The sequence below is a fragment of the Spermophilus citellus genome (assembly GCF_964194105.1).
Source record: "Spermophilus citellus genome assembly, chromosome: 7".
Lineage (NCBI taxonomy): Eukaryota > Metazoa > Chordata > Mammalia > Rodentia > Sciuridae > Spermophilus > Spermophilus citellus.
The window spans coordinates 65,300,774-65,372,862 of NC_138188.1; the positions used below are offsets into that span (position 1 = coordinate 65,300,774).

Consider the following 72,089-nt stretch of genomic DNA (forward strand, 5'->3'; position numbering starts at 1 on the left):
ATAGAATTGTGGTTATTTGTAATAATAAATGATTCCTACTTTTGCTGAATTATTTATGGACAAAAGAATATACCTGGGAATGGCTTCAAAATAATATGGGGGAGGAGGAAGAGAATAGAGATTGGCCATAAACCAACAACTGTAAAGCAAGTGGTTGGTACTAGGAGTTTATTTTAATATTATGTCTGCTTAAAATTTTATTTTGAAAAAATTATAGATTCACAGGAAGTTCCAAAGAATGGTACAGGTAGGTCCAAGCACCCTTCACCCTCCCTCAATGCTAACATCTTACATAATTGAAATACAATAATAAAACTATAATGACATTGGTACAATCAACAGAACTATTTCAGATTTCTTCAATTTTCACATGTCCTGGTGTGTGTGTGTGTGTGTGTGTGTGTTTCAATGCACTTTTGAAACATGAGCTTTCTATAAACCATCACAATCAAGATACAGAATTGTTCTTTACAATTCTCCCTTGTGCTATTCTATTGTAGTCATACCTACCACTATGCACCTCAATCCCTAAACTGTTCTCCATCTCTAAAATCCCATTATTTCAAGAATGTCATATAAATGGAATCACACAATTTGTAATTAAGATTGACTTTTTTCTACTTAGCATAATCACTAGTAGTTCATCCAAAATATTGCATGTATCAAGTTTATTCCTCTTTGTTTCTGAATATATTACACAGTCCCACAGTTTGTTTAAGCATTCATTCACTGAAAGATATTGTACTTTGGGGCTGTTACAGATCAAGCTGCTATGAACATTCATATACAGATCTTTGCATAAGCATAGATGTTTTTGAAATTCATGGCACTGCACAGGGAAGAGAATATCACATTAACCAAAATATGCCCTTCTACAGCCCTCAAAACCACTCATCCTGATGACTCTTTTGAAGTAGTACTGATTTAAAATTTACATGTTTTCTAGCAATGATTGCAATCCTAATTATATTGTAGCTAGAGAAAAGCAAGACACAATGCAATTTGATGGTATCAGAACAGAAATGTGTATGCAAACATCTCTGCTCTGCAATGGCTTTGATGCAGTAGTATAAGAAAAACAAAAACAAAAATATTGGGGGTAAAATATAGGGAATTGAACCCAGGGGTACTTAACTACTAAGATACTTCCCCATCCCTTTTCATTTTTATTTTGAGACAGGGTATTGCTAAGTTGCTTAGGACCTCAATAAGTTACTAAGGCTGGACTCAAACATAGAATCCTCCTGTCTCAGCCTCTTAAGTTGTTGGGTTACAGGTGTGTGTGCCACCACACCTGGTTTCAAGAAAAAAAAAATTTCAAAAATTGCTTAGAGCAACACAAAAGTTTTTATTAATGAATTAGTAATAAGAAATACCCAGAGGTAATAAGTTAACAATTTATTCTAACTATAAAATATTTTACTTTATTTTAACGAGATGTGATTTTTATGAATTTTTGGTTACCTTTTAACTAAGATTTATATATCAATGGCCATTATTAGTGTTCATTGTTTATATCTGAGAGAAAAATACAACACAACCAGTTTTCTGTTATAATAGCAAAGATAACATAGCACTTCTACACAGCTAGTTTCTTTTACATTAGAATCACATTCATGTGCACATAGGTACATGCACACACACACACCTTTATGTTTAGAACATGAATAGAAAAACAAGAAAGAAAAAATTTCAGAGTAAGAAGAAAGCAAACACTCTATCAGAATCTCAACATGTGGATAGGCTTTCTAAATAGTAAGTGAACTAATTATATATCCAAATCAAAATCTGTTGAAAAATGTCATCCTTTTTTTTTTTTCATAAGACAGAGAATAAAGACATGCTGGAATTGAATTATTAGCTACATATATTTACAAAGCTCTTGTAACATAAGTCCCAGTAAACAACCACAAGTTGATACTCAGTTGATGACACTGGAATTTGCTCCTACTCTTTTTCTGCTCTAGAGAATTGTTCCTAGCTAAGTAAGACCTAAGAAGTCAGTTTACCGAAACCCACCATGGTCAAAGTGAATGCCTCTTCTTTTGGGATCTTGGTCAAAAGATCCTAGTTCTTCCTCCTGTGAGGCTGGGAGGGTCCATCTTTTCATTCCTATCTCAGTGATTTCAGGGAGTTTGGTCACAGCACATAACAGGTATCTAAACCAATGTCCACAGTCCCGAAAGTGTGATGGCCGAAGGCTAATATCCAGCTCTGTTAACTCTTTGAGGAACCACAAATTTTGGCAGAAGATGGCCCATCCTGCATCACAGATGCCATCATTATAGCTCAGGTCAAGTTTCTGCAGTTTGGTCAGATGTCCCATCCGTATAACTGATGCTGCAAAACAAAATGAGTATTGCTCCCAACACTAAGAAACAATACTTTCTACCCTTGTTGTTTCCTATTTCACATAACACGGCATCTCTGGGATTAATAATGACAATATTAGTAATTAGTAATAATTTGTTTCTAACTAACAGCTTTTACTCAGGCATCTGAACAAAATTTCCCCTGTACATGCCATTTGCAGTTTGAAAATGGATTTTTTTTCATTTTTCCAAATCTCAACCCAAAGAATTTCATTTTTGTCCAGTTCCTGCTCTCTGCCTCCCTGGAGACCCAGCTCTCCTTCAGACTTAAATGTCTGGAGGGACGATTCATTGGCATGAACTCAGGACCACTTGTAAATAGTCCTCTTGTTGTTTAATACTGTTTAGTTATTTCCTGCTCATTCATTCCATCATTCTTCATTCAGTAATTATTTAACCAAGCACTTTCAATGTGCAAAACATACTTGAATAATTTCACTTTAGAGATCACTAGTACACAGGGCAATTTCTCCCTTTGAATAGTGTATACCATAATAGATTCTATAAAGGCACTTAATAAATAATAGTTATGATAAAACTAAGAGAAGATAACAACTTCTGCAAGAACAGGTGGGAGAGATGCCCAAGGCAAATAGCACATTCTTTCCTCTTCAGCCCAGGTACGGGTCCCAGAATCTTGGAGTGTCAAGGGATCATGAAAGTCTCCCCATTCAACCTCCAGAGCAATGACCAGAGAGGAATCCCTTGGACAGCCCTCTATGGGTGACCACCATGACTCCACCTGAACCATCCTTTCAAGTTCATTGGGAAGCCACTTTAGCAGGAAGAATCCCTTCTTGGGCCCGCTGTCTGCTCCCAGTGACTTTCACCCATCAGTTCTGCTGGCCAGCTGGAAAACTCAGCTCCTCCATCTCATGCCAGTCCTGCAGTGTTGGACAACAGTCAGGTCTGCCTCAAATTCCACATGCCCTGGTCTTTCAATCGCTTCTCATCCATCATGGATCCCAGATCTAATAGGACACTCCAACTCCATCTCTTTCATTCCCCAACAGGGGGCGCTGGAGAGCTCAGTCGTCTGAACACTCAAGAGCTGCTGTCCGTCCCTAGGTGTCGGTTTCAGTGTGTGTGTGTCACCTTAATGTCTTATCTCACAACATTACTCACAGTATTCTCAAGATCTGACCTATGTTAAAGACAGCGTGCATGTTTTCCCCCACTCTTTAGAAAAGTTTGTAGCAGAGTGTAGTGGTGTGTGCTTATAGCCTAGGAGTTCAAGGCCAGCCTAAGCAACAGCCCAAGCAACTCATCTGGTGGCGGGAGTGGGGGTGGGGGGTTGAATTATGGAAATTTTCAAACATACAACAATTGGACAGAGGATTGTGGCTGCCATGGCCCAGCGTTCAGCCTCAACAATTGTCTTCATTACACTGATTTTGCCTCATATAATCCTCTTTCCTTAACCTCCTTTTTATAAAAAGTATTTTAAAGCAAATCTCACTCATTTTTCTATCCTTTTTGGATTTTCCATATGTGAGCACCCTATTTACAGTATTATTTTTAAATATTTTATATTTATTAATTCTTTAAAGATATGGGTAGTGGAATTGTGGGTCATGTAAATATTTGCTTTGTAGTCTACTCTATGGGGAAAAAAGTGTTTATAAAGGAAATGAACACAAGCTACCAGTGATTAACAAATCCTTAATGTTTCTGTTAGAAAGAAAGCAACATTTAGAAAAATGCAACACAACCAGTTTTCTGTTATAATTGCTACTAAAAATTGAAAGAAGAAAAAAATATCCCTGACAAATATAAAAGTATAAATTTTATGTAAGGGAAAAAAACTAGCAGCAAAAATTAAGAAAAACATACAATGACTGAAGGTATAATTGATAAAATTTGATGTCAATCTAAATAAAATGAATTAAAGAAACAAATTTTAATTGTAAACTTTAAATAAAATAACTAACTTATGTATATTTAATGGTTTCAAGCTTGGCATGGTGGCACACGTCTGATATCTCAACTCAGGAGGCTGAGACAGGAGTATCACAAGTTCAAGGCCAGCCTCACCAACTCTGTGAGACCCTGTCCAAAATAAAAAAATAAACAAAAGACGGGGCTGGGGTTGTGGCTCAGTGGTGAAGCGCTTGCCTAGCATGTGTGAGGCACTGGGTTTGATCCTCAGCACCACATAAAAATAAATAAATAAAAGGTATTGTGTCCATCTACAAGTAAAAAAATTTTTTAAAAAACAAACAAAGGGCTGAACTACATTAGGTAGAGCACTCCTGGGTTTAATCCCCAGTACCAAAAAATATTTTTAAAAAATTTAAAAAAAGAAATAAAAGGGCTAAGAATATAGCTCAGTGGTACATCATCTCTGGGTTTGATCCTCAGTACCAAAAATAAATAAATATAAATAAATATATAGGTAACAATAATTATATATATACACATAGCAAATACACATAGTTATCTCTCTTGATATACATCTTCTGAATTGGATACCATTAAAAACATATATTTAAAATAATATAAAATATATAATTTAAATATATATTTTTTAATGGTATCCAATTCAGAAAATAGACTTTTAAAAAGCTGATTCTTTCAGAAGATTGGTAACATTGACGAACATCTGTGTTACTCAGAATTCTATGATGGGACCCCCCAAATTTCCACCCTACTCCCCAGGACTGTGAATATGATAGATTTTGCTTCTATAAATAAGTTACATGAAATGGCACAGGTAATATTAAGAAAGGGAGATTATCCAAGTGGAGCTAACCTAATCATACTAGCACTATAAAAAGAGAGCATTTTCTCCTGCTGGAGGCAGAGGAGGAAGGAGGTCATTTAGGAATGGTGAGAGGTTTGAAGGATGAGAAGCTCAGAAACTGTTTTGCTGGCTTGAATATGAGGGATGCAAGTACCCAGCAATGTGGGCATCCTCTAGGAGCTGACAGCAGTCCCCATTTGAGAGCTAGTAAGAAAATGAGGACCTCATTCCTACCGCTGGAAGATACTAGACTCTGCCCCACAAGAACAAGCTTGAACGTGGATTCATCCCCAGGACCAGACTGACACTTTGGTTTTAGCCTCGTGGTTTTCTGAACACAGAACACACAAGCCATGCCAGACTTCTGACCTATGGAACTGGGAGTAAATACATGGATATTGTTTGAAAGTACAAATTAATCTGTTACACAGCAATGGAAAACTATATGTTTAGTCAGACTAGTCAAGGGAAAATAAGGATAGAAATACACATTTCAATATCAGCAATGAGGAAAAGTATATAGCAACTGTCATTAAAAGGATAATAAGGGAACTACTTAATTTCTATAAATTCAACCACCTAGGTGAAATGAAAGACACAAACTATCAAAACTTACTACAGAAGATAATATGAGTAATTTTATCAATTTTTGAAATTGAATTTATAATTTAAAACGTTCCACAAGGAAAATTTCACCTTTAGCTGAGTTCAGTGGTGATTTCTGTGAAACGACTGAGGAAGGAAATAATTCCAATTCTATATAATATTCTCAGGAAATAAAAGAGGAAGGAATATGCTCCAACTCATCATATGAGACCATTAGTACCTTGACACTAAAGCCAGACAAAGACATTACAAGAAAACAATGGGATCGCTATGCTTCATAAAGATAACACACAAATATCCCCAACAACATATTAGCAAATCAAACTTAACAATATGTAAAAAAAAAAATACATAACATCAGAATGGGGCTTACCCTGGGAATGTAAGGCTGATTTAATATTTGAAAATCAATTAATATTATTCACAATATTAACAGACCAAAGATTTAAAAACATAACACTTGCTCATCTCAACAGACATATAAAAAGCATTTGCCAAAATCTATCTTTAATCCACTATAAGAACACTTAATGAATTAGGATTCCTTACCTGACAAAAGGCAGCTACAAAAAACTGACTGCTAACATTGTATTTAATGAGGGAAAAGACTGAATTCTTTCCACCTAAGATTGGGAACAGAGCAAGGATATCTGCTTTCGACTCATTCAACATCTACTGGAAATCTTAGTGAAATAACCAAGAAAAAGAAGGAAAAGATACATAGAGTGGAAAGAAAGATAAAACTTTCTTTCATCATAGATGACATGATTGTGGAAAATTTTACAGAATCTGCCAAAAATCTTCTAGAAATAATAGATGATCAGAAACATTACAGTATAAAAAATTACAACATTACAGTATAAAATATCAGTATTCAAAAATCAATTGTAGGGTTTGAGGTTGTAGCTCAGCAGTACAGCATTTGCCTGGCATATGTGGGTTCAATCCTCAGCCCCACATAAAAAAATAAGTAAATAAAATAAAGGTATTGTGTCCAACCAGAACTAAAAAAAAAATTTAAATTTTAAAAAATCTACTGTATTTCTACACATTAGCAATGATTAATTTGGATTCAAAAATTAAATAGTACCTCTTATAATAGTACCATAAAAATTAAATACTCAGATATAAATTTAATAAAATATGTGCAGGATCTATACAGCAAGTTATGAAACAACAATGAAAGAACCAAAGAGTACCTTAATAGGGAGATATAATATGTTCATGGATTGGAATATTCAGTATTGTCAAAATGTCATTTCTCCCTGAATTGGTCTATATATTCAATGGAGTTCAAATCAAATTTCCATGAGGATTAAAAATGATATTGACAATAGGATTCCAACTTTATATGAAGATGCCAAGGAATTAGAAAAAACAAAATACTTTTGAAAAAAAAAACAAAGTCAGAACACTCATACTGCCTGACTTCAAGACGTAAAATAAATCAAGACAGTGTGATATTGGTAAAATAATATTGACATAGATCAATGGAGCAGAAAAGAAAGGTCAGAAATAGACCCTCACAAATAGGGCTAGTTGAATTTTTACAAAAATACAAAGGACATAACCCACTTCAGTCTAATGTATGAAGTATGATATGTCAAGAGCTTTGTAATGTTGTGAACAACCAATAAAATAAATAAATAAATAAATAAAATAAAATCTAAAAAAAAAAAAAAGGAACTAGATTTGCAGCATGCTAAGTATTTTGACGCATGCTAAGTAAATATATCGATTGTAAATCGATCGAGTAGTAAAAATAAATTAAATGGAGAATGTGTTCCTTTTTCCAAAAAAAAAAAAAAAAAAATACAAAGGAAATGCAATGGAGAAAAGAGAGGTTTTTTTTTTTTTCAATTAACAGTGTTCAAATAATTAGAAAGTCATATGAAATAAACACTAATTTCTATTCATACCTCACATCTCATATAAAATTAACTCAAATGGATAACAGGTAAAATGTAAATATAAAACTTTTAGAAATACCGGAAAAAAATCCTTGAGAGTTTTGTATTTTCAAAAAGTTCTAAGTTGAAACACAGAAAAGCTCTATCCAACAAATTAACAAAAATATAAATAGACCTACTCCAAAACTGAAGGTTTTGCTCTGCAAAAAAACAGTTAAAGAGAATGAAAAGCAGATCAGAGAAAATACTTGCCAATGACGTATTTGGTAAAGGACTTAATGTCCAGGAAATCAAGACAGATCTCAACAGTCATTAATAAGAAAACAAATGATCCAACTTTTTAAATTAGGCAATATATTTAGAGCAGACACTTCACCAAAGATGTACAGTTGACAAATAAGCACACAAAAAGATTTTCACATCATCGATCACTAGGGAAATACACATAAAAATCACAATGTTTTGTCCCGATCTTGTAATCACAATAATTTTTGTTATAACATTTGTTTTGAGAATGCAACTTTCTTCCAACTAGATTGAAATCTCAGGGAACAGTTTGAGCATAATGCAAATTCCTTCTTTGTTTTGCACAATGACCAACAGGAAACACCAGGTGAACGTATAAAACCATCCCAGCTGCTCATGGGAATAAATCTGTACACACGAACACACCTCAGGGGAACAACAATGCTCACTCAACCACATCTGGTGTTGGAACTTACTACTCTACCTCAGGTAATTCTCCTTCCACAGACAAACTTTAGATCTTTTCAAAGTGCCATATTCACTGTTATTTCTGTATTTCTTAGCCAATTTAACACAGAAAACAACTCTACTGGTATTTCTACTAGTTCCTATGTGTCACTGATGAAGTTTCAAGTGCTGTGCCTCTAACCATAAACCCTGTGGTTATTACTGAGTGATTTTTGCATAGCACGTGATTTTTAGGCACAGGTGTCCTCTCATAGCAGAACAGGTGGTAAACACTGAGAACATAGATACAGCTACCCCATTTCCATGGGTGCTCACGGCTTCAGAGATCTGAAAGTTGGTGGCTGAATAAAATGGGGGTGTGGGGACAAGGAAATATAGGAGACAGAGACTCTCCAATTCATCATTTCCCAAGGGGAAGTGGACCTGCCTAGTGATTTCAGGTATTACATTGCCTAGAATCTCACAGTACAAAAGTTATTCAATTCTCCTTATAGCTTTCTAAATTGAAGTGGAGAAAGATTTATTTATTTTTCTATTGATTTGCAAAGAGAGAATTAACCTCTTCTCACAGTCTTCAACGGGCATCATTTTAATCTGTATGAGAATTAACACATATTTCAGTGTGAAAATTGTGTTCAACTTCCTATATATTTTTAGTTTATTTTATTCATTTATTTATTTTGTACTGGAGTGAAACCTGGGTGGGAAAGGGGAGCTCTATCCCTGAGCTCCATCCCCAGCCTTTTTTATTTTTATTTTTTTTATTTTGAGGGTCTAAGTTGCCCAGAACAGCCTCTACTGTTCCTCCTGCCTCAGCCTCCTGAGTAGCTGAGAATACAAGCATGTGCCACCATGCCTGGCCAGTTTTCTATTTAAATAAAAGCAAGAGTCAATTCAGAGGCAAAATTAAGTAGTAGTGCAAATACCGTGTGGTTAGGGCAAACCTTGTGGAAGTAAAATGATGGACGTGAACACTGAAGACTCAACATATGGGAGGGTGTGGAGCAAAAGCTATTTCCTGACAGGCACCTCCTCACCTATCTATATCCATCTCCTCTTATGAAACACTTTTAATGTCATTTCCTTTTATTTATTTTTTAAATATTTTTTTTAGTTGTAGATGGACACAATACCTTTATTTTATTTATGTATTTTTATGTGGTGCTGAGGATCGAACCCCAGTGATCGAAACTCACATGTGCTAGGCAAGTGCTCCACTACTGAGCCACAACCTCAACCCCTGCCATTTGCTTTTAGAATTGTCCCTGGTTTTAACCAGACCTCTCCTAGACAGATTCTGGGGAAAGGGGAAGCTTACCCGGACCTTAGCCCCAGGCCTCCTGCCTTCTCCCCCTCCCCCCTCCCTGTGCTCTGCATGCCAAGACTGCCTTGGAATGATTTGATACAAACCCAGGAGTTTCATGTCCTCTGTCACCAGGGAACAGCTGCTCAGCCTCAGCACTTGAAGAGATGTTGATAGCTTTAGTGTTTCCAGAAGCATTTTCAGGTTGCCACCAACACATTTATTCCAAGAAAGGTTGACTATTTCCAGAGCGGGGAGGTGAATAGAGGCTTCGACTAAAAGTGATAATGATAAGAATAACTTAGATATCGTAAGCTTTGAACTTGAGGAGCATAGACCAGGACAACATATTAATATACTCAGGGTGGAGAAAGTTGTAGAGATTGTTTTCTCCGGCCTGAAATTCATGGCGTCAATTTATATTGATGATTTTTAGTTGGGAATACATTGGAAACTTCAGAACAGTAAAACGTGATTAAATGGAATTCACTATTGACTGGGGGTTTTTCTCTCTTTTTCTTCATATTTGGGAAGGAGAAAAAGGGAAAGTGCTTGAAGAGCTAATCAAGATTTTCAGAGCATGCCCTGGCTGGTTACATGCTCCACTGTACAGTCACTGCTGAAAGTCATAGATGGGGATAAGCCTCCCGAAGGCTCTGGAACAACAAGATATATTTGAGTTTACTTCACTGCAATTACTGAGGCAAGGAAAAGAACCCATGTATTCTGGAAAGTTTTTAAAGAAAATGAAAACATTTTCTGCTTGATTCTCAGTTGACCTTAGAGTTAGAATTAACCAGAACAACTTATTCCCAAGCATAGTAATTAAAAACACTTTTTGTGCTCTGTTTTCTTTCTAAAGAACAATATGGCTAGGTGCTATGGTGCATGCCTGTAATCCCAGTGACTAGTGAGTTTTGAGCATGAGGATCACAAGTTGGAGGCCAGTCTTAGCAATTCAGTGAGGCCCTGAGCAACTTTCTGAGACCCTGTCTCAAAATGAAAAAATAAAAGGACTGGAGCGGTAACTCAGTGGTAAAGTACCCCTGGGTTTAATCCCCAATATCAAAATAAAAAGAATAAACAATAATATGTGTTCAAAGGAAAATATCTATTCTGTATAGTATCTTGTAGTATGTTGTAAGAAAATCTCTCTCACTTATGATACAAAGATGTACAACATAAAGAAAAATCAAACTTTTCTTAAAGAAGAAATGTAGAGTACTACTTGGGAGACTGAGGCAGGAGGATTGCAAATTTGAGGCCAGCCCAGGGCAACTTAGAAGACCCTGTCTCAAAGCAAAAACTAAAAAAGGCAAATTTGAGGCCAGCCCAGGGCAACTTAGAAGACCCTGTGTCAAAGCAAAAACTAAAAAAGGCTTCGGGTGCTGCTCAGCGGTAGAGTGCTGGCTGAGCCTATGCAAGGCCCTGGAATCAATCCCCACTACCACAAAATAAATAAAAGAATAAATAAAAAGTGATTTATGGTATATCTACTTATCAGGTTAATTTAAATTGAGTGGGTAGAGTTATGTCGGATGATATAATTTAGTGTAATATCTACTTGATCATGATTCATTGTGCAGCTAGAATTAAAAAGTCATGTATCTTTGGACAGCTTGATTTCTTCAAGATTTTTTTCTTTTTCTTAAGAAAAATTATTTTCCCTACTGGAATTATATTTATGAAATATTATGTTGACCCCAAATTTACTCTTTTTTGGAACTTATCTAAATTAGTCTAAGCAGTAGAGTGTGTCATGCCTACCTAACCATTTGATGAATTACAGACCCTTTTAAGAAGTTTGTTTATTTATTTAGTAACTTAACTAATGTTAACTAACTTAACTAAGTGTAGATAGTACCTAAAATGTGCTTCAGGTATGCAATAAAGAATCAACACAATCTCTCCCCTCAAGGAGATTACAATCTAGAAGAAATATAGACATTAAACAACCACACAATAAAATACATAATTATAAATTTTGATGAAGGTTATAAACAGGTTCCTAATTTAGATAACAAGAGACATTTTTATGTGTTCTGTTTTCTTGGGACCTGAAAATTGAGTCAAAACTCCCCAGGAAAGAGTAGGGATTGGAGGTAGGGCGTGACAGAGAACAGGGTGGTCTTGTGTGACATGAAGGAACAGAAAGAATCCAACTGAGGTTGGGTTCAGAGAGCAAAGAAAAGAATAGTCAAGGTACTGAGGCTAAATCACTAGGGCCATTTAAACCAAATTGAGGAATGGGGATATCACCTGAGGTGCGACAGGAAGGACACTGAATTTTTTAAACGGGGCAGTGATCCAACACTATTTTCTTTAAAAATGAAATTTATAGACTTTCTCCCCATAATAACATCAACAACTGACATTTATTGAACATTTACTATGTTGCCAGGAGCTTTCTAAGAACTTTACATGCATGAACCCACTTAATTCTGACAACCTCGTGAGGCTGTACTATTATTTCATCTTATATTTTACAGATGAGGAAAGTGAAACATGGAGCAATAATATTAAGTACCTGAGGTCCTACAGGTCTCAAGAGCCACAGTCAGGATTTGATTTCAGGCAGACTGAATTCCAGGCGTTTTGGGGGGCAGGAAATGTACCAAACACTCCCCCAACACAGAATAATTATGATCAATTTTAGGGAGCTCATAGGTAGGGCCCCTCGAGCATACCTATGGACTCTCTGTGACCCCAGATAAAGAATGCCAGGTCTGATAGGAACATGACCTGGGATTTCTCCCTATCCAGACACATGGCACAGAGATGAAAGATTACTGCTTGGGAGCAGTAATGACAAGGACCAGGGTCTACATGGGTGAATGCATCGGAAGTCAGCAGTGCCCTTAGAATTTGGAGTGAGTGATATGTATTTATTTTTATTAATAGAATGCATTTCATTAGTAATAGCCCTTGTCTGGTCCACAGTACAATACACTTTTCATGAAGTGTCAACCGGCATAGCACTTGAGAAAGGGTCAGAGGGAAGGACTCTGTTTTCATCACTACTCAGGAAGTACCCGGATCCAATGGCTTTAGTCACGTGCACATGTGCAAAAAAGAGGTAAAACAGCAAGCCTGAGACTCTTACCTAAGAAAGGCCTGCTACTGACCATGCCCTTTGCTGGCATGTGGGAGCTTGGAATTGGGGAATGTTCTTACCGTTCCCTGATAAGGCTAGATCACTATGCCCAATCAGTTTGTACTTATGATTTATGCTGAACACCAGCTTTCCTTCTGTGAGTCTGGAATTTTGGAATGTGCCAGGCAGAGGAGGCCTGTATGATTGAGCCTCAATAAAAACCCTGAACTTTTAGTAAGTTCAGGCAAGCTCCACTGGGAGATGATATGACACACATGTCACCATAACTCACTGCTGGAGGAATTAAGTGTGCCTTATATGGCTCCTCTGAGAAAGGACTCTTGGAATCTTGTGCTTGGTTTCCTCTGGACTTTGTCCCGTCTACCTTTCCCTTTGTCGGTTTTGCTTTGTGTCCTTTCACTGTAATAAGTCTTAGCCATGAGTGCAATGGCATACTGAGACCAGAGTCCTCCTAGTGAATCACTGAACCTGGAGCTGCAGTTGGGGGCCTCCAGCACCATAGTACAAAGTGCTGGTTGCCCAGGTGGTATATTTTGAAAAACTCTACAAAGTCCTTTTGCCTCAAAATATCTCCTTCTACTTGCTGACCATACTCTTGCTCCTAAATAGGCAGAAATTTCAGATCCAGTAGGCCCTTGATCTAGGTTGGTATATCCATGAACTTGAGGCATACCCAGGTTCCTGAGAAAGAACAGCAAGAGCTGTGGGGATCTGGGTGCTGTGGTGCACACCCACAATCTCAGCAATTTGGGAGGCTGAGGCAAGAGGATCACAAGTTCAAGGGCAGCCTGGGTAACTTAGAAAAACCTTGTCTCCTCTTTTCTAGCTCTCCAGCCATCTTGATGGCTGCTCTAGGTTGGGGGCCGTCCCGCATCTCAGGCAGGAAGATGGTGGCCACAAAAAAGACGAAAAAGTCCCTGGAGTCGATCAACTCTCGGCTTCAGCTTGTTGTGGAAAGTATGTACTGGGGTACAAGCAAACTCTGAAGATGATCAGACAGGGCAAAGCGAAATTGGTCATCCTTGCCAACAACTGTCCAGCTTTGAGGAAATCTGAAATAGAGTACTATGCCATGTTGGCCAAAACTGGTGTCCATCACTACAGTGGCAATAATATTGAACTGGGCACAGCATGTGGAAAATACTACAGAGTATGCACACTATCATTGATCCAGGTGATTCTGATATCATTAGAAGCATGCCAGAACAGACTGGTGAAAAGTAAAACGTGTAAAATTTTTCTTTAATAAAACTTGGCAGAGAGTGTTTAAAAAAAAAAAAAAGAAAGAAAAACCTTGTCTTCTAATAAAATATAAAAAGGGGGCTTGGGGATGTAGCTCCGTGGTAGAGCACCCTGGGTTCAATCCTCAGTACTGAAAAAAAAAAAAAAAAAAAAGAACTGTGAGGAAGTGAACTCAGTCAGCAAGACTCACACACCTTCCATCAATGTGCTGCAGTCTCAATTCAGATGGAAACTTCTGGAAAATTCTAAGTTATCATGGGTGTAGACCCCTCCAGAGTTGGTTATATACAAGGTAAATTTAAAATATAAAATCTGCAGTTTCCAGAATCATTTGCCTTGAGAAGATCACTTGTAAGAGGGCATATTTCCTAAGAAGACAAACTATAGTCATAAACTTCATGACTACATACCTCATTGTACCTGTGGCTTGAGCTTTGGAATGAAATTTGTGCATAGAGAAAGAGAGCGTGGACCCTCCCCCGTTATTGCGTGGTGCCTTCAGGGATCTGGGCAATTCTCTCACCGAGAGCTGTGAAAGTCTCACTTTCCAAAGCGCAGTTGTTTATGAGTAACGACTTCAATGCGGGTAAAAATCGGAGCCTGCTGAGTAGGTTCTCAGAAGAGCTGCCCATGTTTTTGTTGGCCGATAAGTCCAGTTCTTGAAGATTTGAGAGTAAAGGGATAACCTGGGCTGTTAAAACACCAACAATGACATGTTTTAGGCACCATCTCACAGACAGCCATCCAGTGTTGGGTTGTCACAATCCTCTTAACTGAACAGTCAACCAACTCTCCCTAGTGTGACTCTGTCCTTTATGCACCTTCCAAACCAGCCTCTTCCCAGGGAGCCACTTGGGCTTTTCTGCTTCAAAGCCTCTCCCCAGACCAGAGGTTAAGAACAAAGACTTTGGAGACAAGAAAGAACTGGGCTCCAGTCCTGGATCCTACTACTAAAAAGCGGTGTGATTTGGAACAAGTTACCCACTCTGAACCTTTGTTTTCTCAACCATAAAACACATCCTTCACAGGATCATTAGGAAGATAGGAATTGGTCTATGCAAAGTACTTGGTACAGTACCTGACACATATTAAAGTTTGATATCATTCTTTTCTTAGAATGTAAGTACCAGGCCAGGTGTGGTGGCACACATCTGTAATCCCTTAACTCGGAAGGCTGAGGTAGGAGAATTGTGAGTTCAAACCTAGCCTCAGCAACTTACCAAGGCCCTAAGCAATTCAGCAAGATCGCATCTCAAAATAAAAAAATAAAAAGGGCTGAGGATGTGGCTTAGTAATAAAATGCCACTGGAGTCAATCCCTGGTACAAAAAAAAAAAAAAAAGCAGGGAAGTTGGGGTGAATATAAGTATTAGGAAGTAGGAAGGCATTGAAACCAAGCAATCAGGGCACCTGTCAGTAACAGCACCAGAGTGGTTCCTATTACCCCTAATTCACTATCCTGTGCTGCATTTCCTGCCCCCAGGCCTTTGCCCCAGCTCTACCAAGATGGGAAATGCAGTATCCTGGGATCTTCAGGAGGCTGGCTCATTTCCTCAGATCCTTCCATGGCCACCCAAGCTAATGTAAGCCCGTGGTCACTTCACATCACCCTATTTTTTTTATTTGACAGAACCCACTGTTGTATGATATTTTCTTGTTTAGTATTTGTTTTCTGTCTCCCTCATTGAAGGAAAGTTCTAGGTAAGGGGGACTACCTCGACCCCAGGATGGGGATCAGTACCCAAGATGGGGATCAGAGGTACAAAAGCTTGTGCAAGGAGGGAAGCAAAGGAAGGGAAGGCAGGCCGGGCAGGGAGTTTTCATCCCAACAGGTGGAACTGCTTCCTCCTCTTCCAGCATCTTGAATACCCCCACCTCACCGTGTAATCCGGATAGGGATTGTTTTTATTCCTGCCACTACCATACTGAAGCTCTTTGATTGTCTGAGTTTCCCGTAGACCATGGCATGGTGCCTCTCACAAGTAGAAGATTAATCAACAGTTACTGACTAAATGATCTATAATTCAGTTTCTTTGGAATTATCTGCAACAATCAGACAAATGAATGTTCAGTGATTTAGCGTCATGAAGCATTTCCAGCCTTTAAAAATTAAGTAGAAGGTGGACAATACCATTTGCTCCAGTTATTATATAATAGTTGGCTTTCTGAGGTTGTTCATCCATATTAGTGGTTGTGACCTGGATAAGGAAGGATTATCCCTCAGTTATACTGGTGGTAGCCATGGAGATCCTCTAGCACTTTAATCTTTCTCTTATCCACCTTATTTAATAAGATAAGATGCGTTACTCATGTTATTTGGTTCCACCAAGGGAATCCAGAGGCCTGAAAACTCAGCCTGTCTCCTTAGGTGTGACTCTCAGCTCTGATAGGTCAAGGGGATGGTAACACCACATAATGCTCCATGTAGGGCTCAAAAGGAATTTTCTTTTTTGTACTTCAGAAATCTTCATAAAAACCTTTAAATTTTCTCATTTCCCCAAATCAAGGGATAAGGACCTGAGAAATAATTTAGCAGTTCTACAGGATAGATGCTAAACTTGAAAACCTATTTTACTATTTTTCTACCAAACTGTACTAAATTTTTTTTACAATTATACTTATTCATGCTTGCCATTCATCTATTCATTTATTCATATATTCAACATGCATATATTGGGGACCAACTATATGCAGGTGTCTGTGCTTGAGCAATGTGCAGGTACTTAATGAGACACATCCTGACCCTGGAGTTGCCCATGGTCCAGAGAGAGCAAGAGCAAAAGCCCCCAGGTCAGTGCATGCCTGGTGTGTCTAGAGGTGAGGAAGGATAGCATGGCCAGGGTGGAGTAAATGAAAAGGGGTAGAGAACTCAAGCAGAGTGGGGGCGGGAACAGGGAGACTGTTTGGATCTTGTCATAATCTAGGCATGCGATGGCAGGGGCCTGAGCTAGTAGAGGTCTATATGGTAAGCCGTGCTCAGATTCCAAATGTGTGCTCAAGGTTTATTGTGGCCATGGATAAAAATAAAACCCTTAATCTCAAAGCTATGCTTGCTCTGTTTGCTGTGGGAAATTGCATTCACATACTACATGTTGCAACAACAGACCTATGTTTATGGTAGGGAAATAAGTGAACCTATCTTGAGCCATTATGTTTACCCATCACGTACCACTACCTGGCTTTTTTTCTGTAGCATCACTTGTTTGAGTGGCTTGACTTTACTGGGCAAGTTTGAACATCATTTTGGCATTCCCTCTACATACCTGTTTGTAATCAGCTTCATGACACTAAAAGATTCATTGCTAAGCAGAAACATAAATTCAAATTTTTCTCCAAGTGCCAAATCTATCATTTACAGCTGTGCATAGGAGGAATCTAGACTCAATAACATTTACTGAGCATTCAGTATATGCTAAACACTGTGTTGAGATAGTTCCAGAACTTTGATAATTTGCTCCTTCCAATAACTTCATAAAAACTAAATTTAAATGTACATCTCAAATTTTCCAAGTTCCCAAAAGTCTCTCCTTTACAGAATATACTTACTCAGTGACATTATGTCGTCCACTGTTAGTGAGCACTGGTGAAGATCTAGGACTTCCAGATGCTTTAGCATGACCAGTGGGGCTGATGCATCTTCAAAACCTCCACCCAGCTCCTTATTGCAGGAAAGATCTAATTTCCTCAGTTCACCCAAGTATCTAAAAGCGGCATCTAAAAAGAGTCAAAATGGCATTTTAACATATTTTAAGGTGGTAGGAAGGTATGTGACAAGGAAGGCAGAAGTGCTGCAGGAAGAGAGGCTGACTGAGCACACTGTGTTGATAAAAGCCAAAAGGAGGTATACCAGTAAGTACACTTCCGCCAGGTGGTGCTGTGTGGATCTGACATGATTCCACACACATGCTCCCTGACATCTGCATGGATGGCCAGTGGTTCTGACCCGAATCCTACAACTATATGCCCCCAACTATACTTGAGCAATGGAGTTTCTGTGGACTCTTGGACTTATCAAGTTGCCAGGAGAAGGATATTACAGGCTCTGTAAGCCAGAGGAAAAAACACAGTGTCATGCTCTACGACCTGGAGACTTCACACAGGGCAATGTTTTAACCATAGACACCACTGAAGCCATTATTTTTATCAATACCAATTCCTTCCTACCACTGAGCATAAAATAATGCTGAAGTTTTTCAAAGACACGGAAAACCTGCCAGCTATAGTATCACAAAAACTTCTCCCTTTTCCACTCTCTTATCTCATGCCTAAAATATCCTGCCTTTTCAGAATCAGCCATTTCAAAAGTTTATTTTTGTAATCATGATATGTTTACTGTAAAATATTAATAAAATAAATAAAACATGAAGAATATTTAAATTACCCATCCATAATTGTATTCCCCAATATATCTTCTGCTTACCTTTTGTTTTATTTCCTAAGAGCTTTTAAATATGTATTTGTGCATCATCTATACTGATGGTTTATGATAATTTTATATTTTATAGATATGTTGTTAACTCACCCAATATTTTGACACTCTTTTGTGATAATCCACATGAATGTAACTTCAGTACTTTCAGAGTTGAGGCACTTTGTAATCCCTGAGCAATACTGTTGAGACTACCACCGATGTTTCTGTTAATGGAAAGATCAAGTACTTCAAGACTTTGCAGCTTGGGTAGCAACCAACCTGGAAGAAAGGAAATTCAAACAAGAAGAGCAACACTGTAGAAACATAGCATGTGAAAGTCCAGGGAAAGAAGGAGAGAGAATGAAGTTTCCAGAGACCTGAGGATAGAGTGAGCCTCCCTTAAAATACAGGGTAAGAGAAAGCCCAGCAAATGTAGATTCCCAAGCTACCAATCATGGACATCTTCCCATTCTTTTTTCCCTGGGAAAAATTCTTCCAAATTCCACTTACCCACAAATGCCCCATCTTCTGATGTGAGGGCACAATCCATTAGTTCAAGGACATGTATCTTGCTCCCTTTTTGGAACTTCTGGAGAATCAGAGGCAAGTTTCCTCCCACTTTACTATTCCAGGACAAATTTAGCTCTTCAAGTTCAGGTATCATTTCAAGCGCTTCTCCTGTTACAGAATGGCCAAAAAATCCAGGTGATCATTACACAGAAAAGCAAGAAATTCATTTCAAAATTGGTACAACCATTATTTCTGGAGTATGAAAACTGGGCCAGGTGCTATGCTAGTTGACACAGAAGTGAGGGAAGAAAAGGACCCAGTTCCTGTCTCCTTACAGAAGGGTGAGTTTTTATATTTGCAGGCATAGCTATTCTAGTCTCTCTAAAATTATGAAGCCATGATTGGAAGTTAGAAAAAAAAAGGTTATTGTTAAAAAAAATCCACCTACCAATAGGATGGTTCTACTGGGTTGTTTTTGTGGTAGTAAATATCTATACCAGGCCATCTGCTTGATCTCATCGGTCCTCTCTGGGATCTGTTTGGGGTGTAAGTGAGGCAAAGCTGTGAACTGGCTACCATGGGGGTAAAGCTCACCTCAACATCAAGAATATCATGTGCAGCTAAACAGCCAGCGAGGAACTAATAATAGAACACCGGGTGTTAGCAGCTACAACAACCACATAGCCTCTGAGGGGAGAGAAGTACAGAGAGAGAGGGGTGAAACTTGACTATTTCCTGTCTAAAGCCATTTCATGCAGAAAAGCATCTGAAGGCTAGAATGGAGGCTGGGCAAGATGAGGGAAATCACCAGAGAGATTAGCTGTAGAAATGATTTTTATTGCCTGAGGAATAGAACACACACATGCAAAAGTACTTCCTCAATGTTCAGTATAAATCTTTACACCAATCAGTTAAGGATTCTGGAAAATCCCTGTATCCAAAAGCCTCTCTTCCACTGTCGCAATTGGGCTGGGACTTCTACTATGGTTTATTCATTCCATGGATTAAGGTTTGGGGAGTCCAGGAGTTCTGGGTTGAAATGCATATTCTCCATTAGTTACAACATCTTAACCAGGAATGAACAAGTGTCATTTGTGGGTCATTGCCAGTCAACCTGAGGCGACTTTCTACAGCCCCACAGTATCCCCAGGATCCAAGAGAAAGAGTGATGATTAATTAGTTATGTCTACAATGAACATGATAGTGGAAGGCATTAAGCAATTATAAGAAAGGTAACAGTTTTGAAATGCCTCCTGATTGATGGATGTTATCATATCAATAAACCACTTGTTCTCCAGCTGCTATTAGGGCTCAGTGAGGACAGAATATGGATGATAAATAAGCCCTCCTTCATGGGAGAGGATTTGGGAGTTCTTCCAGAGACAACAGCTCTGGGACAGGGAGGAAGGTACAGAACTTCAGTGACAAGGGTGCTGAGTCTCTCCAAGACCAGGTTAAGTGTGGAATGGATCTCAAGGCAGAAATTCAACTTCTTGGATTCCTACAGACAAAGCATTGTGAAAGCTCAGGTAAATAAAGAAACCAAATTGATTTCACACATGATTAATGTTATGTTAAATTTGAGACTCTGCTACATAATAACCAGCTGCTAACTGTTAGCTATATTGATCATGTACACCCTCAGAGAGGTATTTTGAATGAGAGAATAGGGGGAAAAAAGGAACTATTAGTAAGTGAGCACCTACTATGTACCAAGCATGTAGTAGGCACTTTACAGAAATTAATTAGTTCTCCCACAGTTTTTTGAGGCAGATATTAGCCTCATTTATTAGATTAACAAAAGGCTGAGTTTCAGAAAGATCAAATTACTTGTTAAATTATTATGTTTACACAGTTAGTTGAAAATCAAAGCTAAGATTTAACCCAGGATCTGGCCAACTCCAGGATGTTTAGTGTTTCTCCTTGGCCACAGGAAAGTGACCAGAGACATCAGGAGCCTCAACTTACCATGGACTAAACCCAGGAGACAGTTGGCATACATTGTGCTAACAGAAATCTTTAAAGAGATGTAAGTGATCAAAGTAAGAAACTTCAGACTAAAAAAAAAATATAAAACATTCATTACATCTAACAAGCCAGCTAGCCTTTTAACCAAAAAGTTGGGTAAGTAGTATGACTTTGTACAGATTTTATCCTATGTTCAGTATATCAACTGATTTATTTGAGGTTCTAGTTCTAGTTAAACCATCATTTTTAGTTAAAATCTTGTCTTGATCAATTTTTTTAAATGGGGGTAGGAAAATAGGGGAGGTATTATTTTGGAATTTGAAAAGAACTTAAATATTATCTATTCCAACTCCTGTCTTTTATAGATGAGGTAACTGAGACCCAGAGCAAGCTACTGCTACAAGAGCCTTACTTAAACTCCATGAAAGCAGTTATCTGGGCAGCCTTGTTCCTTCCCTTATCCACAGAGCTTAGCATAACACTAAGTATAGGGTCACATAACTCTTCAGCAGTTGTACAAGTGCCCAACATAGCATTGCATTGCATTATATTGACCATGATCACCGGGATAGTCTGTAATATAGATTTGTTTGCCCTTGAGGGTTTGAGGTGCAAAGGTGCTTCCAGGAAATCATTCATCATACCCAGTGCTTGGACATCCTCAGTGGTAAGTCTGCAACTAGCCAGCCTCAGGACTTTTAACTTGCTGGTAACATGCATTTGTTGAGTGATTGAGGGGAGGTTCCCACCAACAAAATCATTCCAGGAAATATCCAGTTCTTCCAAGTCTGGAAGGAAAGGCAGCAAAGCAACTAGAAGTAAACAGAGGAAAATACTGATTTGTATATGTAATTTTTAGTAAGCAGAATTCAAATCTTACATGCACAAGATCTAGATTTGCACTATAAGAGGTTGGGGGAAGTGTAAGACATGTTGACTTTCAGCCAAACAGGGATTTTTCAAGCTGTACAATTGGAGAAATTATGACATTTAAATTTCCTATTTCTTGGGATGCTTTCTATCTATGCTAAATAACTATACCCTGAAAATATGGGTTTATTGGGGTTGAACCCAATAGTAGTAATGATAATTCTACTGCTGCTGCTGGGACCACTGTGACTGCAATATGTATTCTAGTCTCTTTATTTTGCAAAACCCCCTGACACCCATCACCCATCACCCTATTGGATCCTCAGAGCTAGGAAATGCTCTAAAGGCCAGGACTGCTGAGATTGGCTGTGCCTGTTATCTTTTCTATTTTTATCTTGATTACCTGGCCATCACTACTTTATACTTCAGTTGACCAAGAAGTGGAGTTTTGAACAGGCATACAGCTTGATAGGAGCCTTCTCCAAATCTCTGCCACTGCTCATTAAAAGTGAATTTACTTTCTGTGGAAAAGATTCTCGAAGGGCATCTAGCTCCTGAAGCAATAAAACTTGAGAATGGAAATGCTAGAGTAGAAGAGATAAAGTATCTCTGCTTGCTTGCTTTTAAATCTGTCTTGAACCTTAAAATAGTGGTCACATTCAAGCAGCCTATTGAGCTTCTGTAGTTACAGGCACAGGAATTCCAGTCCTTCCAAAATTCTGAAAGCATGTGACAAATAAAAAAGTTTCCACTAGCATGCAAAGCACTTTAGCAACTGCATCTTATTTACCATAATAAAAATATTATAAAAAGGATTAAACTATTGAATACGTTAGGAGAAAAAAAAGGAAAAAACTCAGTGACATGCTTTTTTTTCTTTTTTAAAGATTTGTCCTTTCTTCATATATATAAACCTTTATCTTCTTTCTTTAATTTTTTTAAATGGGGTGCTGAGGATTGACCCCATTGCCTCACATATGGTAGGCAAGCACTCTACCACTAAGCCACAACCCCAGCCCCAACCACGTGCTTTTTTTTTTTAACATCAAACATTGATTTAGCAGATGATTGTGTCCCATAACCTTTTACTCCAATTTTGATTTTAACAAAGGAAGTCAAGCCTCCTTCCTGTTAGTAATCTCATTAAGAAAATGCAATACCCTTACACAACATACAGGCTAGCGGCCAAACTTCAGCTTGCATCAGAATCCCCATGTGAGGCTTGTTAAAATACAGAATTAACCCACTCAGTGGTAGAGACCTCTTCTATTCGATCCCCGATACATCCTCCTGCCTCAGCCTCCCAAGTCACTGGGATTATGGGCATGCACCACTGTGCCCAACTCAGCCCTTTTTATTTTGAGACAAGATCTCACTAAATTGCTGAGGCTGTCCTCAAAGTTAGGATCCTCTTGCCTCAGCCTCTTGAACAGCCGGGATTACTAGCATGTGCCACTGAATTAACATCGTAAATAAATAAATAGTGTTGCAGCAGTTCTTTCTGACATTATCTCTCACTGCTCAGCAAACTTTGGCCTACCAAAGTCACTGAATGTGTTTTGCCTGCTCATCTCAACAGAAAAGCCTGTATTTCTCTGTACAAGGTCAGCTGCATACAAACCCATTTTTCGCACATCTGCGGTTGTTAATCCACAGCTATTCAAATCTAGACACTTGTTGACGATCTTTTTGCCCAGCGTCTGCAGGAACTGATAATTTTTCTCCATCCTGGATCCCAATTGCATTTCTGAACTGAGAGTGTTAGCTATGTAAAAATAGAGAAATTGTCTTTTAATAACAGATAGCATTAAAGAGGCTTAATGACCATATAAAACAAGTGAAAAAGAAACCCTGATAACAACCCTGAATCATTCCCTAGGAAACCCACCTCAAAAGGGGACACACTTACCAGGCACAAAACTTGACCCTGTTCCTGCTTCCAGCTGCTCAGACACCAACCCTCCAGGAGCCTGAGCCACTCAGTAGATTTTCTTTCCTGACCCGCCCTGGACTTCTCAGTGTGAAGACAGAACTGCATTCCTGGGCAACTGAGAGACGCTTGCTGCCTCAAGAACACACATACCTTTGGCAAATACAACTAACAGGCAGGAAGCTCAGATATTTGCCTCCAAAAATTAAACAGGTAAAGAAGCATTGAAATCCCTGTCAATGAGATTCAGGTGGTCAGCGGGAGTGAGGAAACCATGTGCTGATCAGCCCCTAGATAGTTCAATTGGCACACAGAAATCCAGAGACAACAGTGTCCTGGAGAGCTTTGGTATTTTCTCAACTCCTGCCAGAGAATGACTTCAGAAAGCCTCATTTGTCTTTCTTGCTCTTTGGGATTTCTTACACCTCAACAAGTTCTCTGTAATAGCACTATGCTAACATGATATCATAATAACAAAAGGTACTTCATTAAGCACCTATTATGTACCAGTTCTCCTCTATTTACCTGTGCCAGCACGTAAAACAAACATAAAGTACATCATTCTTTTGTAAGGATAAATAAAGATGCAGGTACTGAGAGTGACTTTAAAGTGGTTTTGTTAGGTGAAAATGTATACTTTTATTTTTATTTATTTATTTTCGATACTAGGAATTTAACCCAGGAATGCTTTACCACTGAGCCACATCCCCAGCCCTTTTTATGTTTTATTTTGAGACAGTGTCTCACTAAGTTGCATAGGGCCTCACTGAGTTGCTGAGGCTGGCTTTGATCCTCCTGCCTCAGCCTCCCAAGTCACTGGGATTACAGGTGTGCACCACCATGCCCAGCTAAAAAGTATAATTTTATACTTTTTTTGAGCATATTGAAATCCCAAAGGAAATCCTAAGTTCTGAATGCATTATTTTACTAACCCTGGCAAAAAAAGTATAAAACTACATAGTTAAGAAGAATAGTCAATACCAGTAAAAATTAAAAAGATAGTAGGCTATGGTAGTAATAAGTTTAGACTAAAAGATTAGAAGGATCATAAAACTCCACTTCTCAACCACCAAGTATCTTGTGACTTGCTGTTTTTGGTAAGAAACAGGTGCACACATGATGGCTGGTCTTGCCAGGTTCTACCAGTAGGAGGCAGCACCATCCCCATTTTACCTTTTCACACTGGTCTGAAATTTCTGTCATGGCACATTGGATACAAGGTATTTTATTTGGGGTAGCATTGCCAGATATGAGAAATACAAAAACAAGATACTTGGTTAAATTCAAATTTCAGGTACAAAAAGAATTATTTTTAGTATGTCCCACATTACATGTATTTTATCTAGCACCTCTAGTTTTGAGTGGGGCAGAGCAGAGAGCTGTGGGACAGGGGGCAGGGAAGGATTGTCTCTTACCTGCTCACAAGTACAGGACATCTTGCCTAAACTTAATGATAAGAGTCACAAACTATTCATAGCTTTGGAAACTTAGACTACTAATTAATAGTCAGAAGCAGAGCCAGAATTTGAACTCAGAATATTTTGCTCCAAAGCAAATATTGGTGTGTGTGACTTTTGCATTTTAAAATATTTCTCTGTGTTGCATCTTATTGTCTTCTCTCTTTATAAAATCTCCAACTTACAAGTTCCAGCCCCACCAACTTTTCGTGTCTTCTCTTTTCTTCTCAAGTCCCTGTTTTGTCAACCGTTTCCTTTATTGTCAAATGTTTGGAAAGAGTGGTTTGTACTTGCCAGCCCCATTTCTTCACCACACCACCAGTTCTGGTTGCCACACTCCAGATCACTATCCAAATCACTTTTTAAAAGTCACCAACAGTGACCTACTAATCGACAGATTCAGGAATCTCTTCTCCATCCAGCACGTACCTGGCTGCTCTGTAGATGATTGACAAGTCCACAGCAGCACAGACAGAACACGGGCTTCAAATCATGAGCCCATTAAGTGAACAACTCACCTCTCTTCTCTGAGTCTTGTTTTACTCCTCTACCAGAATGAATGTATTTCCTGCCTGGCTCATTTCTCTAGAGCATAGTGACTTAAACTTACTGAAGCCTTCCATGATTAGGGGACTCAGCAGTGCCTTTTACCTGAGAGGTACTTAATAAATATTTGTTGAATGAACAAATAATTGAATTTTGGCTCTACAGTTCCTTAACTACTAAAATAAACCAACACTCTATGTCTTGATCAAAACGCCTACGTATGAGTACTAACTTAGGAGACACCTAGACATCTCTTAAAAGACTTTATTTTAGTTTTTGTTTTAATCTGTAAACACTTTCTGCAAATGATCTCTTATATCATGCTCAGTGTGTAAAACAAATGAGCCACAGCTGTAGAATTGAGCTGGGGGAAGATCTAGCCCTCCATGGAGGACACAGCAGTGGTCACAAGAGTAGCTCTGTGGAAATGATTTGGGCTCTCTTACTGGCTGCTTTAGCTCTGAACAAAATCTCTTGGTTCTCCAGTTAATTCTGTGAGCTCACCAGCATTTTCTCATTGAGTTCCTTTCCAACTTAAATGTCAGGGTTGGCTTCTGTTGTTTACTATCCAGAAGAGCAATACTTTCACAAATCATTACAAAATGCTGGTCACATGAGTGGTACTGCTCAGGGAACCAAGGTAACAAGGTCCTGTGTTCAGAGAATTACCTGTTATCCGAGGAGACAGACAAGAAATTGCAGATGAGAAGCGCAATAGAGGCACACCGAGGGTGTATGCAGCATGCCTCAGTGACAATAAGAACCTCAGGGACAGTGTTCCCAGGCATGGTGGGTGACTTTTGAAAGCTTCTAAGAGAAATTAAGTGTTTGAATTGCACTGAAAATGAGTGAGAGTCAGGTGTGTGGGTATTTTGGGGGAGGATGGTGACACAAGAGAAGGTTTTCTGGGCCCAGGGAACCACTTGGGGGAAACATGGCCAGTTCAGGAAATTGTAAGTAAGTCAGAATGTCAGGAGAACAGGATGAATATGGGCTGTGATAGGAGGTCAGGGGTAGGCAGAGGTCATGAAGAGATAATCCATCTGCTCTACATGAAGTCCATGCTTGGGAGGGAAGACTTTCTCTTCAAGGCAACAGAGACTTAGTGAAGGGTTTTAAGCAGATGAGAGACCGTCATATCTCTGGTTTATAAAGAGAACTCAGGCTGGGTGTGGTAGTGCAAGCCTATAATCCTAGAGGCTGGGGAGGCTTAGGCAGGAGGATCACGAGTTCAAAGCCAGCCTCAGCAAAGTAGCAAAGCCTATGCAACTTAGTGAGACCCCGTCTCTAAATAAAAATATAAAAGGGGCTAGGGATGTGGCTCAGTAGTTAAGCACCCCTGGGTTCAATCCCTGGTACAAAAAAAAAAAAAAAAAAAAAAGGAAGGAAGAAAGAGAGAGTGAGCCTTCAGTGGTAGTGTGGAGGAAGGTTGGCAACAGAGCAATCTTGAAGCAGAGAAGCTAGTGAGGAGGCTGTGGAGGTGGTGCAGGCAAACCATGAGAGCCAGACCACAGCCACGGAGAGGAGGAACCAGGACTGAGGGCCTCTGAGGGCAGAATTAACAAGACTCCAGGGGCCCCTGAATTTGGGGAGAAGACAACATGGACTCTGGGTGGGGGGGCAGTGTTGCCCAGCAGGGGTGACCAGCTGCTGGGTTTTGCATGGTTAACTTAAGCACTGTTACAGGAATTCATTAACCACTTTCCTGAAGCTCCAAATCACACTCTGACACAAATATGAACAACTTTCTAATATAGATGGTCTCCTTGAAAAAGTAGACAGTAACTTTCTCTTAACAAAAAATACTTTAAATATATTTAATTTACGTCCTGGTGAAACAGCATTATATTTAGTATTTGATGACAAACAATCCAGGGGAAATGAGGTAATATACATGAGACAATAATGTCCATTTGCTAAAGATTATCATGGGGACTCTTTCTACTGTTTGCTTTATTTTTGTATACGTTTGCTTACAATGTTTTAAAAAATACATTTGATATATTGATGACATTGAATATGACACATAATCTTGGAGAGAGATTTGGCAGTTTTTATTCTCAGAACCCTTTAATTTGTAAATCCTTGTTCTGGCAATTTATACCAAAAAAACAAAAAAGAAAAAGAAGAAAGAAAAAATTGCTGAAATACAGTGAAGCAGGTAGTAGGAAAGAATATTTGCAAGAGGGTGAAAGGAAGAAACTAATTATAGCATGTAATGGAATATTATGCATCTATGAAAATTATTCATATACACATCATGTAGCAAAATGGGATTGAGCAGTATAAGAATATGTTCTGGGGCTGGGTTAGTGACTCAGTGGTTTAGAGTGCTTGCCTAGCATGTGTGAGACACTGGACTTGATCCTCACCACCATATAAAAATAAAATAAAATAAAAATACAAAAAAATCAAGAAAAGATGCAGCTATTGCATTTACTTAGATAGATAGATAGATAGATAGATAGATAGATAGATAGATAGACAGATATAAAAGAATATGTTCTGAGCCTGGTGTGGTGAGACATTCCTGTAATCCCAATAGCTTGGGAGGCTGAGGCAGGAGGATCACAGGTTCCAAGCCAGCCTCAGCAATTTAGCAAATATGTAAGCAACCCAGTGAGAGCCTGTCTCAAAAAATAAAAAGGGCTGGGGATGTGGCTCAGTGACTAAGCACCCCTGGGTTCAATACATGTTACCAGAGTGGGGGAAAAACAGAATATGTTCTGAAAGTAAGATCAAGGCCCCATGTAAGCTCAGGAGAGATTTATAAACTATTACTGAAGCAGCAACTCCTTCCTAAGATGTTTCTTTTTATTTCTGTTAATAGCTACAGAAAACTGCTAGTTTCTGCTTCTGCAGTCATGCTTGCTCAGCATCTATGGCAGGAACCAAAGCTGCGTGGAGAAAGGGGGAGACATCATGATTACTTCCATAAGAGAGTCCTGAAACCCAAAAGTCTGTGCTATAGAAAAGATACTGAGAACAAACAACTGTGCTCAGCTTTGGGAGAGGACCCCGCTGAGCCCCAACCAGTGCTGACCAAACCTTTCTCTTCTATAGCTCCAAGTGCCGCTTGTCTCTTTCCAGGGCCAAAATTTTCCATATTTTCTGTAACATTACAACTGTGCAAGAGATGCCTGTCTGGCTCTAGCTGCCTCTTGGACTTGTCTCCCACATCTCTCATCTTCAGCATCCCTGACCTCCTGGCTCGCTCTCACATATTCTGGGCTCACTTTCACCTGGGGCCTTTGCACTTGGAGCTCCCTGTGCCTAGAAAGCATTTCCCAACATGTGCATATGTCTGGCTTCATTCATTCATTCCACATGGCTAATTTTATTCAGATCTGTGCTTAAATGCTACCAAATGAGACTCCCTTTCTCTAGACCCAACGAAAATAGTGCCCCGTCCCAACGTCATTCTCTGCCTTCTTAGCTTGCTCCTCCCCCCCCCATATCACTTAACACCTGGAATTATATCTGCACTGGGGTCATTGTTTATATAATGTACTTTTTTTATGGGTGTATTTCTAGCAGTGGCTGGCATACAGTAGGCACTATGTTGACTGGCTTACTGACTGCACATAAATGCATACATATGCAAAAAGACCGAAGGCAATTTTAAAGAAAGGACAGAGCTGGATACAACTGTGCGTACCCCTAGTCTTGGCCAAGGTGGGAGGATCATTTGAACCCAGCAGTCAGAGGCCAGCCTGGGCAACACAGCAAGACCTCATCTCAAAAAAAAAAAAAAAAAAAAAAAAAGTAAAAAAAAATGATCTTTTCTGTTATAATGAAAGAAAGTTGGGGATTTCCTCTAAACCTTTTATAATATTGTATTGCTTTTTGTAACCTAAAAGTAAAAACTTTTGAAAAGCCAAACTATTGAAAACATGAAAGTAACATAAATGTTTAGCATAGAGACTCATCAGCTTTGGTTTAACACACAGATTTCTTTACAGGAAAACATTATTATAAAAAATAAATAGTAGCATCTAATAGTTTACCAGTGTCTGAGGTGGCTATCCTGTGGGACCCGTTGCTGGACTGGGGAACAGTTGTTTTAAAGTCACTGTTGTCTTTTCTGCTTTCAGCTTTGGACCTGAGTCTTGAGCACCCAGGAAATTTGCTGGCAAATGAAATCTGGGACTTAGTTTCTCTAAGGAATTTTTCCTCCTTTTTTGACTCATGGTCAAGTTGAAGGGGTCTTTCTCAGTAGAACAGCTTCTGATGCCTTTCTGTTTTCTAGGATTGCTTGGAAGAAAACAATACTCTGTCAAAACATCCTCCTTTACATGAGTTTCCTGTGTCCTTTTCCAAACTGTTTATTGTTGGTAATGTTTAACATAAAAATGAATGAGGTAACCCAGGATCCATGATGGTAACAGATACAAAGCCAAAGCAAATTTGAGTTTTTAACTTTGCCCTATGTTATTGTGTGTGAGATACAGATCATTAAACACTACTTTGGCAAACTATCAACTGTGCCAATAGACTTTAAGCTACAGAAGCCAATTAGTGCTACCTTGTAAGAGATGTCAATTAAGGAGGACTTTCGGGTGCCTCTCAGCAGGACTGGCTGTTTGCAAAGCTAGAGGAAATTGCCTTCAGCAACCCAGCCTCTTCTCCCATATAGCTCCTTTTATATCTTACCATTTCCATACTTTCTCTACCACCATCTCATGGAAAAACATGTTGGCAGTAAAGAATTCATTCATTCCATGAATACTTTTAAAGAAATAACTGTGGGTGGATTACTATTTCTAGATGTGAGAGGTTCAAGGACAAACAAGACCCAGCTCTTGTCATTGATGCAGTCATAACCAGGCGGGAAGATGGACCTATGTGCGGACGACTATAATCATGTGGGACAGGGCTGCAGGGAGGAGAGGCAGAAGGAGTCGAGGACCTTCTGGGTGAGTGAAACCTGCCTCAGAGAACAGACTGAGCAAGAGTAACATTGCCTGGAGTTTGAAGAACCAAGAGGTAACTAGAAAGTGAAGAGCAATTAAAAAGCAGGGGGCTGGAGTGGAGAGGGAGGAGGATGTTGGGTAATTATGAAGTTATGGGACATAAACCTAAAAAGAAGAAAAATGTTATTCTAAAAAACCTATCAAATATCAGCTTGTATTATTTCCATTTCTGTAAAAATTTGTTTAGGTGTTTGTATTGAAGTAGAAAAAACATAGGTGAATAATGACATGACCATAGATGAATATTTGCTGATAATATATACATATATCTATGAGAGAGAGAGAGAGAGAGAGAGAGAGAGAGAGAGAGAGAGAGAGAGAGAGAAATTCATGATAGAGAAAGCAAAGCAAAAGCAAATTGAAAGGAGATATATATATTCGGAAAATAAAATAACCAACCCAAACAAACAAAAAACCGTGAAGAGAGGGAAGGCCATGCCAGGCACAAAACAGCAAGCTCAAAAGTTACCAGGCCTGAAGTTCTAGAAAAGCCTTTCTTGGCTTTAGGCATGAATCCTGGTTTGCCTGGAGCTGGGGAACAAGGAAGAATGGAGGTTAGGGGTGGAGTCTGGTATGATTAGAAGCAAAAAGGATTCCTGGGGTCTGATCTATCATTTTTCTAGACATTAGCTTACAGTTTATGGGAGGGTTAAAGGCTTAAATAAAAGGAATACAACTGTAAGTGGAATTCAGAGATTCTTGAAATTGGTTCTCTTTCTATTAAATAGTTCTTTCTGTGATTATGTTTCCAGAACGGCTCTTGAACCATTATGTACAGAAAATCTTAAAAACTGACCTGGCAGAACCCATCATAGCCTGTGGGATGGAATGTTCTTGTACATCTGGAGTGCTGCTTTAGGATCACACCTGGACATCCCATTTTCTTTTTTTAAATTTTCTTTTCATATCAGAACAGGAACCAGTCCTGGTTTACCCAGAAACAGACAGCAATGCAACCAGGTGATTGCTTCAATTACACTGGCCTGCCTACAAGGTCGTTAAATGGGGTTAAGTGGGAAAGAGACAGGAAGGACCCCCTACTGAGATTCTCTCATAAACCTGGCAGAGCCTGCAGAACTGGTTGTCTCACCCTGATCCCAAATTTCCCCATAAACCCCTTTCATTGTACTGGTCTTCCAATCCCCACCCAAGACTTACCTCCAGGGTCGTTTGCACCCAATTTCACCTTCTGGAGATTCATGCAAGGCCATTCTCTCTCAGAAGCCTGCTCAGTGAAAGGCTTCACTACCCACCCCCCACCCCACCCCAAAGTGTACAGACTCCAACTCCCCAAGTCTTAAGAAAACACTGCTGGAGGTGCACCAGGATGTGGTAATTTGCCCAAACAAAACTCCACCCAGTTCTGAGGCCTGCTGAGTTATCTATGCAGGTTAATAGCACACTAGGGAGCTGGGGAGCCAGGGCAAGCAAGAGATCCATGCAGGACCCAACCAACAGAAGAGGAAACCAAAGGAAGGAGAGAAATGCAAGAAGTAATTCAGAAAGGAGCCCTTACCTGGAAGGGAGACTTGGGAGCTAAGAGGGCAAAGCACCTGCACATTGCTTACTATATCCTCATTTAAGTAGCAGGTTGTCATGCGCAACTTTGAAAAAAAAATATTTTTCTTCGAAATGCATTTGGGAAAATTCCTCTTTACATGATAAAGTTTAATAAACCCTCAGGCATCCCATATTCAAGCTTTAAAAATAGGCTTAACCAAATCTTCTGCATCTCCCTTGCCTCAGCCTGGACTTGACTATATGAAGATAAACCCAGAAACGGGATTTGGGAAGGGCTTCAGATCACAGTGCAGGCTTCACACTACAGCAGCTGAAAACTGTCTCTTCTCCTGGGACCAAAGGCATTCATTTAAGAGCCCCTTGGGAAAATTAATTTCAATTCAGCCCAGTGACATTAATTGAGCAGTTACTTTAGACATTTATTGTATTCTTGGTAAGCTAGGTTATTGTCCAAAAAAACCCAAGAGTAATTCATATTTGATGGGTTATTTCTCTTACATGTAAGCTGTTTGTATTCTGCTACTTTTGCAGAACTGAGGAATACCCTTGTTTTCCATTCTTAGGTTTGGGCTTAACATTTTTAATTTTTTTGAGAAATGCTTTTTCAAAGGCCTTAAATTTTTTGATTCAGTATTTCAGAGTGAATCCTCTTTTCAATGTTGCTTGTCAAAGTGAGATGCATTTTTTTACCTTTCTCTACAAAATCTGCTTTTTAAAAAGGAACAGAAATCTTGTTTCATGTTGCAATTTGGATAAATCTAGAGAACATTATGGCAAGAGAAGTAACTCATTCACAGCAAGACAATACAGGACAATACTGCTACACAAAGTATCTAAAGTGTCAAACATGCAAACAGCAACTAGAATGGTGGTTGCTAAGGACAGGGTAGCTGGGTGGTGGTGGGGAATGGGTAGTTATTTAATGTGTATGGAGTTTTGCAAAATGAAAAGACAAAAAAGTTCTGGAGATTCAATGCACAACATTACAGAACTGTATGCTTAAAAATTGCTAATATGATAAATTTTATGTTATGTGTTTTTTACTCAATTAAAAATTTTAACAGTATATTTTTAAAAAGTGACCTAGAACTAGAACTCTCAATGTAAAGAAGTTTTAGGAATACCTTAATCAACTTCTGCTTTCATTTTCCTTCTTATGTATTCATAAGTGTGGTAAGAATTTTTAAAACCCACACCTATATATATATCTATATAAATTTTAAATAATTAAAAAGTCAAAATCCTAAGTAATTAAAAAAAAAACTTCACTTAATTCTAAAGCACTTTAAGAACATACAGTATCTTGAGTTTTATGCCTGATGGGCTTAGTTCATCCCTATCAGAACTCTAACCTTGAAAAGATATTGTTAGACATATTTCTAGAAGTTTAGTAAATACTACTATTCACAGTTAATGTAAATAGAAAAAGATTTATTAAAGGAATGGCAGAATGTCTATTGAACGGATCTCAGAGGTAAATATGTGTTCACCCCTGCTCTTTTTGAAACCCTATGGAAACAATAGTTAAAGATTATTTTTTGTTTTGTTTTGTTTTGTTTAGTCATAATTCTAGCCAGGCATAGTGGCACATGCCTATAATCCCAGAGGCTTAGGAGGCTGTGGCAGGAGGAATTCGAGTTCAAAGCCAGTAATTTAGCAAGGTCCTAAGCAACTCAGCGAGACCCTGTCTCTAGATAAAATATCAAATAGGGCTGGGGTGTGGCTCAGTGATGAAACCCCTCCTGGTTCAATCCCTGGTACCAAAAAAATAATAATAATTAATCATAACTCTATAAGGGTAAAGAGAACTGGATATATGTCAATACAATTTTGGACTCTAGAGAGAATGACTGAATTTAAAGGTAAGTGCCTGGTAGGATTGAGAGAACAAAATTTTCAACTATAGACTCTCAAAAGGCTTAGTGATTGAAGATGCCAGGTAATTCTGAAGAAGGAAATGGGATATGGGTAGGACTGTACAAAAATGGATTAGTTTGTAAGGCATTAAAATGTTAGATACCATTTCTCATCCCAGGGTAGCCAGATAACCACCTCTTCTCCACCCTGTCAAAGGGTAGAAAGTTTGCTGGTGCAGAGGCCCATCCTGTAACCCCAGCTACTTAGAAGGCAGAGGGATTACAAGTTCAAAGCCTGCTTGGGCAATTTAGCAGGACCCTGTCTCGAAATTAAAAAAAAATAAATAAAAAGGGCTGGAGATATAACTAAGTGTTTGAGTGCCCCCAGGTGCAATTCCCAATACCACAAAGAAAAAAAAAACTAAGAAAGAAAGTTTATTTTCAGGGCAGGTTGAAACACAGAGGATCTAAACTCAGATACTGGTCGTGTTTTGAGTACCTTATCCAAAAAAGAAGTTAAGTTTATATCTTGAGCCATCACACCCTTCCTTATCCCCTTCTGTTCCTCTAAGAACACATTGGCCACCAAGCCTAACCACCCTCTTCCACCACTCAACAAAGGCACAGTGGAAGACACCTACCCGGGGAAACTGGCTAGCCCAAGAGAAAAGACCTACATATTAGCCGTCGAGATCCCTCAACTAAATGACTCTATCCCTGCTCAAGCACACTACACAGAAGCCTAAGGACTGACCGCTCCCAAATATATGACACATAATTCTATATGTGCATGGAGGACCAAGGTTCTCAAGATAGTTGAGGAAAGACTCTGGCATGAAAAGGAGAAGCAGAAACAATAAGAAAAAGGAAACTTGGAGAAACTAAAGACAACATATGGAGAAGAAAAGACACTTTAGAGTCTTTTAAGACTTTCTAAAGACTTTCTCTACTTGGAGAGTTAAGAGATGATGTAGAGCTTATAAATCAAGAACCAGAAGATATAAGAAAGGAAACATCCAGAGAACAAAAGAACTTTTAGAAATTAAAAATATTTGATAGCAGTTTCCAGGCAAATGCAAGTGGTGATAGTGTAATTTTGAATCTCCAGTCCTCCAAAATGCACAACTATTGCCAACGATGAAAGAGACAAGGCGTCCCCTGAATCCCTAAATATAAGGGGAGGGATGACTGACTGTCTGACAACAGTAAGGCCCCCATGGAACGCATGGAATCGGCAGGTGGGCACGAGGAGGTACAAAGCAAAGAGCCAGCAAGCCTATGATAAAATGGTCTTTACCCCCAAATTAAAATGTCCTCACTCAGCATTTAAACCTTTTGAGTCTTTTTGAAAACAGCTGCCAGATTTGGAAAGGAGGGTTTTTTGGGGGTGAACGCAAAGGAAAAGTTAGATGGTATGGGAAACTCTGCACCCTATTAAACCTCAACACCAACTGACTAATCTCCTTTCCAGGACAAAATGCCTCACGGAGAAGAATCTGCTGGCAGCCAAGTCTAAACTGAACAGCCAGAGACCTAAGGGCACAGGAAAGAAAACATCCAGATAAAAATGGGGAAAGAGAACAGAAAAGGTAGTTTCAGAAAGTACAAGTACACTGCTTATCTCCTTATAAGAGCCACAGGAAAACAATGAGTTGAGGAAGTGATCCTGGCCCACCCTTTTATCCTATGGTCCACCACAGGGGCCTCTGCTTGGGGCTCCTGGGTATATTCTCCTGACACAGCAGCTGCCTTATCAAAAGCAAGTGACTCAGATAAAGGACAAGGGTGTGATGCCGGTTATGACCTAGTCACGCACCATCAATTCCACCAGTCCTGTTGGTTAGAAGTGAGTCACTAAATCCAGGGACCAACAAGGTAAGAGAAATAGCCTTTACCTTTCTCAGGAAGGAGTATCGAAAGATTTTCTGAACACCTTATTAAAACTGTTTTAAAATATAAAAAGGATTATTGAGAAAATAAAAGAAGATAGTCAAAGATAAACCAACATTTTTTTTTCTTTTCTTCTTTTTAAATTTCTTTTTAAAATTTTGTTCTTTTTAGTTATACATGACACTAGAATATATTTTGACATATCATTTATACAGGGAGTATAACTTCCCATTTTTGTGGTTGTATGTGATGTGGAGTTACGCTGGTCGTGTATTCATATATGAACATAGGAAAGTTATGTCCGATTCATTCTACTGTCTTGTCCCATTCCCATTCCCCTTCCCTTTCACTCCACCCTGTCCAATCTGTTGAACTTTCCCTCCCCACCTCCTTGCCTCTTGTTAGTCAACATCCAGGTATCAGAGAAAACATTTGGCTTTTGATTTGGGGGGATTGGCTTATTTGACTTAGCATTGGTTTATTTGACCATCCATTTACCAGCTAATTCCATAATTTCATTCTTCTTTATGGCTCAGTAATGTTCCATTGTGTACATATACCAGATTTTCTTTATCCATTCATCTGTTGAAGGGCACTTAGGTTAGTTCCATAACTCACCTATTGTGAATTGAACTGTTATAAACATTGATATGGCCGCATCACTATAGCATGCTGATTTTAAGTCCTTTGGGTGTATGGAATGGGATAACTGGGTCAAATGGTGGTTCCATTCCATGTTTTCTGAGGAATCTCCATACTGCTTTCCATAGTGGTTGCACCAATTTGCAGTCCCACCAGCAATGTATGAAAGTACCTTCTCCCCACACCCTCACCAACATTTATCATTACTTGTATGTCGGCAGCGGCAAATGAATCATTGTTTTGAACTCCATAGTCTTGGACAGCTAGCCTGCCCTTTTGAGTATCTCTCAATACAACGATGCTGGAAGACACGTCCATTTGCAGGTGGCTCCTGTTAATGGGGCAGAATCCATGCCTGGCCTGGGATTTATGTGTTCAATATCTTTGAATTCAGATGCCTGCTGCCCTGGGGTGAAAGAAACATGGAGCATTCAATGGCCTTGAAGCACTAGCTGTCCAGAGCAAGAAGAAGATATTACACAAATAGATGAGCCCCCATTAGCCCATTCCTGCGGACTTTGTTTACCTTGAAGACCCTTCCTGACAATAAATCCCTTTGTTGTATTTGACTACATAATAAAGGATTCTCGGGGTTTTTTTTAATTTGTTAGGGATCAGATCCATCAGGTCTGACCACCTGTCAGGCCCCCTGCTTTTGAAACTACTTTTCTGTGTCTTTTGTCTTTTATTTCTTATTAATTACTTCAGACTTTTGATTTCTCAGCCGGTTCATTCCTCTGTTTGGTTTACTGATCCCTCACTGTGCAGGATGCAGAGAGACTTGTATTCTTGATAATTGCCATTCTGACTGGAATGAGATGAAATTTCCATATAGTTTTAATTTTCATTTCTCTCTTGCTAGTGATCTTGAGCATTTTTTCCATATATTTGTTGATCGATTGTATTTTTTCTGTGAAGTGTCTATAGTGTCTATTCAGTTCCTTTGCCCATTTATTGATTGAGTTATTTGGTTTTTTGTTTTGTTTTTTTGGTGTTAAGTTTTTTGAGTACTTTATAAATCCTGGAGATTAACACTCTATCGGAGGTACAGGTGGCAAAAATTTTCCCTCATTCTGTAGGCCCTCTCTTCACATTCTTGTTTCCTTTGCTGTGAAGAAGCATTTTAGTTTGACACCATCCCATTTATTGATTCTTGATTTTACTTCTTGCGCTTTAGGATTCATGTTGAGGAATTTCCTAAGTTGACATGATGGAGAGTTGGGCCTACATTTTCTTCTAGTAGAGGCAGTGTCTCTGGTCTAATGCCTGGGTCTCGATCCATTTAGAGTTGAGACAAACCAACATTTACATAATGGGATTCCCTGACACAGAAATCCAAAGGAAATACTAAAACCTTTAATTCTTGAAAACATTTATAAAATAAAATAAAACTTAAATTTATCTAGTAAAATGACACAGTACATCTTTAGGAAAATCTATTTGGAATGCATAACAGCAAGATGTATTGTAATAAAACTAATAAGTTTGAAAAAGAAAAAGAAAGAACAGAAAGACTAAGTTATTTATAGGGTAAAGTTATCAGATTTTCCAACAACAGTTTATTATTTGTTTCCAGATAGTGGAATAGCTTATTTTATTTTATTATTAATTTTTGGTACTAGGGATTGAACTCCAGAGAATTTTACTATTGAGCTACATCCCCAGCCCTCTTTATTTTTTATTCTGAGATAGGTTTCACTAAGTTGCCCAGGATGGTCTCAAACCTGCAATCCTCCTGCCTCAGCCTCCTGAGTCACTGGGATTACAGGTGTGTGCAACTGTGCCCAGTTTGGAATACCATATTTTAAATATTTGGGGGTGGAAGGATAAACCAATTACTCTATAGTTAGCCAAACTGAACTCCGAAGACATACTTTAAGAAACATTTTAGAACTCAGGAAATACCTTTGCCATGAACTTTTCATGGAGAATCTAATCTAAAGAATGATCTTCAAGTAATAAAAATAATTGAACAGAAAGAAAAAATGACTAGTGTTGATCAATGAATACATACTTATCTGTGGAGCTAAGAATCACTGTTGTGGGCTGGGATTGTGGCTCAGCAATAGAGTGCTTGCCCAGCACATGTGAGGCACTTGGTGGAGCCTCAGCACCACATATAAATAAATTAATTAAATAAAGGTATTGCGTCCATCTACAACTAAAAAAAAAATTAAATATTATAAAAAAAAGAATCGGGCTGGGGTTGTAACTCAGTGGTAGAGCACTTGCCTTGTGTGTGTGAGGCACTGGGTTTGATCCTGGTACCACATAAAAATAAAATAAAGTCATTGTGTCCATTTACAACTAAAAAAATATTTTTTTAAAAAGAATCGCTGTTGTATTTAAGGGATACCAAGTGTTTAATAGCTTTGTGATTTGATACTGTGGATATTAAATTATGAAAATGCTAAAAATAAATAGCTATTATAAAACGGGCATGGTGGCACACACCTATAATCCTAGCAGCTTGGTAGGCTGAGTCAGGAGGATCACAAGTTCAAAGCCAGCTTCAGCAACTTAGTGAGGCCCTAAGCAACTCAGCGAGACCCTGTCTATAAATAAAATACAAAAAAAGGCTGGGGATGTGGCTCAGTAGTTTAGTGCCCCAGGGTTCCATCCCCAGTATGAAAGGAAGAAAGAAAGAGCTATTATGATATAAAGATTATAGACTAATGAAGTATAATTTCTGTATTATAGAAACAATAATAAAACATTAACTACAACAAAATAAAAATCTGTTGTACTTCAAGAGACAAAACAAAAACAAAGAAATTATACAAGAAAAGTTTCAAGAACTTAAAAGTATGCATTTCTACATTGAAATAGCCTCTTGAATGGCCATCAGAAGAATAGGGGTGGGGTCATGCACCTATCAACCCTATGTCAAAGTGCTTCTTGAAATTTCAAAACAATGAAGAGAAATAGAAGATGATAAAAGCTGCTATAGAAGAAAAATTAAGTTACATAAAAAATCTTAGGACTCAAAATACCACTGGGCTTTCAACATCAACCTTAAAAGCCAAAAAGACCTCCAAAACTCTAGGAAGAATTATTTCCAATATAGAATATTGTCTTCCCAGGCAAACCTTTTTGTGGAAAGGTCAGGAGAAGGTATTTTCAAACATGCTAAGTCTTAAGAAGTTTCTGTCTCGGGGCTGGGGATGTGGCTCAAGCGGTAGCACGCTCGCCTGGCATGCGTGCGGCCCGGGTTCGATCCTCAGCACCACATACCAACAAAGATGTTGTGTCCACCGAGAACTAAAAAATAAATATTAAAAAAAAAATTCTCTCTCTCTCTCTCTCTCTCTCTCCCCCCCCTCCTCTCTCACTCTCTCTTTAAAAAAAAAAAAAAGAAGTTTCTGTCTCATAAACCCTCTCAGGAAGCCTCCTTGAAAATGAGGGAGCCAGCCAAGATAAAGAAAAACATGGGTTCCAATAAGAAAGGAGGATTCCAAGATGGCTATCCAGGGAAATCCTGAAATGACAGGAAACAGGTCTACAGTCAACCAGTCCATGAAAGTCAAAACAGTGACTTCAACAGGGCTCGTTCAAAGAAAGAGAAGAGGAGGAAGGAATAATATATGAGTCATCTGATATTTGATATTTCAGAGTTTTGAAGCTCTGCCAGAATTCACTGATGAATTGGTAATAAGTACAATAGGAAGCACATTTAAAATGTAATAACTTCCAAACAATTACAAGTAATAAGGCACTGAGACCTGTGTCAGTGGAAGCCAGGATGTGGGCAGGCAACTGGGGAGGGCCCAGCGGTGTCCCCAGAAAAAGGAGAAGGAGGGGGGCCAGCATGGAGAGACAACACCTGGAGCTGCAGGCTAAGTGCAGCACCCAGGGTGCAAGAAGATGAAGTCACAGTTGTGTTGAGTTTGCATTTTTCCTGGAAAACAAGGCTTGAATGCAAAGCCAGCATCAAACAGATCTAGAATGAAAAGCCAAACCAAGTTGTTTAACAACATGGTTTCAGGCCCAGGGTGATATAACTGGTGGAATTCAGAGGGAGATGCCTTCCTTGTGGTTTTTCTTGAGTATTGTTGAGAATGTTCTGTCAACTGGAGCTGTACAGGAGTTTTGATATTGCTGTCTGCCTTTGGCCAAAGGATGATTTACTCCTTCAATACTTCACTCAGGTGAAAAATCAGGAACTGGCTGGGGTAAGCATTCTGACACTTTTCAAGCTTAGATCTTCCTTTTTCTGATGATGATTTGTTACAATCTCTGGTTCCATCTACAAGTGGATGTAAGACACTTGAAAAAGTCAGAAAAGCCTGTGAAGAGTTTTGTCTCCAAATCCAAGGATGGTTTCTTTTGCTAGAGTGACCTGCTTCTGATTGAAAAAGGAAAGGACCGTGGTGGGAGACATTGCTGGTTATCTCCCACTATCTGCCTTCCTCTTCTTTCCTAATAAAAGACTTTGAAGCTGGACACATGGCTGACTGAAACAAGATTTACCTTTTTCAGCATCTCATTTGAAGGAGGAGGAGGAAGAAGAAGAGAAGAAGGAGAAAATAATAAACAAGCTTGGAAATTGTGGGATCAATATACAAAATTCAATTTTATTTCTGTACATTTAGCAATCCCTGACTTTTTCTACCTAATTTTTGACACAGGATTTCACTAAGTTGTCCAGGCTGACCTCCAACTTGCCATCCTCCTGCCTCAGCCTCCCCAGTCGCTCAGGCTCAGCTCAAAAGACCTAATATTTTTTAAGTTGCTATATTCCCCCAACTGATCTACAGATTCACTACAATCACTATCATAATCCCAGCTGGCTTCTTTGTAGAATCTAAGAAACTGGTCCTAAAATTCACATGGATACTAGAGACCCTAAGTAGCCCAAACAATCTTGAAAAAGAACAAACATCGGAGGATTCACTCTTTCTGAGTTCAAAACTAATGACAAAGCAACAGTAATCAAGGCAGTGTGATATTGGCATAAGGATAGACATAGAGATTAATGGAATAGACTCGAGAGTATAGAAATAAACCCCCACAGTTATGGTCAGTTGATTTTCAACAAGGGTGCCAAAACCATTCACTGTGGAAAGAATAGTTCTTTCAACAAGTGGTGCTGAGACACTAGATCCACACGCAAAAGAATGCGGTTGGACTCTCACCTCACATCATTAAAAACTAACTCAAAATGCATCAACGATTTGAATGTAAGTTTCAAAAAATCCTTAGAAGAAACATCAGGTTAAATCTTTGTGACTTGGATTTGTCATTTCTTAGATACCATACAGAGAAAACATAGGCAGCCAGGAGAAAAAAAAATAGATCAATGAGGCTCCATCCAAATTTAAGACTTTTGTTCTTTAAAAGACACTATCAAGAAAGTGAAATGACAACTCACAGGGAGAAAATGTTTGTAAATCATCTATCCGAAAAGGGTTTATACCTAGAATATAGGAAGAATGATGGGGACAAATAAAAGACAACCCAGTTTTCAAAGGAGTAATTGATCTGAATAGATATTTCTCCAAAGACTATATACAAATGACCAATGAAAACATAAATGATGCTCAAATCATCGGCCATTAGAGAAAATCAAATCAAAACTCCAATGAGATGTCACTTCCTAACCAGTAAATGGCTAGAATTGAGAAGTTAGGATGAAGAAAACCCAGAACCATCAGAAGCTGCTGAGGGAATATAACTCAGTGCAGTTACTTTGGAAAGAGTCTGCAGTTTCTCAAAAAGTTAAACACGGAGTTACCATTTGATCTGAAGATTTTACTCCAGGTATATATCTAAAGAAATGAAAGCAAAGCTACCAGAACTAATCTGTGCACAAATGTTCATAGCAGCATTATTCACATGGCCCAAAGATGAAAACAACCCAAATTCCCATTAACTGATGCATGGATAGACAAAATGTTACTTTACAAATGGAATATCATTAAGTTATAATAGTGGAGTATAGATATATAGAGCATAGGTGGAGCTTAAGAAGATTGTGCTGATGAGAGAGGTCAGACACAGAAGGCCACATATATGATTCCATCTATATTAAATAGCCAGATTTGGCAAGTAGAGAGAGACAGGAAGTCAATCAGTGGCTGTTTTAGGAATGTGGAAATAAGGTTGTGATCACTAAAGAATATGCGGTTTCTTTGTGGGGACAGGGACTGAAAATATCCTAAAATTGATTGTGGTGATGGTTGCCCATCTCTGTGAATATATTAAAAATCATTGAATTGTCCACATTATATCTGGGGAATTATATCTCGATAAAGCTATTACTTTAAAAAATAAAGTAATCATTACTAAAAAAAAAAAAACCCAAAATGTGGAAAAACATAAATGTGGGTTGGTGATATGGCTCAGTGGTAGAAAACTTGCCTAGTATGTGCAAAGCCTTGGGTTCAATTCCCAGCACTGCAATTAAAAATAAGTAAAAATGCATCAATATGTTTTGTCTATTTTATGGTTAAGCTATAAATAACTTTATGTAGCCATAACAATACGAATGTTAGGTATCAATTAAAAAAAAACAACAACAACTCTGTAACCACACTGTAAGGCTGAGGAAAAGGAAAATAGAGTTGAAACAAGTAAATCCATATGTGGTTTACAGAGAAGATAATAGTTAACCTCTAAAAATGAAATAACAGGGGCTGAGTGTGCAGCTCAGTGGAAGAGCATCTGCCTAGCCTGTGCAAGGCCCTTGGTTCAATCCCCAGCAAAATCAAACAAACAAAATAAAAATGAAATAACCATGTAAGTGTATTATTTAGAAGTGCAAAGCAAACAGCAGACAAATAAACAAAAGAATTGAAATAAGTTGTCTGAACAAAACTCTTATCATAATTAGGTTTTCTGAACCTGACAGAAACACTTTAGATTTTTTAAAAACATTTTTTCTTATTAATTCTTGGAAGAAGAAAGAAATGAGAAACCACAGTGATAACTCAAAGAACAAAAAGCTGTTCTGACTTTTTATAACCTTTTGAAGAACAATGAAAATATACATCAGTGTTGTCATTTTCAATCTAAGGATAACATTTTATGAACTAACATTTTCATACAAGAGAAAAAACGCTAAGTTCAAAAAATTATTTTGTCTAGAAATTACAGTGACGGTCCTTAAATACATTAAAAGATTTAAACAAACGAGTTTTTCATAATAAGAAATAGAGGAAGCAAACAGTTATTTAGTACTACCAGGAACTTGCTTCAACTAAGGCCTTTCATAGTATGCCATCTTTAAAGTCCTTTTTGTCTTAGTTATTCCTTTTTAATCGAAGTTGGGCAAAAGGAGACACAAACAATTTTATTCCCTGTTTTCTCTCTGTTATCCCCCGCTGACCTCATTGATGGAGGGGCCTGGGGCCCCTTTCTAGAACATTGGCTCAGGCTGCCTTTGAAGTCTAGTATAATTCCAACAGCTGAAATCATCCTTCATAATGGAGTCAGCATGGTCCAACTTCGGAGCTTCCCAGGAGATTCTTTGAAATAGCTATAAAATTCAAAACAAAATGGTTTTGGGGGGAAATATGGATAAAAAAAATTATTGGTGAAACCTAGGTCATGTGCCTATGTGTTCCAGGAAAGATGGCTGGGAAATTTAAAATCGAGCATCTGCAGCTTCTACAGTTGGAAGTGACTCTTTTCCTGTATATGGAAGATTCTCTAAATATTGAAAAGTCTTCATTGTGTGAAGTCATTCAATAAGGTGTGACTATCTATTTCATTCACAGGATTTCATTCTCTGTGTTTTAATTTCTTATACTGATTAAAATCTTGACATGCATGTACACCTGTTTTTCAAGGGGAAAGTGAAAAAAAATTATTATTATTATTATTTTTTTAATAATTTTTATTGTTGGTTGTTCAAAACATTACATAGTTCTTGATATATCATATTACACATTTTGATTCAAGTGGGTCATGAACTCCCATTTTTACCCCGTATACAGATTGCAGAATCACATCGGTTACACATCCACTGATTTACATATTGCCATACTAGTGTCTGTTGTATTCTGCTGCCTTTCCTGTCCTCTACTATCCCCCCTCCCCTCCCCTCCCCTCTTCTCTCTCTACCCCCTCTACTGTAATTCATTTCTCCCTCTTGTATTTTTTCCCTTTCCCCTCACTTCCTCTTGTATGTAATTTTGTATAACCATGAGGGGCTCCTTCCATTTCCATGCAATTTCCCTTCTCTCTCCCTTTCCCTCCCACCTCTCATCCCTGTTTAATGTTAATCTTCTTCTCATGCTCTTCCTCCCTACTCTGTTCTTAGTTACTCTCCTTATATCAAAGAAGACATTTGGCATTTATTTTAGGGATTGGCTAGCTTCACTTAGCATAATCTGCTCTAATGCCATCCATTTCCCTGCAAAGTCTATGATTTTGTCATTTTTTAATGCAGAGTAATATTCCATTGTGTATAAATGCCACATTTTTTTAATCCATTCGTCTATTGAAGGGCATCTAGGTTGGTTCCACAGTCTTGCTATTGTGAATTGTGCTGCTATGAACATCGATGTAGCAGTGTCCCTGTAGTATGCTCTTTTTAGGTCTTTAGGGAATAGACCAAGAAGGGGAATAGCTGGGTCAAATGGTGGTTCCATTCCCAGCTTTCCAAGAAATCTCCATACTGCTTTCCAAATTGGCCACACCAATTTGCAGTCCCACCAGCAATGTACAAATGTACCCTTTTCCCCACATCCTCGCCAGCACTTGTTGTTGTTTGACTTCATAATGGCTGCCAATCTTACTGGAGTGAGATGGTATCTTAGGGTGGTTTTGATTTGCATTTCTCTGACTGCTAGAGATGGTGAGAATTTTTTCATGTACTTGTTGATTGATTGTATGTCCTCCTCTGAGAAGTGTCTGTTCAGGTCCTTGGCCCATTTATTGATTGGGTTATTTGTTTTCTTATTGTTTAATTTTTTGAGTTCTTTGTATACTCTGGATATTAGGGCTCTATCTGAAGTGTGAGGAGTAAAGATTTGTTCCCAGGATGTAGGCTCCCTATTTACCTCTCTTATTGTTTCTTTTGCTGAGAAAAAACTTTTTAGTTTGAGTAAGTCCCATTTGTTGATTCTTGTTATTAACTCTTGTGCAATGGGTGTCCTATTGAGGAATTTGGAGCCCGACCCCACAGTATGTAGATCGGAGCCAACTTTTTCTTCTATCAGACGCCATGTCTCTGATTTGATATCAAGCTCCTTGATCCATTTTGAGTTAACTTTTGTGCATGGCGAGAGAAAGGGATTCAGTTTCATTTTGTTGCATATGGATTTCCAGTTTTCCCAGCACCATTTGTTGAAGATGCTATCCTTCCTCCATTGCATGCTTTTAGCCCCTTTATCAAATATAAGATAGTTGTAATATTGTGGATTGATTTCTGTGTCCTCTATTCTGTACCATTGGTCTACCGGCCTGTTTTGGTACCAGTACCATGCTCTGTAGTATAGTTTGAAGTCTGGTATCGCTATACCGCCTGATTCACACTTCCTGCTTAGAGTTGTTTTTGCTATTCTGGGTCTTTTATTTTTCCATAAGAATTTCATGATTGCTTTATCTATTTCTACAAGAAATGCTGTTGGGATTTTGATTGGCATTGCATTAAACCTATAGAGAACTTTTGGTAATATCGCCATTTTGATGATGTTAGTTCTGCCTATCCATGAACAGGGTATATTTTTCCATCTTTTAAGATCTTCTTCTGGGCTGGGGATGTGGCTCAAGCGGTAGCGCGCTCGCCTGGCATGCGTGTGGCCTGGGTTCGATCCTCAGCACCACATACCAACAAAGATGTTGTGTCCACCGAGAACTAAAAAATAAATATTAAAAATTCTCTCTCTCTCTCTCTCTCTCTCTCTCTCTCTCTCTCTCTCTCCTCTAAAAAAAAAAAAAAAAAAAAGATCTTCTTCTATTTCTCTCTTTAGGGTTCTGTAGTTTTCATTGTATAAGTCTTTCACCTCTTTTGTTAGGTTGATTCCCAAGTATTTTATTTTTTTTTTTGAGGATATTGTGAATGGAGTGGTTGTCCTCATTTCCATTTCAGAGGGTTTGTCGCTGATATACAGGAATGCTTTTGATTTATGCGTGTTGATTTTATATCCTGCCACTTTGCTGAATTCATTTATTAGCTCTAATAGTTTCTTTGTAGACCCTTTTGGGTCTGCTAGGTATAGAATCATGTCATCTGCAAATAGTGATAATTTAAGTTCTTCTTTTCCTATTTTTATGCCTTTAATTTCTTTCGTCTGTCTAATTGCTCTGGCCAGTGTTTCGAGAACTATGTTGAACAGAAGGGTGAGAGAGGGCATCCCTGTCTTGTTCCAGATTTTAGAGGGAATGCCTTCAATTTTTCTCCATTCAGAATGATGCTGGCCTGTGGCTTATCATAGATTGCTTTTACAATGTTGAGGTATGTTCCTGTTATCCCTAGTTTTTCTAGAGTTTTGAACATTAAGGGATGCTGTACTTTGTCGAATGCTTTTTCTGCATCTATCGAGATGATCATATGGTTCTTAATTTTAAGTCTATTGATGTGGTGAATAACATTTATTGATTTCCGTATATTGAACCAGCCTTGCATCCCAGGGATGAATCCTACTTGATCATGGTGCACAATCTTTTTGATATGTTTTTGAATCCGATTCGCCAGAATTTTATTGAGGATTTTTGCATCTAGATTCATTAGAGATATTGGTCTGTAGTTTTCTTTCTTTGAAGTATCTTTGTCTGGTTTAGGAATCAGGGTGATGTTTGCCTCGTAGAATGAATTTGGAAGTTCTCCCTCTTTTTCTATTTCCTGGAATAGCTTGAAAAGTATTGGTATTAGTTCTTCTTTAAAGGTTTTGTAAAACTCTGCTGTATATCCATCTGGTCCTGGGCTTTTCTTAGTTGGTAGTCTTTTGATGGCTTCTTCTATTTCCTCAATTGTTATCCTCAATTGATATTGGTCTGTTTAGGTTGTCTATATCCTCCTGACTCAATCTGGGTAGATCATATGACTTAAGAAATTTATTGATGCCTTCACTATCTTCTATTTTATTGGAGTATAAGGATTCAAAATAATTTCTAATTATCTTCTGTATTTCTGAAGTGTCTGTTTTGATATTGCCTTTTTCATCCCTTATGCTAGTAATTTGAGTTCTCTCTCTTCTTCTCTTTGTTAACATGGCTAAGGGTCTGTCGATCTTATTTATTTTTTCAAAGAACCAACTTTTAGTTTTGTCAATTTTTTCAATTGTTTCTTTTGTTTTGATTTCATTAATTTCAGCTCTGATTTTAATTATTTCTTGCCTTCTACTTCTTTTGCTGTTGTTTTGCTCTTCTTTTTCTAGGATTTTGAGAAGAAGTGTGAGATAATTTATTTGTTGGTTTTTCCTTTTTTTAAGGAATGAACTCCGGGCAATGGATTTTCCTCTTAGAACTGCTTTCATTGTGTCCCATAGATTCCAATATGTTGTGTCTGTGTTTTCATTTATCTCTGAGAATTTTTTAATTTCCTCCTTGATGTCTTCTATAACCCATTGATCATTCAGTAACCTATTGTTCATTCTCCAAGTGATGCATGATTTTTCCTTCCTTCTTTTATTGTTGATTTCCAGTTTCATTCCATTATGATCAGATAAGATGCATGGTATTATCTCTACTCCTTTATAAAGTCTAAGAGTTGCCCTGTGACATAATATATGATCTATTTTTGAGAAGGATCCATGTGCTGCTGAGAAAAAAGTGTAACTGCTTGATGTTGGGTGGTATATTCTATATATGTCAATTAAGTCTAGGTTATTAATTGTATTATTGAGTTCTATAGTTTCTTTATTCAACTTTTGTTTGGAAGATCTGTCCAGTGGTGAGAGAGGTGTGTTGAAGTCTCCCATAATTATTGTATGGTGGTCTATTAGACTCTGGAACTTGAGAAGAGTTTGTTTGATGAACATAGCTGCACCATTGTTTGGAGCATATATATTTATGATTGTTATGTCTTGTTGGTGTATGGTTACCTTGAGCAGTATGTAGTGTCCCCTCTTGATCCCTTTTGATTAACTTTGGCTTGAAATCTATTTTATTTGATATGAGTATGGACACTCCTGCTTGTTTCTGAAGTCCATATGAGTGATATGATTTTTCCCAACCTTTCACCTTCAGTCTATGTATGTCTTTTCCTATCAAATGTGTCTCCTATAGGCAGCATATTGTTGGATCTTTTTTTTTGATCCACTCTACTAGCCTGTGTCTCTTAATTGGTGAGTTTAAGCCATTAACATTTAGGGTTATTATTGAGATATGGATTGTTCTTCCAGCCATATTTGTTTATTTATGTTACTTAACATGGTTTGTTTTTCCTCTTTGATTATTTTTTCCCTTTACTGTACTGCCTCCCACTGTTGGTTTTCATTGTTATTTTCCATTTCCTCTTCCTGTGAAAAAATTTTTTTTACCCTCTCAATTGTTCTAATTTTGCACATGAAAAAGTCTGTGTAAAATAAAATATATTTTGTAAGACCCTCTAAGTTTCACCACTTTTCATGTGTTTACTTATTTATTTAATCTATGGTAATCCTAGGAGAGTACTTGTGACACATCTTAAATGCAACCATTAAGTCAAGAGTCTTTAAGCATCCTTTTAAAGGTGGGTATTTTGCAGATCACTAACAGGTAAGGGAAACTAACTACTAGATAATAAAAAGAGGTTTATAAGCTCTTAGAGACTTATTAGAGGCCATAGCATTAGTAAACAGATGTCAAAATTTAACCCAAATTAGTGGCTATAAAAAGTAAATAACATGAAATGCTAATGGCAATGGAGTGGTGGGGAGCATGGGAGGGGTGGAGGAACTTTAAATAGGGCAAAGGGAAGGGAGGGGAAGAGAGGGGCCATGGGGGGGTAGGAAAGACAGTGGAATGAGTTAGACATCATTATCCTAAGTACATGTATGAAGACATGAATGGTGTGAATATACTTTACATACAACCAGAGATATGAAAAATTGTGCTCTATATGTTAATATGAATTGTCATATATAACAAATTAGAATAAAAATATATTTAAAAAAGAAATAACAGGAAATAGGAGGATTTGCTTGTAACCATCAAATATGCCACTTTGCCTTTCTCCAATAAACTATTAAATCACATTTTCTGACGTAGCCTGAAAAGTGAACGCCCATATTCCACAAAAAAAAAAAAAAAAAAAGAGGCAAGTAAAGGCTGCCTTTGTGCACCAGAAGCTATAACAATTTCTGAGATGGGCCATCAATCTCAGATCACATAGTGAATGAAGTTGGCCACAGAAAGCTCCTTGCCAGTACCAAGCTCCTTGGTATTGCTTGACAGCAGAGTTGGAAGCAAGGAAACTTCCAGACTTGAAATATGGTGTTGTAATACATTGGATGTCCAAGATGTTTCTGATTGCAGTTGTATTGGTATCTTTTGCATGTGTAAGCTTTTCTCTTTCAAAAAGTGACAAAGTAGAATTTTTTTCAAAAGCAACAGAACACTTTCCATTATGATCTGGTAGAAATTAACGTGACTTTGTGTGCTTTGCCTCATGGTGGTGCCATACCTAAAGCCAAGATTATAGTATATCACACTGTCCAGGAAAATGACACCACTAGAATGTAGAGCTGGCAATCGATCAAGAGAGAAAGAAGTTAGATCATGAGCTCACTCTCCATACTCAGTGGCTAGAAATAACATGAAGCAAGAAGGTTTTCTTGTTGTTCTGGTAGGGCACATTTGTGACCTGACATATTCCCGACCCAACTTGTTCCAGAAACATACTTTCAAAGAAAAAAGAAAGACTGGATCTCACATTTCCCTGAAAATGCCATTAATGATAATTTGTGTAAAAAGTCAATGTAGTATTTTCTCTTCAGTTGGTTTTCTTTGTTGCATAGAACAAATCCTTGCTGTATTCTAAGAATTTTGATGAAAATCATTAACTACAGAAAGAAGTCTGCTGAATTGTAAAGAGAGATACAATTTTACTTACAAAGGAAAGTGCTTAATTTTATCTTAAATGTGTACAGCCATTCAGATAGTTAAAGAATCGGAAACTGTTCCCAAAGCCCTTTGAGACTAACAAGATTTTCCAGGACATTCTTTAAGAAATGAACATCCTTGGGCTGGGGATGTGGCTCAAGTGGTAGCGCGCTCGCCTGGCATGCGTGCGGCCCGGGTTCGATCCTCAGCACCGCATACCAACAAAGATATTGTGTCCGCCGAGAACTAAAAAATAAATATTAAAAATTCTCTCTCACTCTCTCTGCTCTCTCACTCTCTCTTTAAAAAAAAAAAAAAAAGAAATGAACATCCATTTTGGCCAAAATTTTAAAGGAATTTAATCCATTTATTAACTTAATGACTTAACTGGGTAATTAGTGGTTTTCTTCAAAGTGTAGTAACAATGCTTAACAAATAAGGCCCACCATAATTTTCCAGTTGGCTTGGATATTTTAGCTTCTAGTACAGGCAGCAAGTATTTATAATGAATCCTTATAATTTCTGAGCATGCTATGTCTCAGGCCTTAGATATCTGAGTTCAGTGTCTTTCATATGATAAATATATAATTAACCCAACTTAATTACTGACAACGAATAAGTGCTGCTACAGGGCCTTGACTTTCTTTGGTTCATGCCAAGGAAGAGTGTAGCTATAAATGCAGCAGGCGTCCTGCCCTTAAAAAGGGATGGGGATATAGCTCAGAGGTAGAGCATCCCTGAGTTCAATCTCCAGTATGTCTCTCTCTCTCTCTTCCTCTCTCTCTCTCTCTCTCTCTCTCTCTCTCTCTCTCTCTCTCTCACACACACACACACACACACACACGCGCGCGCGCGCACAAGCTAATCATAGCTCATAGCATCACTAACTGTGGGAACTTACACAAATTATTAAATCTTCCTAAATCTTATCGGATTCATTATCTGTCAAATGTTGTGCAGGGCAGCGACAGGCTAGGAGAATAAAGTGAAAAAGTACCTGGAAATAACTAGAACAATTCTTAGCACATCAAGGTATTTAGTAGTACTTGTTTTCCTTCCTTAAGATTACATAAACGTCTGATAACAGGACACTAGATGTCATAGAAGGTGGCTTGTTAAGAAGAAAGGAAGACATTCTAGCTGCAGGACATATTTTGATCAAAGTCACAAAGCAAGAAACACACCAGGATTACCCATGGACACTGGGCAAGCCAGTCTCACTGGCACTTTGGCTACCACTTTGGCTCAGGTACACTGAGCCAGAGAATTCTCCCCAAAATGGTTAAGAAATGAACTAGGCCATTGGTTGGGCTGCCATGCCAGTATCAGTGGAAATGTCACATTCTTGGGAGGTTTAATTTGTTTCTTTTCAAATAAGTAATGAGGTAGTAGAAATTCAAGGCCCACAGGGTGTTTGCCACTGTCTATAGTGACAAAGGTTCCCTACTGCCCTTCAATTCATATGTTGAAGCCCTTACCCCTAACGTAACTATATTAGAGATGGGGTCTTTAAGGAGGTAATTAAGATTAAATGGGGTCATAAAGGTGATGTCCTTATAAAAAGAGGATGAGAGACCAGAGATCTCTGCTTGGGTGTTCAGGTGAGGACACAGGGAGAAGGTAGCCATTGGAAAGCCAGATAATAGGGTGATTGAATGTTCGTGGGAAGATCTAGAAATGCCTGGGAGTAGGGCAGGGAATGATGATTTTTTTTCTTTGCCATGGCCTCCTCCCCTTTCTACTTTAAGACCTCTTTGAAGGTAATGAGAAGTCAGAGACCAGTCTTGGGTGCAGGATCTTAGGTGTAGCCAATGCGATACTGTAAGTCTTTCTTGGTCTTCTCTAAAACCCCAAGACTTAGAACCCTGGCATCAGCATGCACTCACACATCCCTTATTACACAGTAATTTACCAGAAGGCTGCAAAGATAAGCCTGCCAATGGGCTCTTCCACTCCCATTTGGGGATGTTGATCCTCAGTTGTCTCTTCCAGCAGATTTGTCTCTTTATTGGCAATAAACAGAAAACACTATTTGAGCTCAAAGTGTCTCCAGATGGATATAGGTGCTTACAACGGTTTCCTATCCTGGATATCACCTCCCCTGTGCCCAGCACCTGGAGAAATCAAGACTCACAAAATCCTGAGGCCCGAAGATCTATAATACATATTTCATAGTGCTTTTATTCCCAACAGAGGAAAAGACAACAGAAAGAAAAGGAGAGTGTCCCTAGATAAAGTGCAGGGTTTTAAAAACTACGGTGAGAGCTGGAAGACTTTCAAGGGAGAAGTCCCACTTGTCAATCATGTTTTACTCCCTTAATTTCAGCTCTCTACTTGTAGACTTTCCCTACTGTAAAGATGAAAAAATTAAAGGGACTTTTCCCAGCCTTCCTTGAAGCTAAGTTCTGGACGTGATTTAGATCTGCTGAGCCCTGGCAATTGTGCAAGGCTTGAATTTGCAACTGAGATACATGGGGAAAGAATTGAGTTATGTGATGTCCAACTTCCTGGCGTGTGTGGTTTCCAGCCTGCAGCTGTGGCAGCCACTTTCAGTTTCAACAGGCAGTGTCTTCATCATGCTGGGCAGTCGCTTCCATGATGGGTGGCCAAGTCATGCGACGTGGCTTTGGGAGGACTTCCTAGAAATACAACTTAGAATTTATTTCTCCGTAAGCTATTTAATACCGGCAATGGATCCCTTTCCACCTAATCTAGCCAAAGAGAATCCTGGTCTCTGCCAAAGAACCCTGCCAGATGTCCTGGGATGGCAGAGGGTGGAGGTAGTTGCTGGAGGAGTGGACGAGTCATAGGAGGTTTATGTTTCATGAGCCTGGCAACTGTATCCCCATTTTCTCCTGTTCAGCCTTGCTTGTCTTTTCTTCAGATTCACTCGGCAGACTCGGAATCTCAGCCTGGAACATTCTTTAGTTGCTAACTCCTACTTGTTCTTAAATCAACCCTCCCATTCAATCTTGAACCTCAGGATGCCCATGTTTTGTGATCTCTTAACATGTTCTAATTGCCTCATAATTTCAGTCAGGGCAATAATTAACTGACAGTTTATAGCATTTAAAATAGAGATCTACTCAGCCAGACGGGAAATTTCGTGATAGCAGAGACTTTGCCTTATATAGCTCTAGTGTATTCCCAGCGTCAATAAATAGAGTTTATTGTATAAGGTCAGTGCTCAATAATTAGAGTTTGAAGAAATGCACTCCATCTGCCTTCCTCCAACCTGGTGCCTCGAACTGAATACTTACTTCCATGATCGTTGCAGCAAAAGATGAGCTGGAGAATTGGGCCTGGCTCTCAAATGCTTCTGCTTGGGAATAACATGCATCATTTTCATGAACATTTCATTGGTCAAAGAAAGTCACAAGGTCACCTAAATTCAAAAGAGTGATCCAGGACAGAAAAAAGAACTGAAAATACTGGTGCACGGTTGTAGTTCCTGTTGCAGCCTCCCATCCAGGAAGCTGACCTAAACATTAGGGTTGGAGGAGGGGGAAGCTCTGATTATTCTGTAACTGGTGGCTTGAGTTTTATTTCCTAAAGCAAGGGCATTATATTCTTTGCTCTAAAGCATGTTTTTGGTACGTCACTTTTACTGTCTTGTTCTCTACTGGCTAATGTGCATTCTTATCTTGGCAGTTCTAAGCTCAGGGATTTACCAGAAATTTCCCTGTGAAAATGAGCTGTAGAGCAATAGCAGAATCTGCTTACCCAAGCGGGCTGACCATCTATTCATTGCCTTCACAAGGCACATGGATTTAGTTCCTTTGTTACATATGAACCATGGCTGTGCCCTGTTTTCATTCAGTTGCCTTGAAATTCAGTTGCTTTGGAGTTTTGCAGAATGGAACTTGCATCAACAATCAATTGTACATTTACTGAACGTCTGTTCCCTATAATGCCTTTGACAGGTATTGATAGATGCAAAGAAATATAATCAATGGCTTTTGTCCTTAAGGAAATAAACTTCCAACTGAGGAAACAAGTTGTAAATCCCCCCAATACTACCAAAATTCATCGCTATGTATTTTTTTTTTTAATGTACTGGTCTTCAGGCAATAAAAGAATTTCAGAGGTAAGAAAGCTGCACAGAGTCAGGGTCTGGGGGATATGAAAGGTGAGCTGGGCTCAGGGGTAGTAGAACTTGGGTCACCATGCTGCATTATGTTCTAAGCCTGGGCTTCTTCAGTGAGAGCCTGGGAGAGAATAAAGGAGGGACAAGATCAGCAACAGGACAGAGGAGGGAGCACCTTAATGGCCATGGAATAGGTGTGGCTGGAGCAGCTGAGGGAAATACTGCACGTAGGCCACCTCGCCCAGTGCTGGCCTCCCTCCCTTGGGTCATCTCAGTGCTGACTTCAAGTCTTCCTCAGATTATATTTCCTTCTGGGATTTCAGAAACTCTACCTCTTCCTGGAAGTCCAGCCAGTGTGTCTGTTTCACATCCTCTTGGCCAACATTTTACTCTGACTATTGGTGTGCTGACCAGCTACATGCAGATGTAACCGGACAGCACACTGGGCTGACCCTCTGCCCTGAGCCTCTCTTCCACCACATTGAGCGACAGACATCCCACAGTGGGTACCCATCTGGAAGTGCAAGGAAGTTGGCACCCCTGAGGTAAACCTTGACCAATGGGAAACTTAGGGGCTCACAAAAGATACATGTTTCTTTCTTTCAAGCCTTGGACTGCCAATTGTGAGGATATTTTACACATTTTCTCAGAGCGTCCCAGAAGGAATGAACCACTGTGCCAGTAGAAGTTACCCCTTTTCCTCTTTGTCATTTCAGTTTTCCCTGTCCCCCCCCCAAAAAAAATCAGGCAATGAAAGAAGCACAGGGAAAAGTTCAAGGAATTATCAAAGATAGAGCTTCTGCCTTTCCTCTCCTTGTGGAGTCAGGACACTTACTCTCCACCCCACCCCAATCTTGGTGTGGGAGAATTGAACCCAGAGGTACTGTATCCCTGAGCTACATCCCCAGCCTTTTTATTTATTTATTTATTTTTTAATTTTTGAGACAGGTTCTCACTAAGTTGCCCATGCTATTCTCAAATTTGCAATCCTGCCCCAGCCTGCTGAGTCACTGAGATTACAGGTGCACACCCCCACACCTGTCTAGGACACATACCTTCTTGGCATTGATGTGCAACAATATGCATTGAGTTTGAAGTAACCTAAACAATCCCAAGGAAGTTACTTGAGCCTGAGTGTTCAGTCTTTATTGGAATTCGGTTGAGTGGAAATTATTGACTGCTGTAGTTTTCAGCTCAACTGACACCCAAGACCCAAAGCCCCCAACCCACATCACATTGTAGGTGGAGCTCAGAGGCCATATCCTTCATTACATTGTTACTGTCTGGCCAGTCCAAGGACCTCAGGCAAACAAAGATATGCCTATCAGGAAGCTGAGGCTCCCAAAAGCAGAAGATGAAAGACCCGGCCTCTTTTGCGGCAAGTTTAAATTTTTTACTGCACGATACCCAATTCAGAAATTATTCCACTAGATTTTTATAGGGAATTGTCTAATTATTATCATCCAATATTTCCCTCAAAAAGTTGTTTAATCAAAATGGAAGTAACTACCAATTTGCTGATAGTAAGAAGTGTCTCTCCTGAATAGTCACAAGTGTCCTTAACAGCAGTTGGCTCAACACATGGCAAAGAGACCATAGCAGTACCCCCATCAAAGGATCCTCCAACCTCCCTCCCTCCCCAAACCTATCTCCTGTGGAAAACAGCAAGCTATATCAGGTCATATATTTTCCCCTTGGTCTTGAATCTCTGTTTATTTTAAGGGAAAATTAAACCCCTATGTTTCAGAATCACTTATACTTAACTCATTTAAAAATTTCACAATAGAAATTCTTTGCTCTCTTCTCTAAATCTTGCAAGGGACAGGGAGAAAAGTAAAGAAAAATTGAATAGCAGGTATTCAAACTTTTTCTGCCTTGTTTTTCAGTACTATGATTGAGGGGAGCTCTACCATGAGCTACACCCTTGGCCCTTTTTATTATTTTGTTTGTTTTGAGACAAAATTTTTTTTAAAAAGTCTTGCTAAGTCATTGAAGCTGTCCTCAAACTTGAGATCCTTTTGCCTCAGCTTCTTGAATAACTGGGATTGCAGGCATGCACCACCATGCCTGGCCATTTCAAACTTTTAATACAACCACAATCTAGTTTGGGGCCATGAATAATAATGTCAGTGCTAATAATCCCACATGGACCATGTTCTTCCAGACCTAACATACTCAGATCACACCATCCTCACAAGCTCTCTGGGGCTATATCAGACCAAAAAGCATTTATCGTATTGATTACACCTATGTTCCCATCTAATATCAACTTAAGAACTTATCTCTGCAAAAAGAGTGTAAAATCCTCAAGTAGAAAGGTACTTACTCTGTACACATTTCCCAGCTGAGCATACTTTCAAGCACTAGTGTTTCAGTCAGGTTTTTTGGGAGGTAAGGTGAGGGGAGAAGGGATAGTACTGAGGTTTGAACTCAGGGTCACTTTACCACTGTGCTACATCCCCAGCCCTTTTTATTTTTTGAGACAAGTTCTCACTAAGTTACTAGGGGCCTTGCTAAATTGCTGAGGTTGGCCTCAAATTTACAATCCTCTTGTCTCAGCCTCCTGAACAACTGGGATTACAGACATGCACCAGTTTAGTCAACTTTTTAGTCACTGTGACCAAAAGACCTGACAAGAATAACATAGAGAAGGAAATTTTTATTTTGGCTCATAGTTTCAGAGATTTAGTCCATGGTCCTCCAATTCTATAGTTTGGGCCCAAGGTGAGGTAGAACATCATGGTGGAAGGACATGTTAGAGGAAAGCAGCTTAGAACATGATAACAGGAAGAAGAGAGAGAGAGAGAGAGAGAGAGAGAGAGAGAGAGATGGAGCTTTGCTCATCAGGGACAAAAGCATGCCCCGGGAGTGACCTACCTCCTGTCACACCCTACCTGCCTACAGTTACTACCCAGTTAATCCATATCACTGGGTTAATCCACTGATTAGGTTAAGGTTGTCATAATCCAATTGTTTCACCTCTGAAAATTCTTGCATTGACTTACACATGAGCTTTTGGGGGATACCTCATATCTAAATCATAACAGCTAGCCAAGCACACAGTAGGTGTTCAAGAAGTACATGATGATAATGAGACAATTTATGTTTTTGTAGGTTACTTTTAAATATATTATTTATTTGAACCCCATAATGCATATTAATTTTTGTTCTAAATTTGGAAAATGTGCTCCCCCCAACCCCTATTCTTTAGTTCTAAAATCCTGTACCACTAGCTCTAGTGAAGCCCACAGGAATTTTATTCTATACCTATTAATTACATATCTCTGTATGACACCAACAAGATGAAATTAAACATGATTAAACAGAAAAAAATTTGAAAGAACTCCTGAGGTGTGGGAAACGAGGAATTTTGCTCTGGTTTTCAATATGGACTATATCTGTCTCCTGCCCCCCACAATTGAGGAAAGTATGCAGTTAATCTACAATCAAAACCTACTGACTTTTTTTGTTCCTTAAATACACTTTATGTAACTTGTACATTAAATAAATTTAGACCTTGTCCAGAAGCTCAATCATTACCAGTTCCCAAATTCTGCAGCTAGAAGTTGTATATTACACACAATATTTGATTTCTGCTACACAATAATGTTTAATTAATCCACTAGTTTGGTTATGATGGAAAACCATATTTTGCCCTCAAAGGACCTTTAATGACTTACTGACTTTGTCCAGGAAAACAGTGGAAATTTAGGAAAACAGAGGACACAGTGCCATTAAAAAAAATGTGGTCAGGGGACTATTCTCTTTATTGCTAAAGTAACTGCAAGTATTTTATTTAGTGGGTCAATTTTCAGTGTAGTCTATCCATAGTAAAAATTCTAAAAAAAAATCTAGCATCGATACATTCTTTAAGACTTTGGGGACAATCATTAATTAGATACACAAAGTATCCTTGTGATTTTGGGTCACAGGCATTTTTTTTCCAGCTGAACATTTCTGAGGCTCTAGCAACTTTATCTGGTAATTATTTTGCAAAATATCTGAGAAACTGGTTGACTGTGAACAATTTTTAAAAACAGAACAGATTTTTCAGCAAGATGCTGTGACTTTATATGTAGTTCTAAAAGACATGAGCTCAAGGTCTTTCCCAGAGAGGAGATGTTGTGCAGACAAAACACTTTCACAGAAGTCCTTGAATAAGAACAATTTTCCTAACAATGCTAAGATGCTATTTGGCTGGTTCACTGTCATCCTTGTGGTAGAGTTTTGCAGAGGCTGGGTGACATGTGCTGTCACAACAAACTGAATGAAGAAACAGATCTGAAAATCTGCCTGTCTTCTTATAAACCAGATGTCAAAGAGATTAGCACAAATGGAAAATAATGCCACCTTTCTCTCTCGATTTTTAAAAATATATTTTTTTCACACAAATGTTACTTGTGTTAACATGTAGTGGGTTTATTATTGTTAGTTTAAAAATTGAATATTTTAAAATCTCTTTTAATTTCTAATGCAGTAGGCATTGACACAGATACCCAGTGAAATAAGGTTCTGAGGCATTCAGCACACTTTTAAGAAAAAAATGGATCCTGAGACAAAAATGTTTAAGAAGCCATACTGGCGTAAGGGAAATAGCAATGTTTTTGAATTGAGACAATCCTGCTGCATACCGGCCACCTTTACACACACACATAAATGCGCATGTGTGTACACACACACACACAGACACACACACACACAGACACACACACACACACACACACACATAACCCAATCAAGCTTTGTCTCATTTCCTACTTAAGAAAAATAAACAATTTAATTCAACAAATCAATATTAATCTATTCAACAAAGCAATTAAAAGAAAAAATCCTCCACCTGAGTAATTTGTGGAAGAATTTCCTGAGAAATGGAATGAATGTTTACATCCCTCTAAAATTTTTATATGGAAAACCAAGTCCTAAGGCGACATTTGGAAGTGGGGCCTTTGGAGAACATTAGGTTACGAGGGCAGAGTGCTTGTGATGGGATTAGCACCCCCCAAAAAGAGACCCTGGAAAGGTCACCTGTCCCTTCCACGGTACCTCTGTAGGTTTTGACAAGGAGTAGTGACCATTTGTAACTCTAAGAAGGAGGTCACATGTATTCATATTTATTTTTATAAGCATAAAATACCTGAAAAAAAAAAACCAAAAAGGAGGGAAGCTGGAGTTTAAGGGAGAAAGATCATTGGAATTTTGAACCTTGTGAATATATCGGTATTTACTCAAATTATAAAATAAAATTTAAACCAAAAAGAAGCTAGGAACATTTATTCTATTTTATGGAATAAAGTGTTGCCCAATTCTGGAATCACAAAGTCAGTTGAGATCTTTCAACAAAAACCTTTTTTTTTTTTAATTAAAAAATATATTTAAAAAACAACACAAATCCAACTTTTTTCTAAAACAACTCCCAAATACTTGGTTCCAGATCTACGTTGTCCAATAATGGAGATTTGATTGGTGCTCCATTTTTGTAAACTTCATTTTTCTCTACCAGATGATAAATTCTTTGAAGGAGACGGTCACCTGTATACTTACAAGTCTTGGATCTTCCCGTAGTACTGAGCACAGTACTGGGTATGAACAATGTGCTGAATAAAAACCTGTTAATTAACTGGTACATCTGTTCCCAAGGGACTGAAATAATGTCAATAAGCCAATTTTATGTGGCAGTTTATTTTTTGCGATGAAACTGGACCAGCCAAGGGGAAAAAGACCAGGCATGCTCTGACCAGCAAAGCAGCAGCACCAAAATAAATAAATAAATTGATATTTTATTTTAAAAAATAATTGAAATAGTCATTATGGAAAATATAAATCTTTGGCTGGATTCCCTACAAGTATTTTCTAGCGTGGAATTGTTTTTACTTGTTCACATAATAGAGGGAGCACTGGTCCTCCTTTCTACCCTGGGGCCTTAAGAACTTATCTAGTTGGGAAATCAAATAACTAATGGGAGATTTACGGCAATGATGTTATCTATTGGTCTCCAGTTTGGGTTGTTTTTGGTTGTTGTTGTTTGTTTGTTTTTGTTTTGTTTATAAATCTGTGATGCTGAGTCTTTGTAGAAAAAATCATTCAGAATCCCAAGGCACTTCATAAACAAAGCAGTAAAGCTACTGTTTCAATGTCACATAAAGATCTGCCCATGTCTCCTTTCCAGAAAAGGCAACTGTGATCAAATAAAGGCTTTTTTGTTTGTGTTTTGTTTTTGCAGTGCTAGTGATTAAAACCAGGGCCTTTGCATGCTAGGTGAGTGCTCCACCACTGAGCTCCAGCCCCTAAATAAAAGCTTCTTAGGTTTCAGCTTGGGCCTTTTGTCTCCAATTTTGACAACCTGACTTTTGGACTAGATCCTAAACTTGGTCAAGTTTGGTTTTCAGTAAAAGGTTGTTGGCACTACAAAAACATGGCTTAAATGCTAAAAAGAAAAAAAAATAGCATGCAAAATGATTTCTCTTTATTTGAAAAAGCTGTCATCCAAAATCAGTGAAGAATCCCTGCCTGGTCTCTCCAATTGGTGGGAAAATACTACTGATTAGGGTCCACAATATTTCACTCATAGGAATGACTACCTCATGGCAAATTTTCAGGCGATGAACCATTTAGAATGTTCTGCTTCCTCTTAAAGATTCTCACTCTCTAGAGTTCCTCTAGCTCTTAACTTTACTGTAATTGCAAATCGAAATGACCAGAGTTTACATGTTTAAGTTTACATATTGTAGGAAGAGAAATTTTTATTCAAATTTGCTTTTAATCTTTTACAAAAGACAGGCAAGGGATTGTGACCACAATTTCAAAAGCCAAATGCTCTTCTGAGTTTTGATTGTTTTGGAGAACAAAAGACTGTTATTTGCTTAGAAACATCAGAGTTGATTTTATATCCAGATACACTGAAGAGATAACAACAGGTTCTGGGCATAAACCATCATGACTTCCCACACGGGCCTTACTCTCTGATGTTTCATAATTTTGTAAACCTGCTTCAGAGTTATTGACAATTTTAAAAATTTGCAATTTAGATGGATATCAGAATAATTTGACAATTTTCCTCATGTTTTAAACTAACTGGGTTAGTCAGCTATTCATCATTGTGACCAAAATACCTGACAGGAACAACTTAGAGGAGGAAAAGTTTATTTTTGGCTTATGATTTCAGAGGTTCAGTCCATATTCGGCTGGCTCTAACATAGAATATCTTGGCTGAAGGGTGTGGTAAAGGAAAATTGTTCAGCTCACGACAGCCAGGAAGCAGAGAGGAAAAGAGAGGGGGAGGAAAGGAGGGAGGGAGGGGAAGGAGCCAAGGACAGATACAGTCCAAGGTCACACCCCAACTGCCTACAGTTACCTCCCAGTAGTCCATTCAAATTATTAACCCATCCAATAGATTAATCCACTGATGAAGTTATAGCCCCCATGATCTAATCATGACCTAAAATTCCCCACCTGTGAACATTGTTGTTTTGTGCATCATGCTTTCAAAACACGAGCTGTTGGGAGATTTTTCTAAATATCCTAAAGATATAACAGAGAAAATCTGCTACTTGCAATGGAGCAAAATCTTTGGGTCTTTAAGAGTGTGTCTCAACTAGATTACTTAAACAAATTCTTCATTTAGTAGCCTAAGTCATAAACATGCATTTATCCTTTAGTTTCATTTATCAACAGGGAAAGGTAAAGTATTTTCTCTTGGTAATTTGCCGTATCTTTTCTTTTCAATTAAAAGATGATTCCCTTCTAAAAGAAAGTTAAATTTTTCTAATTTCAACTGTTTCCTTCTCAGAGAAGATCTCAGAGAGAAGACACCTACAGTTCTGTTTCACATCTACAAAGCCAGCCTCGTGCATCTCCCCTCCTACACAGTTACCCGGCTCAGCCCTGCTGGACCAGATTGCTGGATGTCTTAGGACGTGGGTGGAGGCCAGGATACTTTAAGAGCTTGGCTGTGCTCGTGCCAAACTCTTGGCAGGAAACCTAGCTGTGCAGTCCAGGTCCTCATGCTGGATGCCAGCAGCCTGGTCTCTTCTATGCCTGGCTTCTCACCAGGTGGAGGTGGGGCCCTCTGCCATGGCCGAGAATCTTCCCTCTGCTCTGTTTTGTTGGCTTAGATAACTGTACCCAGTGATCTCCTAAGAGGCTGCCATTTTTAAAACATTATTTATTTCATCTTGATCTCATGGTTTAAAATTTCTATTTGGTGGTGTTATATTATGTACATAGCTTATTAAGTCATAGGACATAGAGGAAATATATACTTGATTTTTTTTATACTGGGGATTGAACTCAGGGGTGCTTAACCACTGACCATATTCCCAGACCTTTTTAAAATTTTTATTTTGAGACAGGTTCTCGCTAAGTTGCTAAGGGTCTTCTCAAGTGGCTGAGGCTGGCTTGAAACTCTCAATCCTCTTGCCTCAGCCTCCCAAGCCACTAGGATTACAGCTGTGTGTCATCACACCCTGGTTTGAAAATATTTTTGATGGGATTTCCTAGCCAAAAAAAGTTTGCATACTACTGATTTATGAGCTAACATTCTAGAAAAGGGTTTCTATGCCCTTTCCCCAAAACCATTTAAAAAGCTTATGTCCAAGACTAAAGAACCAACCAGAAACAACTCCAATGGCCAAAGATGAGACAATGTGAGCATTAATATAAACAATGGGTTAAAACATATTAAATAAATTAAAAATCCATAGTCATAATGTAAGTTTAAAAACAAAAGCACTAGTCATCTATAAAGGATGTCAGTGAACCAACTAGTTATTCTGAAAAGAACTGAGTATTGAACTTGACTTTCTCTGTGAGTCATACCCTACAGTAATGCTATAGTTTGAATGTGTCTCCCAAAGTTCATGGGTTAGAAACATAATCTCCAAATTCATACACTGAAGGTATTTGGAGATGGAACCTTTGAGAAGTAACTGGGGTAAGATGAAATTGTGAGCCACTTATCCCCATAACGGAATTAGCAGCTTTAATAATAAGACCTGAGCGCACACGCCCATTGCTTTCACCATGTGATGTCCTCTGCCATGGAATGATACAGCAAGAAGACCCAGACCAGATGCCAGCTCCTTACCTTGGATTTTTCCAGTCTCTAAAACTATGATGTTGTTAGTTTATAAAGAAAATTAATTTGTTACTCATAGTTTTAGAGACTGGAAATAATTTGAATGGACTCATAGTTACTCATAGTTTTAGAGACTAGAAATAATTTGATGGGTTAATAGTTTGAATGGACTACTGGGAGGTAACTGTAGCAACAGAAAACAGATGCCAAGAGAAGACAGGTGCCAATATTTGATGAGGGAAAATGTCTCTGTCCACATACACACACCCAGGCATACTCAAGGAATACCAGGATTAGACTATCATTATTTGGCCAATCTCAAATGAAATAAGATTTAGACTATGACTATCAATAACTACCAACAGTACAAGAAGAGAGAGACCAGAAGATGATGGTCTCCTGATAGAGAATCCACCTCAACCTGTGTAGCAGTTCCCCCAAAATTCAAACCCAATTGAGATCAAGCATCTGAACCTATTAACTAGGTTTTGAGAAATATGGAGGCCTGTGGAACATGCTAACATCAATTTAGGATTCAGTGGGAGAACATCCTCGTCCTTCACCAGAATACAGCTGGGACAGCAAATATATTTACAAGGAATAACTTCATTGTGATCCTGGGAGTCACCATCCCTTTGGTTTCCTAATATAACAAAATGTTTTAATGCCTCATGCTCTGAGGGTTTCTTGGTTGCGGAAACAGAGAACCAGAAATTGGATGGTGGAAACAATGTATATTTATTGCTAGTCCATTTTGGAGGTTCAAAGTTCAAGATCAAGGTTGTATCAGGTTGGTTCCTTCTGAGGACTCGGAGGAAGAATCTGCTCTATGCTACTCTCGCTTGTAGTGTTTGATGGCGGTCTCCAGTGTTGCCTGGTTTTTAGATGCATTCATATAGTGTTCTCCCTGTATGCACGTCTGTCCCCAAACTCCCCCTTTTGATAAGGACATCAGTCAGAGTAGGTTGGAGCCCACTTAATAAATTCAGCTTGATTACTTCTATAAACACTCTGCCTTCAAGTAAGGTCACATCCTGGGGTGCTGTGGGTGAGGACTTCAAAATTTGAGTGGGCGAAAGGGCACAATTCAACCATGACACGGGTCTTCCTATTGTTGGGGACAAATTGCACTAGTTTTGGATTCTCAGATTTCCAATAAAGTCACTGGGCTACAAATTCCCAAGCTCTGCTTCCTTTGCTGTGGGTTCCTAAATCACCCTCCTCTTCTTGCTCTTGGAGCTTTCTCAACACTGTTCTGGTTAATGTCAACTGATTAATGTCAACAAGGCTCTGGGTGGCCTTGCTTGTGGCTGTTACTGTCTATCACTGTAATTTGGTTCTCATCTCTCTTTTCTTTTCACTGTACAGTCCACAAATCTTAAAAAGGGTTTCTCCCCTCTCAGCAAACACAGTGTCCTTGGCCAGCTTTCTGGTGGCTGAGTTTTATGTGCCTATTGTATTCCTTGAGCCCCCTTCCAAAGGTAGACTGCTCCTTTCAGGAACTCAGGATTGTTTCCCAGATCTATTAAAGATGTGGGAAGGTAATACGGTACTTCTCCCCTATTGCCCTTGAATTCTTCTCAAAAGACGGGAACAATTTTTCTTCTCTCTTTTAAAATATGTTAACTCTGCTTTTCAAGGTATTTCAGTACCACCCTGAAATTGGGGGATAGTCTTCGTCACATTTTCTTTCTCCCTGAGACTTTTTATCTTGATGCTCTAAGAATTTGTACCTTCTGAAATTAATTACTCTGCTTTTCCAAGAACTTGGTGGCTCTTGTTCTTCCATGACACTCAAGGTTTCCCAGGGCTGATGTGCAAATCAGGTGTCTACCAAACCTCAGCACGTGAAAACCATCTTCACCTAGCCAGTGTCCCTACTCTTTGGAACCTGTGGTCCAAGCAAGCAAACAAAGAAGTAGCCTTACCCTTCCAGGAAAAGGAGACATCCAGCTAGCTTGGCTACATTATTAGCCACAGTGCTTCCAATATTCAAGCAGAGAGATAACAGCCATAGGTTCACGTCCCTTAGCTAAAGAGAGCCAAGCATTGTCAGCAGAGAACTTGATAAACTTAGGTGCATTTTGTGTTTTCTAACACAAAGTGGACAGTTGTACTCCAGGTCACCAGACAATACTAATAGTTACATAGTAGCTACATGCTAAGACCTCAATTGCAAAAGAAAAACAAAAAACAATAGTCAATAACATGGGAGATAGAACTAGGGAGAAGAGAAAAAAAGAAAAGGTCCAGAAAGTTCAAAGAATACCTGGGAAATGGTTGGGGGAAGGAGGGAGTGGGAATAAAACGGAATGAGTTCTGTTCCAATCCACTCAGCACCAACCAAAGGTGATATGTGGGTGCTGAGAAGTTTGCGAAGCCAGAGAGAGATGGGTTCAAACACAGCCCTGTATCTACTAGCTCTTCAAGCTTGACTCTATCTTTGCCTCAGAATCCTCACCTATCAAATGAAAGTAATACGTCTGTTGAGATGAACGCATAACACCAAAAAAAAGTACACAGCACTGGACCCAGTGGCACAGCCTATAAAACTAGTGACTTGGGAGGCCGAGATAGGAGGATCACAATGTCAAGGCCAGCCTGTGGTATGAGAAGCCATTCTCACACGTGATTGGGTACCTCCCTGACTGGGTGTGAGGTGCTCCGGCCAGCTGTGCCAGAGCTTATCCCTACCCTTTTTAGGTGCGAGAGCCTGTCAGTGTGGGGTGTGACTGACCACTGACCCTGAGACCAATCACTGACCCTGACCTTGGAATGCTGTCCCCCTCAACCTTCATTGGATGGAATTTTCCCCTGAATTTCTTGTTCCCCAATAAAAGCCCACTCTCTGGCATGCTCTTCCACTCTCCTTCTGGTCTCTTGTGTAAACCTCACTACCACATCAGGTGGCTTGAGGCAGGAGCCAGGAAGGGCTGTCTCTTAGCTGGGCAAGAAAAAGGTAAACTGAGTTTATGTGTCTTTATTTTGATCTCACTAATTAACTTCTATGTTTAGAACCTCTAGTATGAAGCTAGCGTGCTGGTCACGCAGCAGACTGGGGAATTCTGAGAGACCCTCAGCAACTTAGCAAGACCCTGTCTCAAAAAATATAAAGGGCAGGATGGATTGTAATCCCAGAAGCTCGGGAGGCTGGGGCAGGAGGTTCACAAGTTCAAAGCCAGACTCAGCAATTTAGTGAAGCCCTCAGCAGCTTAGCAAGACCCTGTCTTAAAATAAAGTAAAAAATAAAAAAAGCTGGGTATGCAGTTGACTCTGAGTGGGTTGAGTGGTCCTGGGTTCAATCTCCAGTACCAAAAATAAAAAGAAATGGGGCTATAGATAAAAAATAGCTTTATTATCACTATTATTAATACTAAATCCAAAGTTCCCTTTTCTGTTCTGTTGAAAGAACAAAAATAATTCCTTTGGCCTTAGCCATTTGTATGCATGGGCAAAGAAATTCCTCTCTATCAACCCAGATTGGCATCTTCAGGTCAAGATTATTTTTTAAATTATTATTATTTTTAATTTTTTAATAGTTGTAAATGGACAGAATGCCTTTATTGTATTTGTTTATTTTTATATGGTGCTGAGGATTGAACCCAGAGCCTCACACATGCTAGGCAAGCACTTTGTCAATGAGCTACAGCCCCAGCTCAGGTCAAGGTTATTCTATGAGAAACATATTAACATTTCCCTCAAAAGTTGGAGCATATCTGCTAAATTTCCTTGGCATTTCATAAGATGGAGGAGCATTTTCCTGTCATTACATTTCATAATCACCCACTTTTCGACTTTCAACAGTTCACTAGGTACACTTACCAATTTCACCAAATCTAACAAAACACCCACATCATTAGAATCACGTCTCTGAAGGCATGGCTGGAAGGACTTGGATCAGAAGGCACTTTCTGTGATAGAAGGCCCTGACTGGGGCAGCCTCATCCTCAGTGAAAGACAGGGGGAAGCTCCAGCAGCAGTCACTTGGCAGGAAGACTGCAGCCATGGATTTTGAAGCAGGAATAGAGGCACAAATATCATAATTATAGAATACATAAGCTCTCACCTTTGTCAACATCAGGTGGATGGTAGGAAAAGCTAGTGATGAAATATTGATGCATTCATCCTAGGGACAAAAGGGTAAGATTACTTATTTTTTCTGTTATACCTAAAAAAGTCATAATTCATCCCAGAAAATCAATTGACATACTGGTGGTTGCTTGTCTTTTGGACTGTGTTCCCAGCTTCTTGACAGACTGGTTCTGGCTGGGGCCTGGTTGCCCACGGCTGCCAGGGAGTCTCCGTCCGTGGGTGAACTGAAGGAAGTCCCTGCTTGGTTAATCATCGCCACGGTTGCCAGCTGCAACTTGTTTTTCCGTCTGAAGCACGTTTTTTTTTTTTCCATCTGAGAGAGCCTGGATTTATGGCTACAGGGTATGACACGAAGCACCTAACTTTGATCAGAGTTAGTTCCTGTTATATCAGGTTGTTTGGTTGTAAGCAGGGGACACATTATTTTTTCATGAATCTTGGCTGCCTTTTTTTTTTTTTTTCTTTTTTAATCAGAGACCTAAGATGGGGAACTACAAAGGAACGAAAACAGAACAATATTTGTGCAACAAGGTGACTAAAATGCTTGAGTGCTCGTCTTGCTGGGGACAGAAAGTAGAGAGACAGTGGCTGGACTGTGTGTGCCAGGCTGTTTTTCCTTCAGTGCTTCCCACATTTTCAAGCATTCTGACATCCGCAGCTTCCTACACCTTGACTCAAACCCACAGAGTGTTTGAAACTTCCTTTAGGGGATGTTTGAAAACCTTCATTCTGAACATAACTCTGACACAGAGAGAAAGGACTGGAAGCCCTACAATTTAGCTTGAATCCCCTGAAGTTTCAACTCCAGTTCCCATGACAAACCCCGAGACTTGACTTTCTTTTTTTTTTGGTCATTATTATCCTTGCCAGATACGATCCTTCTGAGAATGTTTACAGATACCTTGTAAGTGACACTTGAGCAAAGCTCTTCTTTTCTTTGCCAGATAGCTCTATTGAACTTTGCAGTCACCATTATCAGAATCCATATCATTGCTCCTGGTGCCAAGTGACATCAGTGCTCCTGGGACCCCAGTCTGCTGCTTAGAGACTCAAGAGAACACGGACCCTACCTTCTAGGCACAAACACTCTTAAGAAAGGCAGGAAGGTAACAAAAAAAATAAAAACAAAAACCCACTGCAATGAAACAACAGTGGTGGCAGACATAAAAACATTCTGGTGCAGGCTACTGTGACACACACCTGTAATCCTAGCCTTAGGAGGATCACAAGTTCAAAGCTAGCCCCAGCAGCTTACGGGAGACCCTATTGTTAGAGGACAGATAGATGAGAATGGTGAGAACATGAGGTTAAAGGAACAATTCTATAAAATGGGCCCACTGTGCTGACCCTCCCACCCCACGCTTTCTTTGCCCCAAAGCAATCTACCTGCAGCCCTGCCTGGCCTAAGTGGACAGGCTATGCCACATTCCTCAGCAAACTGAGGCAGGGACAAAGTTCTGGTAGGTAATGAATGATGGGGGTCAGGAGGATGACCACTGGTTATCCGAAAGAACAATGATTTGCTAACAGTTAACCTCTACGATCATGCTCTTGGGTGCTCTGGATTGCTAACAATTAACCTCCTGTCCCTGCTCTTGGTCACATGTACAGGGAAGAAAGAGAAGAAAATAATTAAAGAGGAGTACTGGGGCCTATAAAAAGCAAGTTGCAACCCCTCCCATGGGCTCTCAGCTCCAAGGCCTACTTCTTTTCGGAGAAGTCTGTCTCTGTCCCTTTCTTAAATAGAACTTGCCTCAACACTTGCTTTGGCATCTTTCAGGTGTTTTATCTTCAACATCAGGGAAAAAACACCAGTTCCCGATCTCCAATAGACCAGTATCACTGTCTCTAAATGAATTATTTTTTTTTTAAAGAGAGAGTGAGAGAGGAGAGAGAGAGAGAGAGAGAGAGAGAGAGAGAGAGAGAGAGAGAGAAAGAATTTTTAATATTTAATTTTTAGTTCTCGACGGACACAACATCTTTGTTTGTATGTGGTGCTGAGGATCGAACCCGGGCCGCACGCATGCCAGGCGAGCGCGCTACCGCTTGAGCCACATCCCCAGCCCTCTAAATGAATTATAACAGAAATGCTCAGTGGTTAAGTACCCCTGGGTTCAATCCTCAGTACCAAAAATAAATAAGTTAATTAATTAATTAATTATAATCCCTGGTGACTTCAAGTGGGAATTGGTCCTACAGTGGTGGTTCTCCCCTGTGAGACCCAATGCTTGATTCTCATACAAAACATCTTGCATCACCCTCTTCACATCCTGAAGTATAATTCATTAAAATATATAACCTGCCTACACAGTTCCAAAAACTCAGAGGACTTTAAGGGCAGTGAGAATGCTCTATGATTCTGTGAGGGTAGATACCTGTCATTATACATTTGTCCCACACCCACAGAATGTCCATCAAGAGTGAACCCTAATGTAAATCATGGACTTTGGGTATAATGATGAGTTGATAGAGGTTCATCAGTAACAAATGTACCATCCAGCAGGGGGTGTTGGTAATGGGGGGCAGCTATGTCTGTGTCAGGGAGGTGGTATGTGGGAGATCTCTATACTTTCTCCTCAATTTTGCTGTGAACCAAAACCTTCTCATAGAAAAATAAATCTTTTAAAAAAATCAACAAAATAACCCAAAGGCAAGAAAAGAAATGTTAAAAAAAAGATTAAAATATTTTAATATACAAATATTTAGCATGACTATACTGAAAGATGTGAAAAGTCAGAAGCTCATACCTACTTATATTGAATATTTTAAATTTAATCATATTTATTTTATTACCTTGTTTCATGTTTTAATTTATTATATTTTGGTATATTCAATTTGTATTTAATATAATAACACATTGTTATTTATATACAATGGAATTTTTATTTTTTAAATACTTGCCATTGGGGCTGGGGATGTGGCTCAAGTGGTAGCGCGCTCGCCTGGCATGCGTGCGGCCCGGGTTCGATCCTCAGCACCACATACCAACAAAGATGTTGTGTCCGCCGAGAACTAAAAAATAAATATTTAAAAAAAAAAAAAAAGATCACATAAAAAAAAAATAAATACTTGCCATTTTGAAAACAGGACCAAATTAGTATATTGTACATAGCACTATATTGAGATATTTTAGAAAGAAGAAAAGATAGATACTAAAGAGAGTGAGCAAGTTATGTAAGTACTAAGAACATAGAATAGTACAATGGATTGATCTGGTGACTCATCTGGCATGAAAGGCATTGTTCTTGATGACAATTTTTTTTTAAATTTTTATTGTTGGTTGTTCAAAACATTACATAGTTCTTGACATATCATATTTCACACTTTGATTCAAGTGGGTTGATGACAATTTTTTTAAAAAAAATATGATGAACAACTCTTAATAGGTTTGGAACAGAAGAAAGCAATTTTCCTTCAACTTTATCAAGTTGAATACATAGAAAATTTAATGTATACAAAAAACACACAAAAGAAAGCTTTGTGTTTCATGTAAAGTGGAATTCTGTTCTGAACTCTGCTAATTGTAATTCTTCTTCATAAATTCCCGGAGAAATGTCTTAAATTTGAGTGTGAGACTATACAATCTTGTTGAGTGAGCACGGTCCACATTGCAGGATGTCTCCCCTCATCCCAGAAAACAACCCTTAAAGTCTATAACATTTCCCAAATAACCAACCAACTGAAATTTTGATAGTATTTATTTATTTATTTATTTATTTATTTATTTATTTATTTATTTTTATCACTGGAGGAAACAACATCAACCCCAGTGTGGGCCCCTCATCTCAAATTTCATGTCAAATAGTCCTGGGTTCAAAGCCTGGCTCTGCCTCCACTAGAATTCTGACCCTTTGAATTCAAGTTCCCAGCTGTTAAATGGAGAAATAACAGTGGTTAAACCTGAGAACAGGGCTCTTCTGAGGATTGCATGAGACGAAGCACTTGAAATTCTGGCCATGTAATTGCCATTTGATCACTAGGAATGTGAGCTGTCTATATAACCACGCCTCACTGGGAGGTCAGGGTGGGAAGGAGGCCCCTGGGAGGAATGTCCTTTAATCTTCTTTAACATTTGGAATTCATAGATCTGCTATTTTTTAGGAGTGATGATTTTAAAAAGTTCTTTGTGAAGTCGCAATTTTTTGTCTCACCCATTGAACTTAGGTATTTGTTGTAAATTTGTTACTTCTTTTGTTGCTTTCAAATAAAGGAAATATTTGCAAGAATTATTTCTTATAAATTCCAAGGCTGTGACACAACTATAGCATATTATGGAAATTAGGATGAT

At 38.8% G+C, this 72,089-nt stretch overlaps 2 protein-coding genes and 1 pseudogene across 3 annotated transcripts in view; 2 read left to right on the top strand and 1 right to left on the bottom strand.

Moving 5' to 3' along the window:
• Window positions 1-161, top strand: part of LRRIQ4 (leucine rich repeats and IQ motif containing 4) — a gene marked incomplete at its 5' end in the record, with an annotated part of 16,282 nt that extends 16,121 nt beyond the window's left edge. The window contains one exon of the mRNA XM_081301216.1: window positions 1-161. This exon is cut by the window's left edge and continues 240 nt beyond it.
• A 1,844-nt stretch (window positions 162-2,005) lies between these two features.
• On the bottom strand, window positions 2,006-23,508 carry LRRC31 (leucine rich repeat containing 31; the record flags this gene model as incomplete). Its single annotated transcript, XM_081302448.1, has 8 exons — window positions 2,006-2,340; window positions 9,756-9,923; window positions 14,529-14,696; window positions 17,551-17,718; window positions 18,527-18,694; window positions 18,926-19,093; window positions 21,538-21,705; window positions 23,385-23,508. The coding sequence occupies 8 exons, from the start codon at window positions 23,506-23,508 to the stop codon at window positions 2,006-2,008; spliced, it is 1,467 nt and encodes a 488-aa protein (XP_081158574.1).
• Window positions 13,589-13,987, top strand: LOC308653771 (large ribosomal subunit protein eL30-like; annotated as a pseudogene). The gene has a single exon. The product of its transcript is annotated as a large ribosomal subunit protein eL30-like (transcript).
• Window positions 23,509-72,089: the final 48,581 nt, after the last annotated feature.